This window comes from Lactuca saligna, chromosome 5 (genome assembly GCF_052625555.1).
Source record: "Lactuca saligna cultivar CGN05327 chromosome 5, ASM5262555v1, whole genome shotgun sequence".
Taxonomy (NCBI): Eukaryota; Viridiplantae; Streptophyta; class Magnoliopsida; order Asterales; family Asteraceae; genus Lactuca; species Lactuca saligna.
The window spans coordinates 305493859-305565947 of NC_136421.1; the positions used below are offsets into that span (position 1 = coordinate 305493859).

A 72089-nucleotide genomic window follows, 5' to 3' on the forward strand; every position below is an offset into this window, starting at 1 on the left:
CCAAATTAACAAACCTTTAATATGCGTATTTGGGGTTCTTGATATATTGATTTGGACATGCGTTTGAATTAGACATATATAGGAAACTTTATAAAAAAATCAAATATTAAATTTTTTATTAAAAGTTAAGAGATCTTAAAAGTTTGCCGAAACATACCATAACATAGCATCACATCTCCAATGGAAGAGTTTTTGAGAGATTAATTGTTTGAAATCAAACTCATAAAGTGTTTTTAATTTTCAGAGAAGTGAAGTTCTTTTGAGTTTTGTATTTTTTTTTTTTTCAGAAATTGAGTAAACCAATCATTTTTTAATGTTATTTTAATAATAATAACCCTGTTATATTTTTATTTTTTGCAAAATGACCACTTATTCCGGAACATATCATTCCGGACCCCATTTTGTATTTGTTACATTTATGGGTAATGGATCCAACTCGGGGATGTGGTCCCCTATAAATACAATTTAACCTGTTTTTATTTCATTTCGAACTCTCTCATTTCGGATTAAGGGTAACAATCCCAACTCGAATCCGCAAACCCAACCCAATAAATAATATGTTGGGTTGAGACATTGAACCCATTTAATTAAATACATCGACGCGTCTTACCCGTTTAATTAATTGAGTTGGGTTAGGGTTGAAATTCCTAACCCATTTACAACCCGCCAATCCTTTTAAAATTATTTTTTAAATTATATTTATTTAGTATTATTATTGAGTGGATCATTATATTTTCATTATTTTTTATTTATCAATAACCATGGACAGTAACCGTTACTGGAATTTGAGTTTGTTAGAAAGTGATAGTCAAATTGCATAGAATTTAGAAATTAAATATTTATAATGTTTTATGGTTGTAAACATTTATTTGTGTTTGTGTTATGGACATATAAAGTTATTGTTATATAATTTTCATAACTTAAACAACTATTATAGTTTTTAAATTGTATGTAATTTTATATGATGGACTATTTGAGTTTTAAGGGTTTTGTTGTGAAATTTTAAACAGGTCAACTCGGGTTTAATCTAGGTTGGGTTGGAAAAAACTATAAACAAGTCAACCCGATTTCATCCCATTTAATAAAAAAATTAGGTTGGGTTGGGAATTGTCAACCTGTTTACTGAAATGGGTTGGGCTGGGTAGAGATTTTCAACACATTTAATCAAACAGGTCAATCCATTTATGACCCAACCTAACTCATTGCCACCCCTATTTTGGATTACCAACATTCTAGACACCACTAAAACGGAAAATATCTTCCAATAACGTTAATGAGATACATTTTTATATGTAAGTTTTCATTATATTTATAATTATATGTCTTTATTTTAGATCATACATTAAAACCTGTATAATTTATGCATTTAGATGGGTATTTATAACATCCCAAAAGTCAAGGGTAAAAAATTCATTTTTATTATAGTCGAAACACTAATGTAACTTATCCAAACATTTAAAAGCATTTCAGAATAAAACATTCATCAGAGTTCATTCCCAAAATCACATATTGCGGAAAACACGGTTGTATGCGTTGTGATCAAGTCGGTTCGTTCCCTCTCGAACCGAAAGTGCCTAAAACCCTAAACCATAAACTATAAGCACAAAACCTACTAAGTTCTCCGAATACCACATACCATACATAACATACGAGCCATACATATCATACATATCCAACATTTAATAGAAAGTGTTGTGCCAACCATAGTCTTGTCATTATGCTACAAGCTACCCTGTGGTCTTCTTTGCCAGGCTAGGGACCAAAACCCTGGGTCTTACAGACAAGTGCCAAGAGCTACTTCCTGGTCTTCCATGCAAGCATCACAAAGACTACTATCATACATTTTACAACTACTTAACTAATTATCTGCCAGAGTTAAGATCCTGGTCTTGCATACAGATTACCAGGAGCCGTCTCCTGGTCTTTCATACAAACGGTCAAGGGTTACCCCCAGGTCTTCCTACAATACATTAACCAAATTGTATGGAATTGGTTCCTTCGACCCATAGAACAGTGAGGAGACTCACCTCGAATGCAGAAGTTCACTAAAAGAAATCCCTAGCTGCTACCCTGACGATTCCTCCGAGCTATCAATACCAAGATAACACCCAATTAGTAATTGGGTTCCAAACTACGATCCATTATCCATACTTGGGGTAAAATTACCATTTTTACCACTAACCCAACTTGAACCAAAACTGAGGCCCAAGTCTAAAAACCAAAAAGGTCAAAACCGAAAGTTCCATAAAGGCCCACTGATGGCCCAATTTTCCAAATTAGGCCCAACCCATGTGGGCCTTAACCTAAAGCCTAAAAATTCCCTTAGTCCAACAATTGATATCAGATGGTCCAAATGGCCCAAAACATCAAAGCCCAAATAAGTAGCCCAAAACTGATATGACACCACAAGGCACAATAAGGTCAAATCAGCAAAACCCATATACAAAGTTAAATCTAAGCCCAAAAACCAAAAACTCCACTGATCAGACGAACGCATGGCATTCGTCGTCGGACAAATTGATGGGGACTCAAGACGAAACGCGTTGCGTTCCTAAGGGCTATGCACGACGTTCAAGGCTAAGTTCAAAATTTTCATTTTAAGGACTTAATCCATTAAGTCCAACATCTAGAACCCTAGAATAGTTCCATGATGGTGACTTAACCCATAAAGTCAAAGGATTTAAGCCTTTGCAAGTCTCAAAAAGGTCCAATCTTGATTTCAAGCACTCAAACTTCACAAAATGACCAATAACTCAAACATGGGGGAACTTAATGCATCAAGACTCCAACTTTATATCAAAACCAACTTAGAAAAGGCAAGATCTACAAATCTTAGGCTCTTGGAGTGACTCAAAGTCACAAAGAGCCCTCAAAGTACCATAACATGCATACTTCAAGCCCTAACTTAGATCTTATGATGTAGAAGCATCAAGTTGAGAACTTTGTACCTTTAGATGCTAGATCTATCTGAATGAAGCTTGGATCCAAAAGCTCCAAGCCAACCAAATACTCGTCAAGAAGCTCCTTCTTCTTCCTTAAGCACTAAAACACACTTAAACCACTATAAAGCTCAAGAATCACTCAAATGGAGGCTAGGGTTTCGTTCTTAGGGTTATAGAGACTGGAGGCTAAAGGAAATGAGGGTTGGAGCTGAGTTAAGGTGATTAAATAGGGTCCAAGACCCTAAATTAGGGTTTTAATCTGGCCTGACGAACACAACGTGTTCCCTTGGGGAACGCAGGGCGTTCCCAAATGCTCTCGCGCCCAAATTCTGTGTACGCCATGCGTACTACCCTTGTACACCATGCGTACCCGGTTTGGCCTAACCCCTTCTAACTTCAAATGGTCAAAACTTCTTCGTTATAACTCCGATTTTGACGTTCTTTATTTCCACAGAAAGGTGGCAAGAAGCCCTACACTTCTAACAACTCACCTTCACCTTAAAACCTCGCGAACAAAACCTAAAATCCATAGAAGCCCTACACTCCGATTTTCATGTTCTTTATACCCTTGACCTCCGAAGACACAATCGAACACTTGGATCACTTAAACCATAACACCCACACCCGAGAAGGGCCAAATTCTTCCTATCCCAAGGCCCTAAGCCTCATGAACACTGAAGATTAGGCTGCAGCCCCGAATAAAGAAGCAAATCTGAAACCGAGTGTTACAACTCTCCCCTACTTAAATTAGATTTCGTCCTCGAAATCGCTCCTTACCAACACTCATATCAAAACGAACAACTTGAGGAATGCAACCAAAAATTTTGCGTATAAAACTACATTCCCAAGACAACCGAACCTGATATTGCCATATTTATACATATTTTAGGCAATATTTATTTATATTTTTATTAATATTTTGGTTATTTGCATAGAATAATGGTACTTATAAGCTTAAATTGTTATTTGCAGCCAAAGAAGAGCATTTTCAAAGAAAGGGACCAGAATTGACAATACTTGGAACATTGGAGACTTTGAGTACAAAAGTTGAAGAGATTCACGGATTTAACCGATGTCACGACGTGAACCAGAAGGACACGATGTCGCATGAGTATTCCAGAAGATAAGTACACACGAAGAAGGAATCCTTGCCCGATACGATAACTCACAAATCACGTCGTGGTGCTTCCTGCCACGACATGAATCACGACTTCCCAGAAAAGTATATATATCCTTGGCCATTACCATTTGAAGGACTTTTGACTGGTTAGAAGGTTTTCAGAAGACGATTTTTAGCAGGTAAAAAGTTATGGAAAGAGGGTTTCAAAGCCATAGGAGTAAAAACTCTTAATAAGTTAATTTGTTTAGTACTTATGAACATGTTTATTAACTTGATTTGTGTTTGTTTGATTGTTGCTATGAGTAGCTGAATCTAGCTACTCTTATTTAGCTAGATGAAGCTTATGACATATGGTTTAGTTTAATTTATCATGGATTTGTTAGTTGGTAATTTGCTTGTGTTCGATTTGTTACTACCTAGTATGTTAATATTTGTTTCTTTAGTTGCTTGAATTCATGTTCTGTGTAATTAGTGATCATTAAACTGCATGAACTTGTTAACCTAGTGATTTAGTGAACACTAAATTGCTAGAGCTAGGATCGACCAAAATCTTAGATAGTAATTAACGTAAATAAATTTATTTGTGCTAGAGAACATAAATTATGACCATAATTGTGTTTGCATAATAAATCTTACATAGCATATCCATAATATATAATTGGTTATGTGTTTAATTGTGTGTGACCATGCATAGTTTTACATGAATTAGTCAAATATTAGTAAATGTGGACTTAAATTGCTAATAATATAATATTTGGTGACCAACTTGATAATCCATAATTGTTAACTAACCATAAAAAAGAAGTGGATTCGAACTAAACATGAGTGTTTTTAGTAATTGATTGAATTTAAGTAAAGTTCGTCTAATCTTGTAAAATCAGATAAAACCCTTTTAAGTTGTTAATAATTAGGTTAATTTAGTAGTAAGTAGATTAATCAATTAACACTGTTCCCTGTGTTCGACACCCGACTTACCCAACTATTTTATAATTCGACTAGGTACACTGCCTAGGTGCATTTTAGTTAGTTAAGTTATTTAGGTTATGAATATTAAATTAGGTGTAGCTTATTGCACACATCAGAACCCAAACCGAAACTTCCATCCCGAAGAAAAAAAAACACTGAGCCCCCGAAGGAAACCACTTCTACCCTTTCCGAAACCTAGAATCTACATTGATCTGACTCTCCGACGGACCGCCCACGCTGAAACAACTCCATGCCAAATTCTCAACGAATAACATACCAAACATAACACTTCCAACCCTGATCATCTCGATGCTATCAACAGAATAAACTCACTGACCATAAGCAGATGCAGAACGCTCATACTTAACAGATGGCTCAGATAATCATTCAAGTAGAAGATCCATCATAAAGAGTTCTTTTAAAAAATAACTATTTGTTTATTATTTATAATTTATTAAAATTAACATAAACCCATATTATTTTTCATTTGTTTTATGAAGTTAGTAAAGCAATATCTCTTTTTCATCGTCTTCCCCATGCCACTGTCATCTGCAAATATCTCCGAGCAAAAAAAAAATACCCGACCCCACAATAAAATAAATAAATAAATAAACCCAAAGATTTGGATAATAACATTGTCAGCGGCTCAACTAACCATGGATTGACTTGCTTCAAGTGTTGCAACAATTATGGGTTATCTCAAGCGACCTTCAGCATACTATACTAACAAAAATAATGCTAAGAATTCGAGAAAAATTAACGGGAATAACAAAATCAAGAAACTTATGGCAAATTTATGTTTAGAGAATGCAACCAACTCACCACCATGATATAGAGATGAAGTTCTTGGAATTATTGAGAAACTCTCCGCTATTTTCCTTGTTGCTCTCCTGATTCCAACACAAACTTCACTGTTATTGACTGGTTGTGGTCGGAGTTGGTGTCTCCGCCGCATAATCCAACTTAAGGAAAATAATCTCAACATCATCATTGTCTTCATATTCACCATTGTTTTGATTTCTCAAATACAAAAGACCCAATCTTATCATAAACTTCATGAATGTCAGAATCCGCCATGAACTTGATGGTTGATAGTGGAGAAATGGAATGGTAGTGGATGACGCATAAATCAAACGGTGGTGGATGGGAGGTGTTGACCGGCAAGGACAACGATCTAATTACGACAATAATAGTCAAGTAAAGGAGGGTGCCAAACTTAGTGTTAAGTAATTTAGGGTTTGTATTAGAGAAGAGAGGGATGAAGAGATAATACTTATATTGTTTAGTTTAGGTGGAGATGTTTGATGGCAGGCTTACTTTATTTTTTTTATTTAAAAAATATTAAATAAATAATAAAAATTAAAAAAATAAATTATTAAGGGCAAAAAAATGTTTGAAGGGGACCAAAGAAGCAACTAAACCATACTATAGGGACTATCCGGCTTTAAAAAAAAAATAGTTAGAAACCAAACAAACAGATTACCCCAAACCATATAGACCATTCATATATTTTATTTAATTTTCAAGGCATTTAACTTGATTTGTGATAATATGTTACAGGGTAAATTGCATAGATAGAAAACAACTTTGACCGTTGTTTTTTGTTAAGAAATGGTAACATACTTTATTTTTACTTTTAATTTTTTTTACTTTAGAAAATCTTACGCTTACTTAATTTGTTGTGATTTAACTACATGGTTTACTAACTGGAGATATAATAGAACTTTATATGGTAAAGCATCAAAGTCATTACACAATCTAATCCTATCAAATCGTCTCTTGCGTCTACTTCATTAATACAATCAATAACCAAAAAAAAATTAACCCATGAAAAAGTTACAAATAGACTCCTTAATTTTGTTGGATGTCACAAACATGATGAATGTAGCTCATGCTTTAGATTCCAATGCCAAGAGGATCTTCTTTCTTGGACCCTACATAAATTCAACCATTTGTTACACAACAGATTGCACTGTGTTTGGTATGAACAGAGAACTCATGTCCATGAGACAAAAAGGATCCAAAATAAACAAAGATACTAGAGGTATTATATATGCTGCATGAAATTACTCATTAGAATGTAAACATACCATTGGTATTCCCATAGCCTTTAGATCTTCATCAGTCATGTGTAGAAGAGCTGTCATATCAACCTGAAATCCACAACATATGTCACCTCCTTACAAGTTCTAAAAAACAATATACAAGAAAAGATTATTATTTAATATAACAAATTCCATACTTCCTCTGCTTGAAATGTAATAGAATACTTTTCAAGACCCAATGCCTGCAAGAAGCTATCCACTGTTTCAGTCTGCACAAGTTAAAAACCAGCATTACTATATAAAAAAACAATCAAAGAACATGTAGATTTATCAAATAGGTGAAACCTTTAAGAGAACTAAAAAACTTTCTTAATACAAACATAAGAAGTTTAGTAGTCAATAATAATAATAATAATATACCTTTTTTCTCTTAGATGCATTAGTAGAAACTTTTTTAGTCTCTGTTACATTGGCATCAGCTACAACACTTCTCCTAGCAGGTTTACTGGTGGTCTCTGGGACTGGTTTTGGCTTTGCTGCAGGCTGTGAATAACTTACACCAGATAACTTTTCACGCAGATCTCTTACACCACCTGACAAAGAACCCTTTGCACCAAGAGTTGCTCTTTGATTACTCTTTTTCTGGAGCTTCAAACGGAGGTCAAGAGCACCAACACTTCGATCTATGAATGCCATAAAACATATATGAGTAAATCTGTAAATCTGTAAAAGTTAGCATATCATTATGGAACCAAGAAAGAGTAATCAGATTCATACTTGATACTTGTGGATCAGGTTGTTCGTAAAGATCATGCTGCCATTTGTCATCATCCTGCCTCTGCCTGCAGCAAGAAAGTCATTGGCTCAGGTAAAATAAACTTTTTTCCTCATAATCTCCATATAAGATCCCAAAACTCTATACAAACATGACAAGTGAATAGTGATGAAATAAAATATTGGAGTTGGCTCTGTCTTCTGAGGCTAAAGGGTAACATTCTTCTGCTTCTTTCAATCTATGTCCAAAATTGCTACATGCCCCCAACAATTAACATTCCAACCATGACCCTAGTAAGTAGTAACACAGATTATCAGACACGTGAGTATCAAATTTAGGTCTTTTCTGGAAGCTGATAGGGATCTTTCAGAAGTTTATTACTTTGAAATCTATGTAATTCCTTTTTGATGGTATTACAACAAATCTAGCAACGAACCAGGTCCTTCAACTTACTACAACTAACCTATGCTCAACTGTGATCTTTAACTATAATAAAACCAAAGTATCTTCAATTAAGCAGTACCGCTATACCAATTTTTCAAATTAAGAATCAACCAAAAGAAAAAATCAAGCAAAAACACATGACCTGTATCCAGTATATCAGCAAAAACGCGTATGTGTTTACATGAGGAGCGAGAATTAGAGAGAGTGAAAAAAACGAACCTCTTGCCAGTGACTTGCCTACGGCGACCGGGATTTTCTAGGGCTCCGCCGTTAAGACGGTCTTTAATAGAACTCCTTGACGCAGTCTCTACCCGATCAGCATACATTCTCAATACAATTACACGGAATCGTATCTAGGAGAACAATTTATGATAAAACCCTAACCCTAAAGCCCCCTTGCGAATGTGTTGCTTTCAGTAGATTGGAAAGAAACCCGAACACAGGTCGAAAATTGGGGGAAGGGAGAGGGAGGGTGAATCGGGGAGAAAATCGAATAGAAAAGAAACCACAATCGGGTAGGCATTTATTATATTCGGACTTTGTAGCTAATCGGGTCGCTCTTATTTTATTTTATTTTATTTTATTTTATTGGACTAGAAGGAGTGGGGCAAAATAAGATAGAAAGAATATACCATCAAAGGTAACGAGTGGTGCATCCAAAAAAATATATTATTTTGAATGGGTTTTATTTTGGAAAAAAAAGAAAACCAGAAAAAAGTTTCACCAATCAAAGCCCTTAAAGAACCACAATCATTCTCTCACTCATCTCATTCTACCCATAACAAGTTCATCCTAACGAGTTGCATGGTGAACATTGAGGGGTGGTGTAACATTTCATAGCGAGGCTGTTAACGAGAGGGGATGGCGAGGTTATTCTTAAAGCCTTAAGGGTTTCATAATTTGGTCGAATTATAATCCACTTTATATATATATATATATATATATATATATATATATATATATATATATATATATATATATATATATATATATATATATCATTACTATATATGAAAACCCTATTTATATCAAAGCGCGTACGGCGCGTGTAGCGGTCTTCAAGGAGTACATCTGACCGGTAGAAGAAGTCGGTTCCACCATCATACCCGCTCTCTCCTTCCGGGGTGTCGATTCAAAACATGTGTCACACTGCTTACCTCTTCCATCATGTTTAGAACACCGATTTCCATCTTTTGCAAAACCCATGTAACCTTGGAATCGACACCAATGTTCCTATTCTCCCACCCAATATTCCTTCACTGGTGCCTTCAAATTCGTTTCTTTCTCTGTTCTTTCATGAAACCTTTGATCTCTCTCACCAGTCACCACCAGCATCCGCCAGTACCGTCACCAAATTTCCCATCTTCTCTTTTTCTTTCCCGTTTCACCAAATCGCCAACCAGAGAGATGATGTTGAAGATCTAACACCCTCAATTCAACATCTCTGCTATCTTTCAAATTAGAAGTTAAATTATAAGGTATGTGTTTGGTAAATTTCGATTCTCATATTTAACAAAACGCAAATCTGTCACTAATTCGGGAAATTCAATAGATTTGGCAATTACCATCCAGGGTTTTAATCCCTTTTGTTCCCATTCAATTTGTTTTTTGTTACAAGCTTCTGAATGACATATATATTTAAAATTGTATATTTTGTTAATTTCTTTCATTTTTTTTAAAGTAGGTATTAATTCAGTTGATGAATTCCATATGAACAAAGAAATGATATTGGGCATGTCTGGTTGAACGATCTTACTGATATTGTTTGTGTTGATTTGTACCATGTGGATTAACAAGCCCAAATTGTTGTTGCTAATGATTCATCATAAAAGTTGAGTTAATGGTGAAATAATTATGAATTGGTGTTTGGAATAATGTTTGTGAGGAGATTAATGTTTGGCTTCAAGAATCCAATCATATTGCCCTTCTTTTTTCAAGGTATGTCCAAGATAGGAGAATCTTATTTTTAAGGCTCATTTGGTTCTCTTTAGAATCTAATTTTCTTTTCTATCTGAGGTAACTATAATAAGCATATCCATAGATCGGAAGCTCCTTGATTTGCAAGTTATTTACAAGAAAAGGTACACATTCACTAAATCTTCATAGCAACTAATACTTCGTTTTATTATTGTAGTGCCTATGATTTTCTTCTTGCTTTCTTTTTGTTTCTGATATATCCTAAGTTTAAGTTCCTTACTTTGATATGAATCTTAAATATGATAGGGACAATCCACGGAAGACAACCTAGCAACAATTAGCTATATTATAACTTTGGCTCTGTTAATTTTACAGTTAGCTATAGCTTTCTAATAACAACTTTGTTTCAGATTCATGTGTTGGACTTAATATTTAAGCAGCTAACTTTCAAAATCATCATGACCCTTTTCTTATAGGAAAAAAAAGGGAACTATTTTGCAATAACACATGAGTTTTTCGTATGTATATGTTTATAAATGCCATTAAAAACCATTAATTATTGTACAGCTTAAATGCATTTTTCTTCAAAAAGGTTACCAACGATATAATATTTCTCAGGTAACATAACAAAATAGTTAATCAAATTATAATACAGTTTGCTCCAAATGGATGGTTGATTTAATTGTTTTTTATTTTTCATGTATGCAAATGTATTAGATGCTCGGGATAAGCTTTGGGAAATTGCTATTAGGATGGAGATTGAGATTCCTGTGGGTATGGGCCACCAATTTGATATTGCCAAAGAATGTATCATGTCATTTTATATCTGCATTTGTAAACTTAAGATATGCAACAGTGAAAACCAAAATAAAAAGTAGTCAAACTCTATTCAATGATCACCGGAACTTAAATTGTAGTTTTAGCATGCTTATGAGAAATTTATCAATTTTGGTAGCGTATGTACAAACAATAGAAACATAGTTTTATTTATTTGTTTATTATAGTGCCCTAGATACATTTCGTATTTACCTGCTTCAATTATACTCTATAGCTGTGGACATTCATGAGGAAGTATACAAGTTATCTTTTCTTGGATCGTGCTAAGCACGGGCCTCATACCTACCTAGTATATATATATATATATATATACTAGACATGTTAAGAGGCGATAATTATAAAATGAGAGACGAACATGATATGAAGATTCCCTTGAAGGGCAAAAAAGACAAATTTTATCTTATTGTTATAAAGAACCAACTTATGGGATAATCAAAGGTATAAACTATAAAGTAAAGGTGTATTTCGTTATTTCATTGCAATTAAAGGTGATCCTTTGACAAGCAAACACCTTGATAAACTAAGTGTTGGCACGTTGAAAAACGGATCTGGCACTAACCCACGTTTATAACGCCTTCGTTTCATCACACAATCGATACAACGTAATTGACTTACTTTCGTTTTAATTACTATTGGAAGGTATCAAGTCTCAATAAATTAGTATTTTAGAGCTCGAAACATAATTTTAAGTAAGAAGTGATGATTTAGCAAAGTACATTGCGATTTAGAGAAAATCAAATAAATTCAAGGATTTATAAACCATACTGATTTATATTGAATTAAAAGTGGAAGATAATTTATTTTTTAGTTGGCAATGATGTAAATTGATTAAAATATATGCCTATGTTGGAATCAAGAAAATTTGTCTTTTGATCTTTGTCTGGAAGAAGATCAACATGTAGACCGTTCACGTTTGATTTTGGATGATAGGAAGTGTTTATACAACTCACATTTAATATTTTTGGTTTTTTTTTTAACCGGCAAATCTAATCTACTCCTAAACTAACAACACTTATTTCACTTATGTCCACGACGGGACTTGAACCCTCGACCTCCAAGAGGGAATGCACCACTTGATAAAATAAAATAAATTTCCTACTCCATAAAGGTTTAGCAGTAATTTACCTTCCACATCCATGTAAAAATTATTGTTTATATTTATCCATTTTAAAAGCTAGAATCTAATAGCTTTTAAAAAACTCGTTGCCAACATTAGTATCAGGGCCGGTCCAAACGGTGGCTAATCCGGGTGACCGTCCAGGGCCCACGATTCCATGGGGCCCAAAGTTTATGGGCTATGTAGTGTGTGTATATATATATACACACACACACACACACTAGCCATCTACCCGCACAAAGCGGCGGGCGGCGAATAATTTGATCTCTTTAGAGATAAAACCATTTTGTGTTCACTTCAAAAAATGAATATTAAATGACATCTATTTTTCAAGAGCATTATCGTACCATATTAACGGGGTGTTTGGCTAAACTTTTTTTTTTAAACAACTTATTAGGTTCCACATCACTATAAGTTAGAAAAGTGTTTGGATTAAAATAACTTATTCCGGTGGGGAACCTCTAATACGTCATTTTTTCATAAGTTACCCTACACTTATTAACTTATAAGCTAATAAACTAATAAGCAATAAGCGTTTTTGCCAAACACCCCCTAAATGGTTATTACTTCCATTTATACATACTCAAACCACTTCTACTGTTTATCGTCCTCTTTTTTTTTCGTTTTCCTTAATTCCTTTATTAATTTAATGTCCTACTAAGTAAAATGCTAAAATATATAAATAATATTTTATAAAAATAAACCTTTGAAATATCAGGTGTTGTGATTCAAAAGTCGATAAATAGGCCTTTGAGAAGGCCAAAATACTCAGGTGTCAACTTGTTCATTGTGATTTTAAACCAAGTTTGGTCACAAATTAAAACATTTTCAACGATGGTATGTAATTCAAGGATTCATATTGATTTAGGTTCTCGAAAGCTTAAAATATTGAACAAAATCTATATAGAACCTGATAATAAGGACAATAATCACCGTAATCAGGAAGTTCATGTGATGAAACTTGATATTATAAGGACCAATGATGAAAAAAGTTTCATTTTTAGACTAAACAAGATGAAAAATATACAAACTACCTTAATCATGTCAACTCTTGTGTTTAACCGTTCTTTATTGCAACACTAAGATGCCAAAATATACAAACTAATGATAATACAATGCTCTAACTGGCCCTCTTGGTTGAGTTCTTTGAACCTGCAAAGCCAACACATTAAATAAACATAGTAAAAACCTTTTTAGGAACAAACCTGATATAACAAAGCCTTCACCCAATATATTTATAAGATAAAAATACAAAAAGTTAAAAATAATGAAATCAATTACAAGTAAGGATTAAAATAAAAACCTGATAAGAAAGAACCATCTGCAGGAGGGATATTTGAATTAACATTTATTTTCTGATGGTTTCAAATTTCGAATTATCCGAAATTTAGAAAAGGAAATAGAATTTGTTGAGAAATATAAGGATTCAAAACACAGGTTAAAATTTAATATTATTTTATTAATGATTACTTGTACTATTAGCTTAATGATTTGAACGTTTTAAAAAAATAATATTATTATATTCAATCTATATTTTAGAAATAGTGAAATTTCTTTTATAAAATAGTAATATATATATATATATATATATATATATATATATATATATATATATATATATATATATATATATATATATATATATATATATGTTCAGGTTCATTTAAAACCATTCTAATTTTGTGAGACCGTAAGACCAAATCTAAAAATAATTTTAAAATGCAAAATAAATGGAAAAATCCAAAAGTTCTTTTTTTAAATATTATTTTCGGAACTTGAATTAACTAAAAAAAATAAAAAATTAAAAAAAATCCATTTTTTTTTTAAATACGTGAAATATTCTAAATAGAATATTACACTGACATATTCTAAAAAATAATTTTTTTTGCAAAATAAATGGAAAAATCTAAAAAAAAATTTAATATTATTTTCGGAACTTGAATTAACTAAAAAAAATTAAAAAAAATAAAAAAAATCCTTTTTTTTTTTAAATACTTGAAATATTCTAAATAGAATATTACATTGTACATATTTTAAAAATAATTTTAAAATGCAAAATAAATGGAAAAATCAAAAAATTCTTTTTTTAAATATTATTTTCGAAACTTGAATTAACTAAAAAAAATAAAAAATAAAAAAAATAAAAAAATGCGTCTCACGGTTTCACAAAATTAGGCCGTCTCACATGAACCTAACCCTATATATATATATATATATATATATATATATATATATATATATATATATATATATATATATATATATATATATATATATATATATCTCCATTCCTAATAATTGTCTCCCCTAAATGCCACGTGTCATTTTTTTAGACTTCATATTTGCCACGCGTCCACTTTTTGTTCATCCCATTTTTGTCTTCCCGCTCATTTATTTATTCTTCCTCTAATGTTGTCATCCCAAAAAATCAGCAATCCAAATTTAAAAACGTTGTTTTATCCCAATAAATTTGCTAAGCATCTATTGATTTGAATTAGACGGATTTTCCCTTCTGATAACATCTCATAAATCTCGCCCAAAATAAACTATTGCAGCTTCTTCCTCTATATTTCCATTTCTAAATGTCAAAACCCTAATAATCTCAACAGAATCGACCCATTATTACGTGATTTGCAAAGCAATATGATTCAAATCCGTTTATATGATTGCGAATTTAGGGTTTCTGGAATTGATGCGCAAAGAAGGTACACTGTAAACCATTATTCGTATTTTCTTTGCATTCTCTTAGCTTGAACTGTATACTATTGGAACTTTATATATAAAGGAATTGTAAGTTGGCAATTTCCTTTGTATCCCACATTGGTGGGGGGAAGAAACTTTTGTGGGTTTATAAGCCTATTCCCTTGGTAAGCCTTCAAAGGCTTTAGTGGATCAAAGGAATGGGCCAAGCCCACGCACGCGCCTAGCCTAGCCTAGCACTAGCCGACGCCGCGAGTGCGCGAAATGGCGCGATTTAGGCGCACTTTGCATGACGCATCGGGAGCTGAGGAGCTTTTATTTTTGACGAGTTCGAGTCAAGCCGGTTTGACCGATCCGGTCAAATGGTTGACCGTCGTTGACTTCGTGGAGGCCAAGTCGGGGTATTCTAGAAGGATCATGAAACAGCTTTCTTGGAGAGCAAGTTGTCGCCCTAGGGTTTCTGGGGCCGGCCTATGGGGGCCTGTTTGATGCCTTCTAGGGTTACGATACCTATAAATACAGCTCCCTAGGAGTTGTATGGATACTCTCGAAATCTGAAAGCTTCCTCTCCCTCTCTCTGCGTTTTTTCCCTAGTTTCCATGTAACACCCCCCTCTGGCACGTATCACAATATTGTCCGCTTTGGGCCACTCGGCACGAGGACTTCCCAGGGGGTCACCCATCCCGGTACTACTCCCGCCCGAGCACGCTTAACTGCAGAGTTCTTATGGGATCTGCTGCCCTCACGGATTTAAAACGCGTTGTGATAGGGAAGGTATCCACACCCCTTATAAGGAATGCTTAGTTCTCCTTCCCAGCCGATGTGGGATCAGATCTAACCCACCTTCACCCCCCATTATAGGGTTCGACGTCCCTGTCGAACACATCGACCCATGCCCTAGCTCTGATACCATTTGTAACACCCCCCTCTGGCACGTATCACAATATTGTCCACTTTGGGCCACTCGGCACGAGGACTTCCCAGGGGGTCACCCATCCCGGTACTACTCCCGCCCGAGCACGCTTAACTGCAGAGTTCTTATGGGATCTGCTGCAAAGGTGGGTTGCACCTGATCCTACATCGGCTTGGAAGGAGAACGAAACATCTACTTATAAGGGGTGTGGATACCTTCCTTGTCACAACGCGTTTTAAAGCCGTAAGGGCAGCAGATCCCATAAGAACTTTGCAGTTAAGCGTGCTCGGGCGGGAGTAGTACCGGGATGGGTGACCCCCTGGGAAGTCCTCGTGCCGAGTGGCCCAAAGCGGACAATATTGTGATACGTGCCAGAGGGGGGTGTTACATTCCAAGTAGTCGGTTTTGTGTTTATCGATTTCCAGTGTTGTTGGACTATCGATAAAGCTGCATTAAATCCTGGGGTTTTACTCTGTTGCTTACAGCCAGTACAAGCGAAGTAAAAACCTTTAAGGACAGGAGTCTGATCCGTGCAGTTGTTTCAAGATCAAGATCAACAATCAACAGGTCGGTTTTATTTTTCTGTCTTGTGTTTAATTCGTCCAATAACAGGACAGTCTTCTTCTACCTTTCTTATAATCGGATCTAATTGAGAAGGACAGATCTGGTTTCTGTACGAAACTCAGTAAATATAATAATAATAATTGGATCTATTATTCGCAACTAATCGACATATAATTCTCAATATTATTTGTCGGTTTCCTTGCGCGTCTATTAGTTTGTTATTTACAACATTCTTAAAGGTTTTTATTTTATTGTGATCAATCAACAAACTAATGGACTCTACTGCTAGCCTCCATTTCATGAACCAAGAGTTTGCCAAACTTGACCAATTCGATGGTCAGAACTACACTCGTTAGGCCGAAAAGGTCAAGTTCATGCTTCATGTCTTGAAGCTCTCCTTTTTGTTGGACCCAAAACTAGCACCAATTCCTGATGATCCAATTCTAAAGGAAGGGGAATCTGTGGACCCAGCGGTCATTACAGAACTGGAAAAACAAAGGATTCTGCGTAGAGAATCCGAGGAATTGTGTGTGGGTCACATCAAGAATTCCCTATCTGATCGGCTTTATGATCTTTACTCGCCGGTCAAAGATCTTAAAGAGCTATGGAGTGCGTTGGAACTCAAGTATAAGGCACATGAAGAAGGTACTAATAAGTACCTTGTGTCCAAGTACCTTAAGTTTCAAATGGTTGATGACAAACCAATTATGGAGCAAGTGCATGAACTCCAAGTCATGGTCAACAAGTTGAACGCACTCACCATCTCTCTTCCAGAACTCTTTCAGGTTGGTGCGATCATCGCAAAACTGCCACCCTCGTGGAAAGATTTTTCTAAGAGAATGATGCACAAATCCGAGGACTACTCCTTGGATGATCTGATGAAACACCTCCGCATTGAGGAGGAAACTCGCATCAGGGACAAGCGAGGTAAAGTTGGACAAAGTGTGCATCATGTGTCAGGTGGGAGTTCTTGCCACAAAGGCAAATCTGGGGGACAGAACAAAAAGAATTTTGGGCCCAAGAAACAAAGCTTCAAGAAACCGGGTCATCAAAATCCTAACTCAAAGCCAAAAAGGGTCGGTCCTTGCCACGTCTGCGGAGAGATTGGGTACTATGCGAGAGAATGCAAAGATCGCAAATCCATACCGGTTGCACATGCAGTCGAGAAGGTGACTGACATGGTGGCTAGTGTGAACCTTGGAGAGATTTTCATGATCTCCTCTCTTACTCGAGCAATCTGTGCTCGAGGTTGGTTCGTGGACACTGGAGCCACTGTGCATGTTTGTGGGCAACGAGAGAGCTTTCGCACCTACCAACCCATGCCTCATGGGACGGTTGTCGTCTGTGCTGATGGCCATATAGCTGAAGTTCTAGGAAGGGGTGATGTTCGGTTGAAGTTCACACGTGGTGAATGGGTGATTCTTCGAGATGTTCTTCATGTTACTACTATCTCGAAGGGTTTGGTTTCTGCGGACAAGTTTGACAAGGGTGGGTTCAAGATGGTGCTTGAGAGAGGCAAAATTGTGATCACTAAAGGCAGAAGATATGTTGGGAGGGCTAACAACACTTCGGGAATGTATCGTTTATGTCTTAGTGATGAGGGTAATATGAGTGGTCCTAGTGTTGAGAGTAGTGTTGCTAGTGTGTCGAGTGTTGGAAATGATGTAATTGACGGATTGGTTGCTAATGTGAATGAAGTGAACTTTTCTTGTTATATTGTTTGTTCAATTTCTTTATAGCATAAACGTTTAGCTCACACTAATGTTAAAAACATTGAAAAAATGCAAACTAAAGGTATGTTAAAATCTGACACAAAAGATTTTGAAAAATGTGAAACATGTGTAAAATCAAAGTTCACTAAGAAACCATTTCCATCAGTTAAGAGAAACACTTCGTTACTTGAGTTGATTCATTCTGATATATGTGAGTTAAATGGAATCCTTACTCGAGGAGGAAGAAGGTATTTCATCACATTTTGTGATGACTTCAGTAGATATCTACATGTTTATTTGCTGAGATCAAAAGATGAAGCTTTTGATGCATTTAAACGATATAAGGCTGAGGTCGAAAATCAACTTGAAAGACACATCAAAATTCTTCGCTCGGACAGAGGCGGAGAATATTTCAACCAAGAGCTTGACACATTTTGCGAAGAGAATGGAATCAAACATGAGAGAACATCACCATACACTCCCCAACAGAACGGTTTGGCTGAAAGAAAGAACCGAACCCTTTGTGAGATGGTCAACTGTATGTTGAACCAATCAGGTCAACCAAAAAATCTGTGGGGGAAAGCACTATTGACTGCTTGTTATGTTCACAATAGGATCACTAGTCGTGTGATTCCTACAAGCCCTTATGAGTTGTGGAAAGGTAGAAAACCTAACCTAGACTATTTGAAAGTGTGGGGGTGTGTTGCTTATTATCGAACTCCCGATCCTAAGCGAACCAAATTGGGAGCACGAGCTAATAAGAGTATATTTATTGGATATGCTCAAAATAGCAAGGCTTACGGGTTACTTGATACTGATTCAGGTGTTGTTGTGGAATCCAGAGATGTGGAATTCTTTGAGTACAAGTTTTCTAAGGATGAAGAAAACTCTAGTCATACAACACCTACAAGTACCTCTTGAGAAATACTCCTACCTCCTCCCGTTGTGGAGGAACCAAGGAGAAGTACTAGGGCTAGAATTGAGAAAACCTTTGGAGATGATTTCTATTCTTATTTGGTCAAAGGAACACAATAGAAAGTGACGAGAGAGGTCATCCTTTCAATTAATTTGGATGATGATCCTAAGACCTTCACTGAAGCCATGACGTCTCGGGATGCTCCTCTGTGGAAGGAAGCAATCAATGACGAAATGGATTCAATTATGGGTAATGGAACTTGGGAGTTAGCTGATCTACCCAATGGGAGAATACCCATAGGATCTAAATGGATATTCAAGAAGAAATATCATCTTGATGGATCCATATCTGCCTATAAAGCAAGGTTGGTTGCAAAGGGCTATAGGCAGCGAGAAGGGATCGATTATTTTGATACATATGCCCCAGTTGCTAGAATTAGTTCAATTAGAACTCTCATAGCAATATCAGCTTTAAAAGGATTGTACATTCATCAAATGGATGTGAAGACAACCTTTCTGAATGGTTATCTCAAAGAGGAGATTTACCTGGAGCAACCTGAAGGTTTCATAATACCTGGACAAGAAAACAAAGTGTGTAGACTTGTTAAGTCTTTGTATGGATTGAAGCAAGCTCCCAAACAGTGGCATGAGAGATTTGATACCATTGTAAGAGCATTTGGTTTTCAGCACAACAGTGCTGACAGGTGTATTTAATCTAAATATGCACCTACTTATATAGTAGTTATATGTCTTTATGTTGATGATATGCTGATCATTGGCACTCATCTAGAAGGTATTCTTGAGACGAAGAAATATCTATCCTCGAACTTTAAGATGAAAGATCTTGGAGAAGTATATACTATTCTTGGTATCAAGGTGAAGAGGACAGGTGGTCAGATTTCTCTGAGTTAATCTCATTACATAGAGAAAATTCTGACAGTTTCAACATTTGAACATTAAGGAATTCAATACTCCTTTTGATTCAAGTATAAAACTGAAGGTGAATTCTGGTCGAGCAGTGGCTCAACTGGAATATGCTAGTGCAGTAGGAAGTATGATGTATGCTACTCACTGCACGTGACCTGACATCGCATTCGCTGTAAGCAAATTGAGTCAGTACACAATTAATCCAGGGACGGAGCACTGGAAGGCAGTGGGTAGAGTACTAGGATACCTGAAAAGGACAAGTACTTTTGAGTTGACATATTCGTCGTCTAATGGAATACTTGAAGGTTATTCTGATGCCAGCTGGATTGATCACACTAGTGATTCAAAATCAACAAGTGGTTGGATTTATACTCTAGCTGGTGGTGCTATTTCTTGGGCGATCAAGAAACAGACATGCATAGCTCATTCAACGATGGAAGCAGAGCTAATTTCCTTAGCAGCAGTTGGCAAAGAGGTAGATTGGATTTGAGATCTACTTATGGATATCCGTTTGTTGGATGTTCCGATGCCTTCAATACCCATGTAATGTGACAGTGAAGCCACACTATCTAAAGTATATAATGCGGTATATAATGGGAAGTCAAGACATGTAGGTCTGCGACACAATTTTGTGAGACAACTAATTGAAAGTGGTACCATCAAGGTTGTCTATGTCAAGACAAGTAAGAACTTGGCAGATCCATTTACCAAACCTCTGACGAGAGATTTGGTTACATCTACCACGAGAGTCATGGGTCTAAAACCACAATAGAATCGTTTAGTGATGGAAACCCAACTTGACATTAGTGCTCCTAATTTTCAAGTTTAACGGGTAACAACGAAATCACTAACGATAGAAGGTACTATCATTCATGATAGATCCATGTGAGGTAGGATAGTACGTCGTTGCCGAGAACGAGGTTGAGTTACAACTCTTAACATAGTTTTGGAGACATCTAAGCAACGAAGATGTTGTAAAACTTTGCCTATATGATCTAGAGGTGGTGCCGCCTCAAGTGAAGATTAGTGGTTTATCTTCTAGAGGGTCATGAAAAGGATTTATAGCGCATGGCCATAATAGCGCTCAGGGAGAACACAAATATGACTTGTGATGTGTGGGGGTAAACCGGAGAGGTCATTTAGGTTCATGGTTTAAACCTATAAGGATACCATTGAATCGGTCTCTTCTTGTTTGTTCTCATTAAACTAGGGTTTAATCTTCGTGACACCCAAGTGACATCATCTGTCTGAGTGAAAGGAAACTAACCAACTTGGTGGGGGATTGTTGGAACTTTATATATAAAGGAATTGCAAGTTGGCAATTTCCTTTGTATCCCACATTGGTGGGGGGAAGAAACTTTTGTGGGTTTATAAGCCTATTCCCTTGGTAAGCCTTCAAAGGCTTTAGTGGATCAAAGGAATGGGCCAAGCCTACGCGCGCGCCTAGCCTAGCCTAGCACTTGCCGACACCGCGAGTGCGCGAAATGGCGCGATTTAGGCGCACTTCGCACGACGCATCGGTCGATGGGAGCTGAGGAGCTTTTATTTTTGACGAGTTCGGGTCAAGCCGGTTTGACCAATCCGGTCAAATGGTTGACCGCCGTTGACTTCGTGGAGGCCAAGTCAGGGTATTCTAGAAGGATCAGGAAACGACTTGCTTGGAGAGCAAGCTGTCACCCTAGGGTTTCTGGAGCTGGCCTATGGGGGCCTGTTTGATGCCTTCTAGGGTTACGATACCTATAAATACAGCTCCCTAGGTTCGCTAAGGATTGGTCGCTTGTGGACTGTTGGAAGTGTAGTCATGGATGCAACATATTGACATTATTATGAATTGATAAGATTCTATTCAGAATGAGTTGTCATATGGAATATATGGAAATGTTTCCATATTGGGAGTTGGATATCGAGAATCATTGTCTAGATTAGAAACTTTTATGCAAGAAGGATGTTTAAAGGAATGTACTTTGAATATGAGACTTCATGACTATGAAATTGTCTTGTAACAATATCCATTAGAGCACTTTGTGATTTCATTGGTAAAGTCTTGGTGACTTTGGCACTATGATATTACGAAAGGATTGTTGCATAAAAAGTTAGAATCTAACATATTCTATAAGTGGCAAGAATTTGGTATTCTCATACTTGTGGTAAGGATTGGGAATTGTGAAATGAGTGTGATCGAAAATGTTATTCAATTGTATTATTTCACAAAGTAAGGACCATAGGTAAACATAGTGTGCATGCTAAGAGCATGGGACAATTGTTGTTATAATTCAAGTAAGAAGTTGATTACACAAAACAACAAATAATGAGTAATCAATATGGTGATTAAATTAAATGTTTTATTTATACTCAAATGTTTGGGGCCATATAGGATTAGTATTATTCTTGTGTTTCATTTTTCATGTTTTTACTTCCTGAATAATACGATTATTCAAACCCTCCACAGTTACTCGTACTTTGGAAGTAGGTATGAAAGAAGATTGTCATGAATCTGACTGTAGATTGCCTAAAGTGTTTTAGACATAGCAAAAGTTTGTTGCAGGGTTCATGAGTACTGCTATAAGATTAGAGTATTGGATTAAACCCACGCTCACTTGGATCACTTCATGGATTTTATTACGAGTGATTGGTGAGACGATAATATCTTATATTCTTTAAACTGAGATGTGTTAGTTGTATCTTGCGAGTCGGTTGCACATTGATAATATGTAAATGCACCAGTAACTTAGTGTTATAAAACGTATTATTGTGTGTGATTCAGTGAGTGAGTACAAGAAAGAAATGAGTCGAAGTTTATCCGATCCTTTTGCCCAAAGTAGGATAAAAGCGATATATGTGGGTCTGTCGATGATTTAGTGATGACACCCTAAGAGCTTGGCCAAGACGGGACTAAGTTGATGTGTTCAACTGTAGTCTGTTACCAATCATCATAAATTGGAAATCGGGAAACAACAGATAGGCTGAGAGAATGATTATGATCCACGTCTCATGTCTATACGATATCTAGAATGGAAGAATATACGATCCCTTATCTAAAAGACAGGTTATTGATAAGATCAAAGTTCGGCAACGTCTTTGAGAGCTACGATTGCTAATCGGATTGTACTTACATTATAGGTACTAGAATTATCCAAGTGGGAGACTGTTGGATTGGTGTCTAATCCCATAACTATATTTGGTTTGTACTTGACCGGTTGTGCATGGTCTTTTTGGGTTGCCTTCACCAAAGAAACTTGATAGGATGATTGATGGAGAAAGAGGATTAATTATGATTTATTAATATATTATATGAATAATATATTAAAGGAAAATTCATATTGTGTAATTAATATTAGTCAATAATTAATTAAGTATTAGTTTTGTGACTAAAAGACATTAACTAAACTTAGGGGACTGGAATTGTAATTATAAGATAGTTGCAATTGGGGTATGGATCACCTTGGAACATAGGTTGGACGAATTCTATGTGAAGCCCATAAGGAATTCATCCAAGGGTTGTTCTAAAGGGAGTCCACGGGCTACTTAGGGCCTAAGTAGTCAAATTAGGGTTTCCTAGCTGATAACCGTAATTTCCTCACTATATAGGGACCCCTATAGCCCCAAAAATGTGTGGAACTTTTTTGGAAGAACCCTAGGACGATTTTGGTGCTTCTCTTCTTTCTCTTTAGTCATCCTCTTACTTGTGGTGTTTGTAAGCCATTAGAGAAGTGTCACTTGTGACTCTAAGCTCCAAAGACAAGAAGATTCAAGCCATTCCACAAGTGGTAATCATCTAGATCTGCTCTTATGTAATAACTTAGAAATGAATATGCTAGATTAGGGTTATTGAGTCTTAGATGAATTGCATGTACAATAGAGAAACCTAGATCCAAGCATTAGGATTTGTATGAGCACATAGGATGTTCTTATGTATAAAACCCATCAGTTTGAACCTGGTCTATAACCAAGTTATGATGTCATGCATAGAGATTAGGTCATAAATCTCTTTTTTGATATAATATGGGTTCAAGACATATATTGGACATGCATGTCTAAAAAGCACCAACCTTTGGGATGGTTTAGGTGTTAGAACCACTTCTGGAAATGATGGACTTGGGATTTCAAGGATTAAGAGTATTTTGGTCAAGCCCTTGCATTATTAAGTTTTTGATTTGGGTTTTTAGACCTTTTGTGGTCCCAAAGGATCAAGTTGGAAACTTTATCCTTCCTCATCACATTGTTGGTTTAGATCTGAGCTTTGGAGCTCTTGGAATTGAAAAGTCAGTTGAATGTATTAAGTTGTTGGAAATCTGGCGAACACATCGTGTTTGCAAGTCGACACGGCGTGTTGGTTAAGGTTTTCCCAACTGTTTGGATGCTTGCAGAACACGACGTGGCCAAGAGGGACCATGGTGTGTTAGGTCAACATGGACTGTTGATGTTGACCGTTAAATTTGACCAAGTTGGACCTTTAGGGTATTTTAGGTATTTTGGGATTTTGATGGATTTGGTTACTTGGTGGAAGCAGGTATCGGTTAGAGGATTGAGATTTGGAGTCGTACCTCATCATTTCTATTCACTTTGTGAGGTGAGTTTTCGTCACTGTACTTACGGTTCGAAGGCACTAAGTTCGGCCCATTGGTTTGATAACATGATATTCATTGATATGATGAGTATGAAATAGATATGCATTCTAGTTTTGTTATGCTAGTCTGATAGATCTGTAGGACTACCTGTGATACTATTTGATTATGTATGTATGTTATTATATGTTATATGTCGACATATTCTGCAGGTTGGGTTGAGGTTTTACTACTCTGTGCGGTAGCCAACAAACCCTGGAGCAATCCAGATATAAGCTAAGGGTCAGGGAGGGCATGCCAGACTCATACTGAGGGCTCATGAGCATCCCAGATATGAGCTGAGGAACAGGAAGCACGTGTCAGACTCGTACTAAAGGCTTACTGGCATTCAGTCTGAGGACTGATCTGGTCGGGGAGCAAGCCAGACATAAATTGTGGGTCGAGATCAAGACAGACTTATGTTATAGGCTCCGGGGTAATCCAATTTGTTAGTTGTGGACCCACTTCATGTTGTTATTGTATATGTGTTATTTGTTGTGTGTTGGGATTTTAGGGGAACTCACTAAGCTTTAGGCTTATAGTTTTGGGTTATGTTTCAGGTACCTCAGAGGATTGCGGGAAGGCGAGGCGTGATCGTTCACCTACTCGTGTTTTGTTTATAATTTTGGGAAAGCTATGATATTGAAAATGTTTTGAAAACTATTTTGTAAACAATGATGACTTATGGGTTGATTCTAAAAGTTTACAATTTTCATGAATTTTATGGATGTTACACCCTAGCCCTATTTGAAGATCTTGACTCATTTGGTGTGTTTTTTTGGGCCTTGGAAGGAAGAAGAATGAGATTTTGGGAATAGATCAAGCAAGCTACTCATCTCTACTCAATGTGTGCATCTTCTAGATCATTTGTGAGTTCTCAAGTTTTCATCTTGATGATGTTTACCTTTCAGATCTAGGTTATTTGGTATGCTTTGGTCTATAGCTAAGTCTTTGATGGTTGAAAGAGATAAATTTTGCAACTTTATAACTCACTTTGGTCCCTTGGTCCTCATATATTCTGGATCTATGAATTAATAAGGTCTTGTTTCCATGCTTGAGGTTTTAACCTCTTTTTCATCTTCTTGATCTAACTTGATCCCAATACTTGCATAGGTCATGCATGTCTAAAAAGGAATGACTTTTAGGATGTTGTGTGAGTATAAATGGCTTCTGGAAGGTTTGGATCAGTGAGTCCAACTATTAAGGACTTATTGGTTGAGCTGTCCCAAAGACAACAACCATGATGTGGTAGAATGGTGTCATGACATGGTGATTGTGTTATCCGCAATCTGTCTGTATGATGTGCTCCATGACGTGGCAGATTGTGCACAACAGTGTGGTGAATGTTTGGATTGCTACTTTGTCGGATAGCCACGACGTGTCCATGAGCTGGTCATGGCGTGGAGATCAGCTGATGATGGATTTGAGTGTTGACCTTGAGGGTTGACTTTCAAATTTGTTGACTTTTGGCCAATTGTTAGTTTTAGAAGGTAGACTAAGGGTTTACCTTGTATGGATTTATAGGAGGTTTTAGCACCATTCTTTGACTGTAGGTGTTGTTAATTGTGGTTTTGTCTGAGAAGTGAGTTCCTAGCAATGAGGCGGTTTTGGAGCGAATCGACCTTGATCCAAACCCTTTTGACACATTTCAAATTCCAATCCAAACCCTCTCCGTAACCCGTAGGGTTTTGAATTATCAAACCCATACCCTTATCCGCCGAATCAATAGATATCCAAACCCGCCCCATAATCCGTAAGGTTTTTGAATAATCAAACGCATTTTACTTAAACCTCAAAATAACATTTATTAAATAAAACAAATGTTGATTTAAATAACACATTACGTACTCGAGGACTTTCGATTGAAATTAAAATCATTTTCGTAGTAACTTCTGATTGGTTTTTGACCGTCGATTGCATCGATAAAGAATAACAATTTCAAACTTTCTTCCGATTGATAAATGATTGTTTGGTTGATGAAATATAAATGAAATGACATCATGTTTCTTGTTAGAATACTAAAATTCTAGAAGTCGATTCATCGATTCCTATGTAAAAGCAGTTTAGTCTTTGGTCTTTTCTCTTCGCACTTTCGATTAGAATTAAAAGTAAACTTTAGGTTGTATAAATTATAAATTTATAATTCTAAAATTTATACGGGGCTGGTTATAAACGGAGCGGATCAGTGATGATCCATACCCGACCCTTTTAATAAAAGGGTTAGCGGGTACGTGTCGTTAACGGGTAAATGGATCAAAAACTATGCTCCAAACCCATATAATTTTTAAGGATTTGGATCGGATCAGGGTCAAAACCCGCTCCATTGCCAGACCTCTTCACTATACTCGTGGGTTGAAGGCACAGATGCTGACCTATTGGATCATGTTCATAAGATGATAGTTGTCTTAGTAACACTTACTGTTATGCTTGTATGTGCTTGTTGTCTTTGTGACTCTTGTTGATATGATTGTATGCTTAGTTGTAGGGGTGAAATAGAGCCGATGTCGGTTGGAAGAGACCGAGGGGGGTGAAATAGGCCCAATACCAATTGAAAGAGACTGAAGGGGGGTAAAATAGACCCAATACCAGTTGAAAGAGACTGGAGGGAGTGAAATAGCCCTAATTATGTTTTTACTATTACGTATGTATGGTAAGGGGTATTTTAGGGAACTCGCTAAGCTTTGTGTTTACGGTTTATCTTTAAAATTGTAACGATGAGATTTTCAAAACATAATTTTCATTTTTCAACAACCAAATTTATATATAAAATATTCTCAAAAAGTATTCCACAATAGTTATCAAATCAAAACATATCCCAAGATCACAAATCAAATCTCCTCTCTGTGTGTACGGGTCACGCTGGCGCCTTTCCACGGTTCTCGCTAGTACCTGAAACACATAACACAACAACTGTAAGCATAAATGCTTAGTGAGTTCCCGAAAATACCACATACAAGACATACACCACTCGAGGCTACTGTACGACCATCCGGTCGATGTGTCTCAGCGGGACCCTCCAATCCCGTAGCTCGTTGGACCCTCTGGTCCGATCATAGCTCGTTGGGCCCTCCGGCCCGGTCTGTCTCGTTGGACCCTCCGGCGCGGTCTGAATCGTTGGACCCTCCGGTCCGGTCTATACAATTATATATCATACCTACATCACATAGAACATAATCTCATACATGGCACACAATCTCATACATAGCACATAAGACCCCCCGGTCAACTCATAATACCACTCTAGGTAACATATAGTGAGAAGACTCACCTCGTGTAACTCGGTAACTCGGAAATCCCGAACTCCGTGAAAATAGGATCTAGCCTCCGCCTAATCATACGAAATAAACACTCGGCATCAACACATTTCCCAAGGCTAGACCATTCCCTCTCTTAGCACTCTCAGGAGGGTAAAAGACCATTTTACCTCTCTCATGGTGCAAATACCCTAAAGTTGACCAAACCCTAAAAGTCAGTTACGCTGCGCGTACCAAACATGTACGTTGGGCGTACCCGATGCCTTCACAGAATGGGGTGCGCCACCCCCTACGCTCTGCGTACTGGGATTACGCCAAGCGAAAATCCCGGTTCAGCCATATTGAGTATTTTGGTCTTAAACGGTTAAGACAAGAACTCATATTCCAGATCTGACTTCTCTAAGGGTCCTTACTTCATAAAGTTGAAACCTTTAAGCCTTGCATGGTTGTAAAGATCACCTATCACTCAGAACAACTTTCCTCTTTCCATATCAAGACCCTAACTCATGCATGACTCAATATCCACGACCAAGATTGAATTTTTATGAATCCTCAACACATAATACACTGGGGAAGGCCAGATCTAGGCTTATGGAGACTCTTTGCACACAAAGTCTCCACCTTTGAACCAAAAACCCTAAAATGGGTCCAAAAAGCAAAACTCTTGAAGGACAAGGAAAACTTTGAGCTTTTTACCTCAAAAGGGATCTCCAACTACTGTAGAACTCGGATCTACTCTTACTCTTCCACTTCTAGCTCCAACAATGGCTTCCTCTTCTCCTTCTTCACCTCAAAAAGGTACCTTCAAGCTCAAGAACACACACACAAGCTAAAACACGGATTTCTGCACTCTAAGGGATCACTTAAGGGGGTATGGTGGCTGGGGCAAAGGACTAAACGTTCCTTTTATAGTGCACAAGCCAGAAATTAGGGTTTGCATCTGGGTACACTACGCCTAGCGTACCCGGGCGAGTCCGCGTTCAAAATAAGCGCGTGAGTACACGCGGCGTACGCCTCATTACGCCCAACGTACTCACAACCAACACACAACTTAAAGGGACTCATCTCGCCAACTCTCAAAATAGAGGGTTTATAAAGTTTACCTGAGTTTCGGGTTGTTACAAAAATACTTTCAGGTACTTCTGGTTTCAAATGGAAGGGTCTGACTTGATGACACTACATCTCCTGGAGATTTATTCTGCATTGACTATTTTTTTATTTTACTATGATGTTTTGAGAATACTTTTATTATGACTGCCTTTTTGGGATAATGAATGAGTGATTTTGACTTATAAAAATGAAAATTTTACTCGGAAATTTTGGGATGTTACATTTGGTCACTGAGTTTTTTTCGTTTATATTTTCCCCTTTCAACTTGTTTAACTGTACACATTCAGCCCTATGACCGGCTACTCCATGTAAACCAAAAAAAAAGACTCAATAGGGTAATATATTTCTTGTTAAGTTGTTTTGTACACATTTATTCCTTATTATTTTTTTGTTACAAAATAAATCTTTGTTGTTGTACACATTCAATATTTTTGACCGATTTCTTTAGAGTTTTCTCACAGCATCCTACGTGAGACAATCATTAATGAGGTGTGCGGGGTTGTTAATGCTAATGACCACTACGACCTCAACTGCTTGGTTGCTTAGGTCTTGTGTTCTCAACGTTATAACTTCTTCATACGATCTCAAATTTTAACGATATTTATATCAACGTGTTTGTATTTATGTGTACTACAACTTTTGTTGAGATTACTTCCGTTAAAAATTAATATATTTTTACTTACGATCTTTATATACATAAGTTCTTTATGAATGTACGCACGAACGCTTTTTTATAAAATCGTAAGTAAAAAATATATTTACCTTTTAACGGAAGTAATCTAAATGAGAATTGTTGTAGACTCAAATACGAATGGATGGATATAAAGATCGTTAAAATTTGAGATTGTATAAAGAAGTTCGGCGTTCAGAACACAAAACCTAAGCACCAAACAATCGATGTTGCAATTGTCATAAACATGAACAATCATGAACACATCATTAATGATTGTCCTACGTAATATGTCGTGAAAAAAAAAACCTAAAAAAATCGTTCACAAGTACTGAATGTATACAAAAACAACAATGATTTATTTTGCAACAAAAAAAAATTTAAGAATAAATGTACAAAAAATAATCATTGATTAAATGTATACAGATTGAGAATATATTATCATATTAAGTGATTTTTTCGTTTATTTTTTGGTATTCAATCATAAGGACTGAATGTATATAGTTAAACAAATTTGATAAAAAAAAAAAAAAACGAATGGTTTGAACAAATATATACAAATCGAAAAATATATTATATTTTTAAGATACTCTATATAATTTTGTCTTGATTAAAGTGTAAAATTTATTTTAAACTAGCCCTAAAATGTAAATGTAAAACAACATTTTATCTAGCAGCCATTTCATATTTGTACCGTACAAACTAATGATGCACCATTTGTGTATATAATCGTTGATAGGTTGGATTTGTTGTGAGACACTTCCAGAAGCCCTGAGAACCCGCAAAACAGAGACATGTCGGAGGAGAACAAGAGAACGGTAAAGCTGTTTTGCCCATCGATATCAAAGGCGGTGCAGGTGGTGGCGCACGACGAACAAAGGATCGACCTCGGCTCTATTGCCCGTACGTTCGGCCTGGAGCCGGCGACGTTAATGTTAAACGGTCACTTCATAAGTAGAGGAGTCGATCTTATTGCCTCCTCCGTCACCTGGAAATCCTTAATAAGCTTTTTCTCCTCGCGAGGACTTTCAACGGGAACTACTGGTTCTGGTGCTCTTGTTGTTGATGGCAAGCTATCCAAATCCGGTTCCAAAAGTAAGCCGTTAAGCATCTCCCTCCCTCTATCTATATCTAGTATCCACGTATATGTATGTATAATGCATCGATGTCTAGGCTATGAACATATGAAATAAGTCGAAAAATTAACAGGTCGCCTGATTAATTGTGACTTTTGAGATCAAACTCATAGTATATGTATATAATCAGTGCTCTGTGTGTATGTTTAGATTGATATCGATCTCTAGGTTTAGAAATGGGTGATTGGATTAAATTTTATGCATTTTCAGGAGGAAATGATTCAGTAAATGAAATTCCTAGTATAATGAATTGCGGATATGAGTCGAACTCAAGCAAGAAAACTAAGCTCAAAGATATGGGTAAAGTATTCAATCCATACCTTCGTTTTGCCACTTTCTGTTGGTGTTTTAAAGGAATTGAAATGAGGCTAATTGGTTTCTTTTTATAGGTGTCGATAAGGGAAGCGGGAAACCATTTTTAAGTAATCCTTTCAGATTCAAGAGAAAGCAAGAAGATGCGCATTATTCTCAGAAGAGGTTTAAAGTGGACAATTCAGGTATGCTGATAAACTTTAAGGCTTTAGGGTTTATGTTTAAGCTTTTTAGGGTTTATGTTGGTTGTAACTTTCAGGTTCGCAGATGAGAGAACTTACTTACTTTGAAACCCTTAAAACACGACTCCCTTGCAGTTTTTTGGGTGTAATTGTAAATATGAAGAGGAGGAGAGAGGAGGACATTGTTCTATCTGTTTCTAACAAGAAAATCAGATAATATCATGACTTAAATTGCAAGGAGATTACATAGATACTATTTATTTCTTTCCATAATTAAAAAAATCAAATCGATGTACTCGGTGTTGCTCTAGTTGTATATATAATGAGAAGTAGTGAAGGTTAATGTAAGTTGTATTTGGTTGTAAGGGTGAATGCATATGCATTAAATCCTTTCTATCCACTTTTCAAGCTCCATTCAAAGTTGGTTGTGGATGTTCTAATATGTAATCATTATTCTATTATTTCGGTAAGTTTAGAATTTATTTATATAAATATATAATTATAAGTCCACATAAAAATGGAAGTTGGCAATTTGGTATGTCTATAATAGCGCTTTAACGTTTAAGTTTTAAGTAATTGAACAAAAAGAAAACCTTCATGTTTGAATAATAAATGTGTCTTCCATACAAAATGTTACCACACTTTAAACCTTTTCCGAAAGTGACCATCTCATATAATTTATGTGAAAATGGCCCAATATGTATTTATAGATACATTGTGGAAATGTTAAAAAGATAAAAATGAATTAAAATATAATTATTGAAACTGACCACTTCTATTTGTTCTTATTTGTATTTGAGTAAGATCAGAAAGTTTGGATAAATTAGTTTATAGCGGTGTGATAAAGTGTGATAAACAGCTTTTGCAAAAGTGTTTGGATTAGTTTTTTGACTCTCCTAATGGTTTGGTGATAAGAAAATAGGAATTTGGGAACCTACTAAGAGGGTTTTTGAGATTGCTTTTTAATTGATTTTTTGACTTTTGGCTTTTTCAAAAAGTAAAAAAATTTAAAAAGATATTTGGCAAATAAAAAATTCTTTTTGAAAATAACTTTTTGGCAAGAACAAAATGATGGGTTTTCAAAAGTTAGGAAATCTTATCTACTTTTAACTATTTAAAGGTTAAATTAGATTCAAAAGTCAAAAAGTTAAAGACAAACACTTTTTAAAACCAATTTTTCATTTTTGCTTCTCCAAAAATTAAAACCAAAAAGGACTTTTGAGCACTTAAAATCAATCACAAACACCCCCTAATTGTCTTTGGCAAACATTTTAGAAGGCCGACCACTTCATAGAGATTTGAAGATATATTAGATTTAAGGTAAGATCCATCATGTAAACCATATCTTATATTGACTTATATTATCAGTTGATAATTTATGATAAAATCAAAAATATATTAAAGACAAGAAATGTCTTCAACATAATGTTCAAGTGGTGATCGTTGTTCTACTTTTACTTTGAAGTAACCATTAGAGATATGGTGCAACCATAGGCCCACCAAGGGGAAACCGGAAAAAACTGAGAGCAAATAATGACAACTCAAACCATGAAGTGTATAAGATTAGATAGTCAACCAATAATATTTAGTAATCTTGGATTATCAATCAATACGTTTATAAGATTGATTTTGGATTTTGGATAACAAACTTGATTGATAATGATATGCAACGATCATCTATACAGTACCTTAATTAATTAAAAGGTTAGATTTTAAACAATAAGAGTAGGAAATTAAGAGTTGACTTTTCAACATTTGGAGTTGATTTGTTTAATCGTGACTTTACCATTTTTAACTGGATTTTGGACTTAAGCTGTAATACTATTTAACATTTGGGGCCAAACTAGAAACTTAAGGATCTAAATTATTAAGAAAAAATCCACCTATGGTGCACTTTGCAAAATCATAAAGTTGGGAGACTAATCTTGTACATTTCTGAAAGTTATGAAGACTTAAACCTTAGGGTCGTTGTTCTCTTCATCAAGTCTTAATCATAAAAGAGACGGACTTAAAAAGAGGGTTGATTAGATTGGGACGAAAGGGCCATTCCTTGTGAAATTTAGCTTGGAAAAAGATTTTTTTTTTCCTCCATCTTGATTTGACCCGGATCCGAGGACCAACAACCATTTATCATCCCTATGCAAAATTTCTAACCTAGGTATGCAGTACCATTACAAGAACTTCACATAAATGTGCTGTCGTTGCTATTTTTATTTTTATTTATTTGACATTACATACACTAGGAAATGAATTTTATGGTTGTACACGTGCATGCTCACAATTAGCCATAGGTTCCGAATTTACTTTTTGTGACATTGTATGAAAATATATGAAAATACATATCTTGGGATAGTTAGCAATTTAGGAAATTTAAGAAAAAGAGAAAACATTTACAAATTAATTTTTATATGGGGAATTTTTCTCCTTAATTTATGATTGCATAACAAAATAATTCGACATTCTTAATTTCTTATTAATTTTGGAAAGTAAAGTAAGGCGACAACGACAAGTAACTCCTTCCTAATTTTATTATTGCTTGGTAGATATGGATATAACTATGTCCATGTCATTTGTAATTGAAATAAATTAAAATTAAGTAGCACAAACTTGTTGATATATTTATTGGACGAATCATATCAAAATATAACCAACTTTGGGTTTTCATTTGTAAGTGCAAGCCGGCCCTAAGCATATATTGAGTGTGCGACATTACATAGCCCATGTCGTAAGCAGATCCGAAATTTTAATCCGTCAAAAGTTTGTCATTTATCTGTCGCTAATTCGCTGCTACTTCACCACTAATATGTTGCTATACATCCTAGTGCATCACTAATTCATTGTTAATCTGGAGTTTTATTGGCTCATTGTTACTTGTTAATTTTTGCACAGAAACTTCAAAATTAATATATACCAACCATATTTTTAAGTATTTACATAATGTTCCCGTTCATTTAAAATCTAATTCCAAATAAAATATTAAATATTTTCATCATTTTATAAGTATATGCAACGCGTTTTTGTAACCATTCTATGCTCAAAGTTTATGTAATGTTGAGTAATATAATCAAAGACCGAAATTTGTCACGTTAAACTATTAGAAATACACTTTAGATATAATAGAATAATCCCGTAAGTGGGCCGAACTATTAATTAAGTTAGAGGGCCCATTGCAGAATAATAAATACGACGTAATCTGTCCACCTACCAAACTCACCATATTCATATTCGTATTGTATGACATGTGTTACTCAGTTGTTGACATGTCAATCGACAGTCAATCAGGAACGTTAAGGCAGGAAGTTGTGTAACAGTTCAGACCACGCGCCTAATTGTGTGCGTATAACAAACTTTTTATATTAGGAATCTTGTTAAAAAAATAAATTTTGGGTAAATACCAATCACCCCACATGTTTGATGAATTGCGTCAAGGGTCCTTTACTTTTGACCCCGGAAATCACATCTAACTTTTGGAGTAAGATCGATAATGGTGAGTTTCAAATAAAACATTATGTGGTTTTCTAATTACATTCATCAAGACAAGTACAAGCATGGTTTTTGGGTTATAAATGGATATTCTTCATACATGTTTAGTTAGAACATTTATGAATGTGTATCTATTTTTCAATGTTCAATTATGAATAGTAGTTGGCAATGTTTATCTATGAAATAGTAATCAACAACGTTCACCTATGAACATGTATGTACATGATTACTTTTTGAGTTATAAATACATGCTTAGTTATGAACATTTATGAATGTTTATATATTTTCCAATGTTCAGTTATGGATAGTAATCGAAAATGTTCATCTATAACATAGCAATCAACAATGTTAACTTAGGAACATTAATCGTAATAATTTTTTTATGTTCGATGCTTGATGTTTTGTTGGTTCATGGAGTTTGGTTTTTTTTTTTTTTTTTTATAGTTGATGTTTGATTTTTTTCATAACTATTTTATTGGATTGATTTTAAATAAATGTTGAACTCATCTCTCTCTCTCTCTCTCTCTCTCTCTCTCTCTCTCTCTCTCTCTCTCTCTCTCTCTCTCTCTCTCTCTCTCTCTCTCTCTCTCTCTCTCTCTCTCTCTCTCTCTCTCTCTCTCTCTCTCTGAATACTCTTGTGATCATTATTGAAAATAACCCTAAATTTTTAGACATAATCAAAAAATAACTCAGTTGATATAATTAAACACCCATAAAATATGAATAATCACATAGATGAACATGTTATTGACCTCAAACTTCCATAAGCAAGTCAATGACCATAGAAAGTCCTAGATGCAATCATTATGTAGACCAGACAATGAACTTTGGCTGAATTGCATATGGGCATCATTATGTAGACCAGACAATGAACTTTGGCTGAATTGCATATGGTTTGATGAAGGGAAAATGACTTAAAAGCCCAACAAAGTTTTCAAACCGTTTAAAAAACCCCAATCATGTTTTGTCTGTTCAAAAAAACCCAACAAACTTAACATTTTATCTAAAAAGCCCAACTAAGTTACACTTTCTCGAAAGTCAAATACGAGAAACAAATGACGTGACTTATTACCGTATCGGAAAAATGACTTGTTAGACCAACGAAGTTTCCAAAACGTTTAAAAAACTCCAATCATGTTTTGACTGTTCAAAAAAAACCCAACGAACTTAAACAAACCAAAATTGAAATTTTGTGAACGGTTTGAAACTTTGTTGGACTTTTTAGACAAAAGGTTAAGTTCGTTGGGTTTTCTTGAACAGATAAAACATGATTGGGGTTTTTTGAATGGTTTGAAAACTTCATTGGGCTTTTAAGTCATTTTCCCATTGATGAATTGAGAAAATTACGAATTTAGGATAGAGAATGTGAGATTGTCACACTTTCTTGGTATCTGATACTATTGGTGTGAGTCTTCAAATTTAGGGAAGGATTGTTGTGGTGGAACATATAAACGTACACATCAATCGTTGGGATGGATTGATACACATAAGCCAAATAAAACGTTTTACCCATTTATTTTCATGAAAATGGTATAAATAACATAGCTTTATTTGATTTATACTCTTGTAATGAACATAAATTAGTTTAGGAACCTTTTAAAATAATCTTTCTGGCCAAACTACATTGGGTTAATACATAACCCTTAAAAAACCATGTCCAAACCACTTAGGTTGTGGTGACTTGGTAAGACATGTGGAATATATGGTGTATAACATATTGACCCATGTTCAAATCCTGACACTAATCAGCTGTGACATCTCCAATTTCACGGCCAGAAAAAACCAATTTGTTTATGCTTTGTTTTTAAAATCAGAGTAATCTTTTAAAGAAAACGGTTGCAAAATTCGTTCCCAAAACAAAATATGATAAAAATTTATCAAAAGCATTTCTTAAAGAAATGTATTTTCATTATATAACAAAATCTCGGGATGTCATGTTCCGATACAGACACATAAGCATAAGCAGAACTTACATATAATTACACTAATGATTTACATCTCCTTTAATCTCTCAGTGAAATAAGTCTTCGTATTGATACCTGTGATACAAAGAAAACCGAGAGGGCCAGGCTTGGGAGCCTGGTGAACATATAGGATTTTCAACCCACAATAATATAATTATTATATTTAATCATCAAACAATCAACCAAATTACCTATCTCCATTATCTTCTTTAATTCTTAATGTTTTACCCTAAGAATCAACTATCCTTTAATCATTCATTCCTAAGGATTGACCTGAGGAATTGGCACAAAATTCATCGCTACATAAGGCTCATCTGCCAAGGTTATCCTTTAAGCGACTCTTCCCGGATTACAACGTACACTATTAGGCGCATCTGCCGATATTATCACATTCTATTTTAGGTACATTTGTCGATATTATCCTTTAAGCGCATCTGCCAGGATTACGACATTCACTATTAGGCGCATATGCCGATATTATTCTTAAGCGCATCTGCTAGTATTATGACATTCTCTATTTGGTGCATCTGCCAAAATTATTTCTAAGCGCATCTACTAGTATTATTACATTCACTATTGGTGCATCTGCCAATATTATTCTTAATCATCTTTCACACCTCATCATTTATCTACCGATGTTTTCCCCAACATAATAGTAGATATAAAACAAATATATAGTTTAACTTATTTAAAACATGTACCAAACATTGCATTCAACACCAATCTCAAATAAACAAACAACTTATTAACACATATCACATATTTTATAGTCAATACTTCGTATTCAACACTCATCTTAGATAAACAAACAACTTATTAACACATAGCACATATTTCATAGAAAATACTTAATATTTATGTGTTAGAAGAAGGTAACTATACACTCACTTGATCAGAAGATGATCCGACAACACTACGACTTGTAGAAGTAATATTCTTCGGTAGATCTGGAAGATCTTCACAAAAACCGGTAGAGCTTCGGCTCAGAAATTGCACTTCTCGGGATCTTCGGGGCTTCGGGACTTGTTTCGGGGCTCAGGAATGATATCGGGGCTTCGGGGTATAAGTTGCACGCGAAACGAGGTAAAAACACAAGAGAAGGGAAGAAATAAGCAATAGAACTCGGCTGCATTCGACATCTATTTATAGGGGTTGAAACCCTCGCTGACTCCCCCCCCCCCTTTGGATAATACCGAAATTTATAATTAAATTTAATGTTTTAATTATTTAATACACTTATAATATTTATATCTTCCTCATACGAACTTCGTTTTTGATGTTCTTTATATCTACGCGTAGGTGAGACTACGCTCTACAACTTTCGTTTAGACTTCGTTGGCTAATTTTGAATTTATTTTTATTATTTATTTTTAGTATGTAAGGACAATAAAACTCCGTTATAAATTCATAACTTCTTCATCCGACGTTCGTTTTCGTCTGTCTTTTTACCGTTGGAATACTATCGATGAGATCTTCGATTCTCGTTTAGATTGTGTCGGCTAAAAACCGCTCGATCTCAAATCGAGTATTCGGGCTGCATACCGCTATGTCGAAACTTCGAAAAATCATAACTTACTCATACGAAGTCAGATTTGGATTTTCTTTTTATGCACGCTCATGGTTTAACGAACTCTATGACTTTCATTTAGATTGATAAGGCTAAATATCACTCTAACGTAAATTCACATTTTACGTCATTCAACGTCATGTCGGTTCTGTCGCGAAACTTCGACAGGTCATAACTTCTTCATTATAACTCAAATTTCAGCATTCTTTATATTTATGGAATCCTTGTAACATATACTACAACTCAGTTAAGATTATTCCTTCAAAATAATCTTCCTTAAAAAAGTCATTTTTGACGCTTATTGTCCTTAAATTGACTAGCCCTAATCTACGGGCGTTACATCAACCCATATGGCCATGGAGGTTCGCCTACAGTGACTACAGGGCATGAGGCATAGCCTCATGTTCGTAACAGATGATTAGTCGGTGCTCGAAAGCTGGCCCGGAAACCCTCGTTAGAGAAGTTCTATTTCCAAAAAAATCCTTAAAAAACCAATATACCATTTAATCTTCATGCATTGTGGCAAAGCTTAAATTAGTGGTCGAATCCCATATGCTCTCAAGCATTGAACATGTGACTCATAGCAATAGTCTACAAAAAATCACTAAGCTTAAAAAATTAGTTGTACTAGACTTAAAACAAAAAGCACGGATAAAGTGGACTGTTGATGGAGATGAGAACACCAAGTTTTCGTTTCATCAACAATAAGAAAAGGAAAAATCAAATCAATGGGCTAATGATCAACGGTAGATGGACTAATGATGTCAAGGAGATTAAAGTTTAAGCGTTTAATTTCTTTCAATCCAAATTCAAAGAGTAGTTGGTTTTTAGGCTAAAGTTACTCAATCCTCACATCCATTCCATATCCATGATGGAGGCTATTGGAATTGAAGCACCCTTTACGCTTGACGAGGTCAACGCTGTTGTTTGGGCCTGTGGTAGAGAAAAGGCCCTAAGGCCCGACGGATTCACGTTCAAGTTTATTAAAAATTATTGGGATACAATATGTGATGATGTTATGGGATTCGTGAGGCACTTTGAGGATTTTGGCACACTTGAATGCGGTTGTAACGCCTCATCTAGCACACTCGCACCCAAAGTTAAAGACCTTTTCCACACTCAATGAATATTACCCCATCAGTCTAAATGGTTGCTTATATAAAATAATCACCAAGATTATTGCCACAATAATCAAACCCGTTATCGGTAGTGTTATTAATGAGGTACAATCTGCATATACTGAGGGTGGAAACATACTTAACGGACTGTTAGTCATCAATGAGATTTATGCATGGCTAAGAGAATAAAAAAGAAGATCTTTATATTCAAAGTCGGATTTGATAAGGATTTCGACTTGATCAATTGAGAATAATTGGACTTAGTTCTATATCAGATGGGTTTTGGGTACAAATGGAGGTCTTGGATTAAAAGGTGCTCTTATTCATCTTGAGCTTCCATTATCGTGAACAGTTCCCCAATAGAATAATTTGATATAAAAAAAGGTGTAAGACAAGGCGACCCACTTTTGCCATTCATGTGCATAATAGCAGTGAAATGACTCAATGTGGCGATGAAATCAGCTAACGAAAAAAGGTATATTCAAAGGTGTTAAAATTTCAGGTAATGATCCATCGATTTCTGATCTCTTTTACACATATCACACGTTATTTTTTGGGGAATGGTCTCAGAATAATCTAAAAAATCTTGCTCAAATTCTTAAGTGCTTCCACGTCTCCTCGGGATTAAAAGTAATCTTTCATAAGTCTAAAGTCCACGCGATTGGAGCTCCTAGCCTTGAAACAACTCAGTGGGGCCAACATTCTTAGGTGTGGGGCGAGATCCCTTCCTTTTACCTACTTAAGTGTCCCGGTTAGTGTTAATATGAACCTCGTCAAGAATTAGAGAAGATAAGAGAAAATTCATGTGGGATGGACATGTAGACAAAAACAAAACCATTGAGTCTCGTGGGAAAAAGGTCATTGCTTCTAAGTGTGACAACCGTCAAATTTCGATCAAGTCAAAGTCAACTAAAGTCAGCAAGTCAAACCGTTTGACTCAATTTGCCCATGAGTACTAAGATTCACACTATGAAACTTCTACATAACTTCTATTCTAATGAGAAATCATAAAACAAAAAGTGCGAACATCTAGATCTCCTTAACCAAAAACTGTAGTACGTGGCGAGCCAAATCGATAAAACAATGATGCATACTCATCGTGAGTGTGTAAGATCCTTAAACAAGGCTTAACAAGGTTTACGAACCATGCATTGCGATGCCGGACACTCACAATTGTCACACATGGATCCTCTCTCAATTGTTTTCACTCTATCTCTCTCTATATGTCAAATCTCTCCCAAATCTCTCCAAGTGTGTGAAATCTCTCTCAAATATCTCTCTATATTAGAAATATCTCCAAGAATGTCGAATCTCTCCCAAATCCCTCTAAGTATGTGAAATCTCTCTCAAATATCTCTCTGTATGAGAAATCTCTCCAAGAATGTCGAATCTCTCCCAAATCCCTCTAAGTATGTGAAATCTCTCTCAAATATCTCTCTGTATGAGAAATCTCTCCAAGAATGTCAAATCTCTCCCAAATTTCTCCAAGTATGTGAAATCTCTCTCAAATATCTCTCTGTATGAGAAATCTCTCCAAGAATGTCAAATCTCTCCCAAATCTCTCCAAGTATGTGAAAACTCTCGCAAATATCTCTGTGTATGAGAAATCTCTCCAAGAATGTCAAATCTCTCCCAAATCTCTCCAAGTGTGAGAAATCTCTCTCAAAAGTTTCCCGTAACTTTTTGGAATCATTTGGATCATTCCGACCCTTAACCGGGTCAAAAACGGCTTAAAACGGGGTAAAAACGAGAAAACGGGACCTTAAGAACCGAAACCCTTCTTAAGGAGCCGAAGCTCCTTAAGGCCGAGATTAAACACCGAAGACCGAGCCTCTGTTGGCTAAGAAACTGGAGACCGAGCCTCTGTTGGCTAAGACACCGAACACCGAGCCTCTGTTGGCTAAGACGCGAGGACCGAGCCTCTGTTGGCTAAGACGCGCGAGGACCAAGCCTCTGTTGGCTAAGACGTGCGAGGACCGAGCCTCTGTTGGCTGTGGCACGCAAGGACCGAGCCTCTGCCTCTGTCGCTTCTCGTTCTGCTTCTTTTCTCGCTCTGTCTCTACCCGCCTCTCTGTCTTTTCCCTACTCTCGGTCTCTGCCCGCCTCTCTGTCTCTTCTCTCCTCTCTGTCTCTACTTCGCGCCCCTCTGTTCTCCTCCCTCCTCTTGGTTCCTTCCCTTCTCTCTTCTTCCCTCTCGGTTCTGCCTCCCTCTCTCTCTCGGTTCAGCACCAGAAGGCCGAACCTCGGCCAGACTTCGGGAAATTGTCACTTTTAGCCCATTTTTGATATTTTTAACATTTTAAGCCCGTTTTTCATGATTTTAAAGCGAGATTTTCTCCAGAAATTATATTTTAACATAATAAACTCTAAATATTCATAATTTAAACATATTTTGATGAAAATCATTATTTAAATAATAAAAATCAAGTGGGTGAATTATTAAAGGTGGAGTGTTGACTTTGCCTTATCCAATGTCACAAGCAACCACCCCACACCCACTCTTTGACTAACCACACCTCCCCACCTTACCTAGGTCACTTCAATGTCCCTCACACCCAATTTACACTCATTCCCACGTTTTTGAGCTGGAACAAACATCCTCTCTCCTCATTTCTCTCATTTTCTCCCATTTCACTAAGTATCAAACACCACTTTTCTCTCAAACTTTTTCTCCACCAAACTCGAGATTCAAGGCTGATTATCAAGTGTTCTTCCACTCTTAGTAAGTATAATTCATCCTCCTTATGATTATCTCACTTATTTCCACTCAAATCATGGATATCTTACACAAACTCCATCATATTAGCGTTAGAGCTTCGAATCTTCAAGTGATTCTTCAAGTGTTCTTGGGTTGAACACTTCTCTTCTTCAACACTTATCTACTGAAATCACTTAAGGTGAGTTCATACCCCTACATTTTTATGTTTTCTCAAGTTTTCAGGGGGGGGGGGGGGGATACAAGTTAAAACACTAAGAACATAACTAAAATTTTCTAACAGCCTTCATCAGAAAAGTTCAACTCCATTCACGGACTGTTTTGGGCATCTTAAACATTTTTGTTTTCAAAACTGTACAAGGTGCAAATAGTTCAAGTTTTTAGCTTTAAAATGACTACTTCCACATCTCCATACGATTTTTCTACAATTTATGGTGATTTTTACAAAACTGCCTATCATTTCAAACAACAATCCGGACCAGTCTGTGATTGTGGACTTTTTCACCCAAGTTGGAGGTCATTAAAAATCGTGATAAAAATTATGAGTAAACTAGACACATTTTTTGAACTCTCAGAATTTACGGATCTAGTTTTCGACTTCGTATGATTTTTCTATGATTTTTCCAAAATAGGGCAGAATTGCTAAATTTAGCCAACAGCATGTAAATATCATAACACTTTGTAATATGTTGAGCAAAGTGTATAATCATAAGCTCTAATTATTGAATGTGTTTCTTTGTTAGTTTATCATCATGAACTGAAACTAAGTCATTCATAATAAATATATTTCATTCATTTTAGAACACGTATATTAAACTATAAAAAATATAGTTTGATAAATTCATAACACTAATACATTTCTATAAAAGAATTCATACATATTACATACATTTTAGATAAATTATAATAGGTATAGTTTATGATACATCACTCAACACACTCGTACAAAAAGGGTACATTCATAGAAGAAAGATTTATATTCACACATATTTCACGTAAAGTTGTTTACCTATAGTTTGATAAATTCACAACACTAATACATTTCCATAAAAGAATTCATACATATTACATACATTTTAGATAAACTATAATAGGTATAGTTTATGATACATCACTCAACACACTCGTACAAAAAGGGTACATTCATACAAGAAAGATTTATATTCACACACATTTCACGTAAACTTGTTAACCTATATTGTGAGACTCTTTCTCTCTCTCCCCGTATGTCCGAGTGCGGGATATAATTCCTGGTAGTTATAATCAGAATCTCCTTGAGGGAGAACGTGATACTTGTATATAGATCTATATTGGGTTTGACACCCCACACCTTGCTGCTAGCTACAGTTGGACCTGCAGGTCTACGGGTGACAAATGTCATTTTATTTTTCGCGACACTGAGAACGTCGTGGCAGGTTCACATAGTCATAGTATGATTATAGCGACTCACATAGGGATATAACAATCCATAAGTTTACGGGATTTTATTTTTAAAACCTAAATGAGTTTTATGTCGATTTAAAAATCACTTTTTATCTCTATGAGTACAGATATTACTGTACACTTTTGGTTTTGGTAGTTACGACTACACATCGTTTGAAACCACATTTATACTTTTAAGTATGGTCAATACTTGTTATTTCTCGGTCCTCTAATTTAGGACTACATATATATAAAGTATTAACGAACATGAGAACATACATAAATTTCATTTAATTCAAACGCGTCCATGTCCATTTAAGTACATAACATTTTCTAATTAATAAGAAAGGTTACTTATACATTTTGGTCTTCAGTCATAAGACTACATTACGCAGATTTTAAAGAAAATATCGGATTTTCTGGATGCATATTGTAACGCTTTTACAAGGAAAACGATTTACTTTTCCAACGAAATTTCTTATGAACTCACCAACCTTTGTGTTGACACTTTTCAAAACTACTTGTATTCTCAGGAATTCAGTGAAAACAGGAAATCAACAACGTTTTGAGGATGAGACGATAAATCGTCAAACAGTTCATTTTGCATTATAATGTAATTGATGGGAATCATGTAAACATGTGCTTTGATGTAACGTTTTCAATTATATTTGTGTTGGTTGTATTTACTTTGAGCACTATTATACTCTTTGTTGTGATACTCTACATGAAGTCCTCCACCCCCGGACGTTTCCGCCATCCTTGGTTTGGGGGTGTGACAGATTGGTATCAGAGCATTGTTTATAGTGAACTCAGTATATCAAACCACATAAGATATACAAACTATAAATGCATTGGGACTAAGTCTCTGATTTAAAGTTTCAAAACAACTATACTTTTAGAAATAAATAGTTTCTTATTAAAGGTATACATGCATACATACATATTAAGGTCAGCACCACTCTAGAATAAAAGAAAAGTAATGATTGTTGAATATCACAGGTAAGCTCGGGGATGTATGGTCAGTCTTGGGAGTGGCATAGCCTGATCAACTATGCTGGTCCGAGGAGTGATTAGCACATGCCCAAGAATAGTTGTGATATGGCAACAAGTCTAAAAACTTACCAACACTACCACAATGAGAACATTAGAACAGAACATGAGTTTAAAATACTATAGGAGTGTTTTGTAATATCATAACTTATATGAAAACTAAATGGATCCTTAATAATAGGTCTATAGTCCCTAAGTGGATACTTTAAGGTTATATATAACTTAGAAATTATAGACTTAGAATTTGTGGTCATTACTTTACTTCCTTTTCCTTGTTTGGATGTGGACCTAGAGTGGGATCACTTATTCAAAGGTCTATCGTATCTTGTTATATGTAATTAGTATGCACTATGTCATTATAAAAGTAACTAATAAGGATCACCCCTATAAGTAAGTGATAATAGAGTTAGACGCATCGTACTTATCTCCTCCACTTCTATTCTCGCAAATACGGCATAGCAAAAATCCTACTTACCGGACGACCCTTACTTTCCTAATCTGAACTCGAGGAATGGTGAATGGTTATGAGAAGAATCATAAGCGGGACCGGAGGAAATCGATCCTCCATGCATAGCAAGGGTTCCGTGAACCGTTTCGACTATAACGAACCTGTGACCCGTTGGGCAATCGTGATCGAGGGTTGAATGTCGACAACAATGAAAACAACCACCATGTGGAGACCAACGAGGGTGCTATGACCTCAACCACGGGGGACCGACGGACAGAGCCCTCCCGGCAAAGACCCGGCGGATCGCGATCATCAGGGATTAAAACAAGAAGACTACAATCTGAGTTCAGAAAACTACACACTACTATAGACCCCACCATCTCATGTACCGGTGACTCAGAATTATACTACTATTCCCGAGACCAACTCTCTTTTAGGACCTTATCACCACTCGTGAAGTGGAAAGAGAGTAACAGGGTAGGACACACATCATTCAAAGAAAGGATGATTGTAGCCAAGCGTTGATTGGCAAAGCTACAAAATTGCATTGACCTTGCCTCAGGCATCACAAGGGATGGATCATCGTAAGTAGAGTTCATGCCGCTCACCAGGCCTGGTAAATTAGCTTCATAAGTATGCGTTGGTGCTACTCTATTGTAAGTAAAAATCACGACACTACGAACTAAATGGTCATACTAATCAAGAAAGCTATCTACTATCAAAACCCGCCCATGCACAAATGTGAAGTAGACCTGCATCGAGATCAAAATTTTCACTAAAATCATGATTACTAAAGTCATATTAACAAGATGGGCTTAGGATGTACCTAACAGACTCGAAGGACTATCTAGCCTTAATTATATAACTAAACATACATCAACAGGTCGTGATGAGGACTTAGCTTGGGTCAAGTATAAGGTTTCACTTGAATACAGAGCTACTAAAATATATGAGTTTATTATACAAAGAATCTCGTTATAAATTGTTTTCAGAACACCCTAAACAACCGAACTTTGATACAAATCGATATGAGATAAACTTAGTTAAAAAAACTCGCGACATATAGCCATCCTAGAAACTCATTAGCGTCTCACCTTTAAGCATTTGTTGAGAAGTTTCTTCTTCATAGACCCATGGGTGCGATCATACCAGCACTAATGCACCGGATCCCCTCAAGATTCCTCAGCCAAGATTGTTCGGACAAACATGATTCTAAGAGGAGTAAAACTTAACGTCCGTATGAAACCCACTCCTACCTACTGCCATAACTCCATCTCGGGAGCGTTAGTAGAAACACTAAGGATAGTACAGTAATGTGCAAAAATTTATATGCGTAAAATATAAATTATAAGGATTCACTTAAGACAATCATTTCCACTAACGAAGTCGTTTTTCGTCATGAAACAGAGCTATGTCTTCACCAAGAGGCAACAAACCAACTAGCAAGGCGCCAACACTTCGGATAGACGCTGCTACTTTTCAAGCTGCAGTCACGGCAGCCGTGGCAGCCGTCATGGTGCATTTCAATACTAACAACATCAACAAGGGTGGAAGCGATACTAACAATACAAATTATGGTAACAATCAGGGACACCAATGGGTACCTACCAACAAAAATACCTCAGGCCACGAACCTACGAACAAGAAGAGAAAGTTTTGGGACATGAAAGAGAGCCACCAATCTAAGGGATACACTAAAAGACAACAACCTAGGGCCGCCCCTACCATTACAACAGCAGTCATGACAAATGCCTCGACACTAGCCTCGGGGTCTGCCACCCAAATGTCTGCCAGACCATATGAGGGATCACTCCCAAAGTGCAACAAATGTGGCTTTCATCACCATGGGGCTTGCCGGGAGATGCACTGTAAAAACTGCAACAGGAAAGGGCATACCGTTCGTTTCTGTAGGGCCTCGGCCCATCACCTCCCTTCAATCACCTGCACCAAGGTAGGCCCAGTATGCTACCTATGCGGTGAAACGGGACACTTCAAGAGAGAATGTCCAACTGAGAAGAACGACGAAGGAACAGGAGGAATGTGACGAACACACCAACAGGAGCAGCAAGGGAACCATGTTAGGACTTTTGTAATGTTCCCAACGACAATACGTTTAAGTACTATATGTTTGTAATGAATTTGGTACGCTTACTAAAGTAACCTTCCTTCTAAAAAGTAGCTAAAATATTTTCTCTCTCATACAAATCAAACCAAAGACATTCATATGTGACCTTAGGAGCATTACCTGTAAGTTGTAATGACTTTGTCCATACATCGGGGATAATTTAAAATCAAAATACTTGAGTCTTGAAATAGATAATTCCATCCTGACTCCGATTCCATGTCTAGTATTAGGGGTTGAGTGGGGTCACCCACTCGACAAATTTCACGATGTCAATTTACATACGACAATCATATACCGCTCGATCGTAAGGAGACCTTTCAGGAGTCATGATATCAAGTATCATTACTGGCTATCGAAAACACACCCACTACCAGTGCTAGACACTGTGGTAGGAATCATCTACAATAATCATAACATCAAACAAAACGGAACACACAGAAAAGAAATACAGGACACTCTATCACTCTATTGATCTCTTCCTTTGTATACAACTTATCTCATGTTATCTAAAAAGATAGTGTTGTCGTATTCCAATTTTGATTGATATTGCCCTCGTCTTCCTGATTAAACGACTACAAAAGGGCTTTTCGCCTAACCCCTGAATATCGAAACTATTGTCTCTCATAAACACCCAGCACGGACCTTTGGGTCATCTCTTGCTGTGGAACTCCAAAACACGAACCAGAGGAGTGTCATACTTCCCGAAGCCTTATCACATGTATATACGGGAGACCTTCGGGATTGTCGCGCATGTAGCAGACAAGATTCAAGCATAGAAGCTTGGGACAGATAGAGTACGAGTCCTGCCATGAGCTTCGGGCTAAGGTTGCCCAGAAGGACGAGTGAATGTCCTACCATTCAAAAAGGCCTAGTCGCGTAAACCAAACCCACATACTTCCTACCGAGCTACAAGAGCTGTCAGGTCAAACCTATCGAACTACTCAACAATGAAATTGAAGAACCAAGTTTCTCACCTTGAAAAGCTCTCGTCTTATTCTTCAAATTAGAAAGACAAATTGCTCACAATTCCATCGATTTCAGAGGCCCCGACAACATCTCTAATAGAAACCTTTACTATCTGCCTCGCATTGACGAATAGGCCGACCAACCTCAAGAAACGAGGTACCCTTCAGGAATTGGGCCTGAGATCTGAATATCACCAGTCACGAGTATGGAAGAAGGATATCCGAGAACAATCCTCCAATTTCGATGAAGATGTTGAAAGTTCGTTGTGATAACCCTCGGATAGGACCAGACCCACTCGTTGGATTCATGAACGTAATAAATAGGATATACCCTTCTTGCTAGGATCAGTTCATCATCGTCATTACAAATGACTTACTTATCTACCCTCGTAGTAAGAAGGAAACCAAGGAGAGCAGCTACAACAAACCACGGAAGAAATACGATCAGAGAAGTATTACCCGAAGTTCTCTAGATACGAGTTTTGGAATTGAGGAGTTCAATTCTCAAGACACATCATTACCAAGGTGGAAATTCATAAGGACCCTTTCAATTGATCAAAATCGTTGAGAAACAGTCAGCACCGAAGGCGTTAGCAGAAATACGCCAAGATTCTGGGTCTCGCTGACCTACCGTCTTAACTCCTTCGGAACCTCTCGAAAAATACGAACCCCCTCCCAACTTTGACCCTAAAGGGAGCAACCCTTGACAGGAAGAGAAACAAGAAGAAGAAACCTCTAGAACTCCGGTATGACCGACCGAATTCCTCTAGAAACACTCACTCTGGGAAGGCTTAGTACGCTTCGGAAAGCATGGAAAGCCAATACCCCAAATAATTGTGTCTTTCGAGATTCTTGTCAGAATCAGCCCTGTAACTCGCTACTTAAATCTACTCCCGCGAGCTTGGTAAAGTACACCCTACCCAACACGTCCCAAATTTACAAGAAGAATCTATCCGATGAGACTCTTGCAATTCCCCTCGACGAGATCGAGTTCCACAAGAGCCTCACCTTCTTAGAAGAACCATGGTGACTTGATCGAAGTCAAGCGGATGAAACAACGCCACTTCCCATTAGTGAAAGTTCGTTGGAATACTAACCAAGGACCTAGAGTCACATGGGAGCGTGTGAGTCAGTCGATTAGGAAGTATCCTCACTTCTCGGCTTGATTATTCATGCCTACTCCTCGCCTAAATTCAAATTTCGGGACGAAATTCCCTCTAACGGGGGGATGATGTGACAACCGTCAAATTTCGATCAAGTCAAAGACAACTAAAGTCAGCAAGTCAAACCGTTTGACTCAATTTGCCCATGAGTACTAAAATTCACACTATGAAACTTCTACATAACTTCTATTCTAATGAGAAATCATAAAACAAAAAGTGCGAACATCTAGATCTCCTTAACCAAAAACTATAGTACGTGGCGAGCCAAACCGATAAAACAATGATGCATACTCATCGGGAGTGTGTAAGATCCTTAAACAAGGCTTAACAGGGTTTACGAACCATGCATTGCGATGTCGGACACTCACAATTGTCACACATGGATCCTCTCTCAATCGTTTTCACTCTATCTCTCTTTCTATGTCAAATCTCTCCCAAATCTATCCAAGTGTGTGAAATCTCTCTCAAATATTTCTCTGTATTAGAAATCTCTCCAAGAATGTCGAATCTCTCCCAAATCCCTCTAAGTATGTGAAATCTCTCTCAAATATCTCTATGTATTAGAAATCTCTCCAAGAATGTCGAATCTCTCCCAAATCCCTCTAAGTATGTGAAATCTCTCTCAAATATCTCTTTGTATGAGAAATCTCTCCAAGAATGTCAAATCTCTCCCAAATCTCTCCAAGTATGTGAAATCTCTCTCAAATATCTCTCTGTATGAGAAATCTCTCCAAGAATGTCAAATCTCTCCCAAATCTCTCCAAGTATGTGAAAACTCTCGCAAATATCTCTGTGTATGAGAAATCTCTCCAAGAATGTCAAATCTCTCCCAAATCTCTCCAAGTGTGAGAAATCTCTCTCAAAAGTTTCCCGTAACCTTTTGGAATCATTTGGGTCATTCCGACCCTTAACCGGGTCAAAAACGGCTTAAAACGGGGTAAAAACGAGAAAACGGGACCTTAAGAACCGAAACCCTTCTTAAGGAGCCGAAGCTCCTTAAGGCCGAGATTAAACACCGAAGACCGAGCCTCTGTTGGCTAAGAAACCGGAGACCGAGCCTCTGTTGGCTAAGACACCGAACACCGAGCCTCTGTTGGCTAAGACGCGAGGACCGAGCCTCTGTTGGCTAAGACGCGCGAGGACCAAGCCTCTGTTGGCTAAGACGTGCGAGGACCGAGCCTCTGTTGGCTGTGGCACGCGAGGACCGAGCCTCTGCCTCTGTCGCTTCTCGTTCTGCTTCTTTTCTCGCTCTGTCTCTACCCGCCTCTCTGTCTTTTCCCTACTCTCGGTCTCTGCCCGCCTCTCTGTCTCTTCTCTCCTCTCTGTCTCTACTTCGCGCCCCTCTGTTCTCCTCCCTCCTCTTGGTTCCTTCCCTTCTCTCTTCTTCCCTCTCGGTTCTGCCTCCCTCTCTCTCTCGGTTCAGCACCAGAAGGCCGAACCTCGGCCAGACTTCGGGAAATTGTCACTTTTAGCCCATTTTTGATATTTTTAACATTTTAAGCCCGTTTTTCATGATTTTAAAGCGGGATTTTCTCCAGAAATTATATTTTAACATAATAAACTCTAAATATTCATAATTTAAACATATTTTGATGAAAATCATTATTTAAATAATAAAAATCAAGTGGGTGAATATTTAAAGGTGGAGTGTTGACTTTGCCTTATCCAATGTCACAAGCAACCACCCCACACCCACTCTTTGACTAACCACACCTCCCCACCTTACCTAGGTCACTTCAATGTCCCTCACACCCAATTTACACTCATTCCCACGTTTTTGAGCTGGAACAAACATCCTCTCTCCTCATTTCTCTCATTTTCTCCCATTTCACTAAGTATCAAACACCACTTTTCTCTCAAACTTTTTCTCCACCAAACTCGAGATTCAAGGCTGATTATCAAGTGTTCTTCCACTCTTAGTAAGTATAATTCATCCTCCTTATGATTATCTCACTTATTTCCACTCAAATCATGGATATCTTACACAAACTCCATCATATTAGCGTTAGAGCTTCGAATCTTCAAGTGATTCTTCAAGTGTTCTTGGGTTGAACACTTCTCTTCTTCAACACTTATCTACTGAAATCACTTAAGGTGAGTTCATACCCCTACATTTTTATGTTTTCTCAAGTTTTCAGGGGGGGGGGGGGGATACAAGTTAAAACACTAAGAACATAACTAAAATTTTCTAACAGCCTTCATCAGAAAAGTTCAACTCCATTCACGGACTGTTTTGGGCATCTTAAACATTTTTGTTTTCAAAACTGTACAAGGTGCAAATAGTTCAAGTTTTTAGCTTTAAAATGACTACTTCCACATCTCCATATGATTTTTCTACAATTTATGGTGATTTTTACAAAACTGCCTATCATTTCAAACAACAATCCGGACCAGTCTGTGATTGTGGACTTTTTCACCCAAGTTGGAGGTCATTAAAAATCGTGATAAAAATTATGAGTAAACTAGACACATTTTTTGAACTCTCAGAATTTACGGATCTAGTTTTCGACTTCGTATGATTTTTCTATGATTTTTCCAAAATAGGGCAGAATTGCTAAATTTAGCCAACAGCATGTAAATATCATAACACTTTGTAATATGTTGAGCAAAGTGTATAATCATAAGCTCTAATTATTGAATGTGTTTCTTTGTTAGTTTATCATCATGAACTGAAACTAAGTCATTCATAATAAATATATTTCATTCATTTTAGAACACGTATATTAAACTATAAAAAATATAGTTTGATAAATTCATAACACTAATACATTTCTATAAAAGAATTCATACATATTACATACATTTTAGATAAATTATAATAGGTATAGTTTATGATACATCACTCAACACACTCGTACAAAAAGGGTACATTCATAGAAGAAAGATTTATATTCACACATATTTCACGTAAAGTTGTTTACCTATAGTTTGATAAATTCACAACACTAATACATTTCCATAAAAGAATTCATACATATTACATACATTTTAGATAAACTATAATAGGTATAGTTTATGATACATCACTCAACACACTCGTACAAAAAGGGTACATTCATACAAGAAAGATTTATATTCACACACATTTCACGTAAACTTGTTAACCTATATTGTGAGACTCTCTCTCTCTCTCTCCCCGTATGTCCGAGTGCGGGATATAATTCCTGGTAGTTATAATCAGAATCTCCTTGAGGGAGAACGTGATACTTGTATATAGATCTATATTGGGTTTGACACCCCACACCTTGCTGCTAGCTACAGTTGGACCTGCAGGTCTACGGGTGACAAATGTCATTTTATTTTTCGCGACACTGAGAACGTCGTGGCAGGTTCACATAGTCATAGTATGATTATAGCGACTCACATAGGGATATAACAATCCATAAGTTTACGGGATTTTATTTTTAAAACCTAAATGAGTTTTATGTCGATTTAAAAATCACTTTTTATCTCTATGAGTACAGATATTACTGTACACTTTTGGTTTTGGTAGTTACGACTACACATCGTTTGAAACCACATTTATACTTTTAAGTATGGTCAATACTTGTTATTTCTCGGTCCTCTAATTTAGGACTACATATATATAAAGTATTAACGAACATGAGAACATACATAAATTTCATTTAATTCAAACGCATCCATGTCCATTTAAGTACATAACATTTTCTAATTAATAAGAAAGGTTACTTATACATTTTGGTCTTCAGTCATAAGACTACATTACGCAGATTTTAAAGAAAATATCGGATTTTCTGGATGCATATTGTAACGCTTTTACAAGGAAAACGATTTACTTTTCCAACGAAATTTCTTATGAACTCACCAACCTTTGTGTTGACACTTTTCAAAACTACTTGTATTCTCAGGAATTCAGTGAAAACAGGAAATCAACAACGTTTTGAGGATGGGACGATAAATCGTCAAACAGTTCATTTTGTATTATAATGTAATTGATGGGAATCATGTAAACATGTGCTTTGATGTAACGTTTTCAATTATATTTGTGTTGGTTGTATTTACTTTGAGCACTATTATACTCTTTGTTGTGATACTCTACATGAAGTCCTCCACCCCCGGACGTTTCCGCCATCCTTGGTTTGGGGGTGTGACAGATTGGTATCAGAGCATTGTTTATAGTGAACTCAGTATATCAAACCACATAAGATATACAAACTATAAATGCATTGGGACTAAGTCTCTGATTTAAAGTTTCAAAACAACTATACTTTTAGAAATAAATAGTTTCTTATTAAAGGTATACATGCATACATACATATTAAGGTCAGCACCACTCTAGAATAAAAGAAAAGTAATGATTGTTGAATATCACAGGTAAGCTCGGGGATGTATGGTCAGTCTTGGGAGTGGCATAGCCTGATCAACTATGCTGGTCCGAGGAGTGATTAGCACATGCCCAAGAATAGTTGTGATATGGCAACAAGTCTAAAAACTTACCAACACTACCACAATGAGAACATTAGAACAGAACATGAGTTTAAAATACTATAGGAGTGTTTTGTAATATCATAACTTATATGAAAACTAAATGGATCCTTAATAATAGGTCTATAGTCCCTAAGTGGATACTTTAAGGTTATATATAACTTAGAAATTATAGACTTAGAATTTGTGGTCATTACTTTACTTCCTTTTCCTTGTTTGGATGTGGACCTAGAGTGGGATCACTTATTCAAAGGTCTATCGTATCTTGTTATATGTAATTAGTATGCACTATGTCATTATAAAAGTAACTAATAAGGATCACCCCTATAAGTAAGTGATAATAGAGTTAGACGCATCGTACTTATCTCCTCCACTTCTATTCTCGCAAATACGGCATAGCAAAAATCCTACTTACCGGACGACCCTTACTTTCCTAATCTGAACTCGAGGAATGGTGAATGGTTATGAGAAGAATCATAAGCGGGACCGGAGGAAATCGATCCTCCATGCATAGCAAGGGTTCCGTGAACCGTTTCGACTATAACGAACCTGTGACCCGTTGGGCAATCGTGATCGAGGGTTGAATGTCGACAACAATGAAAACAACCACCATGTGGAGACCAACGAGGGTGCTATGACCTCAACCACGGGGGACCGACGGACAGAGCCCTCCCGGCAAAGACCCGGCGGATCGCGATCATCAGGGATTAAAACAAGAAGACTACAATCTGAGTTCAGAAAACTACACACTACTATAGACCCCACCATCTCATGTACCGGTGACTCAGAATTATACTACTATTCCCGAGACCAACTCTCTTTTAGGACCTTATCACCACTCGTGAAGTGGAAAGAGAGTAACAGGGTAGGACACACATCATTCAAAGAAAGGATGATTGTAGCCAAGCGTTGATTGGCAAAGCTACAAAATTGCATTGACCTTGCCTCAGGCATCACAAGGGATGGATCATCGTAAGTAGAGTTCATGCCGCTCACCAGGCCTGGTAAATTAGCTTCATAAGTATGCGTTGGTGCTACTCTATTGTAAGTAAAAATCACGACACTACGAACTAAATGGTCATACTAATCAAGAAAGCTATCTACTATCAAAACCCGCCCATGCACAAATGTGAAGTAGACCTGCATCGAGATCAAAATTTTCACTAAAATCATGATTACTAAAGTCATATTAACAAGATGGGCTTAGGATGTACCTAACAGACTCGAAGGACTATCTAGCCTTAATTATATAACTAAACATACATCAACAGGTCGTGATGAGGACTTAGCTTGGGTCAAGTATAAGGTTTCACTTGAATACAGAGCTACTAAAATATATGAGTTTATTATACAAAGAATCTCGTTATAAATTGTTTTCAGAACACCCTAAACAACCGAACTTTGATACAAATCGATATGAGATAAACTTAGTTAAAAAAACTCGCGACATATAGCCATCCTAGAAACTCATTAGCGTCTCACCTTTAAGCATTTGTTGAGAAGTTTCTTCTTCATAGACCCATGGGTGCGATCATACCAGCACTAATGCACCGGATCCCCTCAAGATTCCTCAGCCAAGATTGTTCGGACAAACATGATTCTAAGAGGAGTAAAACTTAACGTCCGTATGAAACCCACTCCTACCTACTGCCATAACTCCATCTCGGGAGCGTTAGTAGAAACACTAAGGATAGTACAGTAATGTGCAAAAATTTATATGCGTAAAATATAAATTATAAGGATTCACTTAAGACAATCATTTCCACTAACGAAGTCGTTTTTCGTCATGAAACAGAGCTATGTCTTCACCAAGAGGCAACAAACCAACTAGCAAGGCGCCAACACTTCGGATAGACGCTGCTACTTTTCAAGCTGCAGTCACGGCAGCCGTGGCAGCCGTCATGGTGCATTTCAATACTAACAACATCAACAAGGGTGGAAGCGATACTAACAATACAAATTATGGTAACAATCAGGGACACCAATGGGTACCTACCAACAAAAATACCTCAGGCCACGAACCTACGAACAAGAAGAGAAAGTTTTGGGACATGAAAGAGAGCCACCAATCTAAGGGATACACTAAAAGACAACAACCTAGGGCCGCCCCTACCATTACAACAGCAGTCATGACAAATGCCTCGACACTAGCCTCGGGGTCTGCCACCCAAATGTCTGCCAGACCATATGAGGGATCACTCCCAAAGTGCAACAAATGTGGCTTTCATCACCATGGGGCTTGCCGGGAGATGCACTGTAAAAACTGCAACAGGAAAGGGCATACCGTTCGTTTCTGTAGGGCCTCGGCCCATCACCTCCCTTCAATCACCTGCACCAAGGTAGGCCCAGTATGCTACCTATGCGGTGAAACGGGACACTTCAAGAGAGAATGTCCAACTGAGAAGAACGACGAAGGAACAGGAGGAATGTGACGAACACACCAACAGGAGCAGCAAGGGAACCATGTTAGGACTTTTGTAATGTTCCCAACGACAATACGTTTAAGTACTATATGTTTGTAATGAATTTGGTACGCTTACTAAAGTAACCTTCCTTCTAAAAAGTAGCTAAAATATTTTCTCTCTCATACAAATCAAACCAAAGACATTCATATGTGACCTTAGGAGCATTACCTGTAAGTTGTAATGACTTTGTCCATACATCGGGGATAATTTAAAATCAAAATACTTGAGTCTTGAAATAGATAATTCCATCCTGACTCCGATTCCATGTCTAGTATTAGGGGTTGAGTGGGGTCACCCACTCGACAAATTTCACGATGTCAATTTACATACGACAATCATATACCGCTCGATCGTAAGGAGACCTTTCAGGAGTCATGATATCAAGTATCATTACTGGCTATCGAAAACACACCCACTACCAGTGCTAGACACTGTGGTAGGAATCATCTACAATAATCATAACATCAAACAAAACGGAACACACAGAAAAGAAATACAGGACACTCTATCACTCTATTGATCTCTTCCTTTGTATACAACTTATCTCATGTTATCTAAAAAGATAGTGTTGTCGTATTCCAATTTTGATTGATATTGCCCTCGTCTTCCTGATTAAACGACTACAAAAGGGCTTTTCGCCTAACCCCTGAATATCGAAACTATTGTCTCTCATAAACACCCAGCACGGACCTTTGGGTCATCTCTTGCTGTGGAACTCCAAAACACGAACCAGAGGAGTGTCATACTTCCCGAAGCCTTATCACATGTATATACGGGAGACCTTCGGGATTGTCGCGCATGTAGCAGACAAGATTCAAGCATAGAAGCTTGGGACAGATAGAGTACGAGTCCTGCCATGAGCTTCGGGCTAAGGTTGCCCAGAAGGACGAGTGAATGTCCTACCATTCAAAAAGGCCTAGTCGCGTAAACCAAACCCACATACTTCCTACCGAGCTACAAGAGCTGTCAGGTCAAACCTATCGAACTACTCAACAATGAAATTGAAGAACCAAGTTTCTCACCTTGAAAAGCTCTCGTCTTATTCTTCAAATTAGAAAGACAAATTGCTCACAATTCCATCGATTTCAGAGGCCCCGACAACATCTCTAATAGAAACCTTTACTATCTGCCTCGCATTGACGAATAGGCCGACCAACCTCAAGAAACGAGGTACCCTTCAGGAATTGGGCCTGAGATCTGAATATCACCAGTCACGAGTATGGAAGAAGGATATCCGAGAACAATCCTCCAATTTCGATGAAGATGTTGAAAGTTCGTTGTGATAACCCTCGGATAGGACCAGACCCACTCGTTGGATTCATGAACGTAATAAATAGGATATACCCTTCTTGCTAGGATCAGTTCATCATCGTCATTACAAATGACTTACTTATCTACCCTCGTAGTAAGAAGGAAACCAAGGAGAGCAGCTACAACAAACCACGGAAGAAATACGATCAGAGAAGTATTACCCGAAGTTCTCTAGATACGAGTTTTGGAATTGAGGAGTTCAATTCTCAAGACACATCATTACCAAGGTGGAAATTCATAAGGACCCTTTCAATTGATCAAAATCGTTGAGAAACAGTCAGCACCGAAGGCGTTAGCAGAAATACGCCAAGATTCTGGGTCTCGCTGACCTACCGTCTTAACTCCTTCGGAACCTCTCGAAAAATACGAACCCCCTCCCAACTTTGACCCTAAAGGGAGCAACCCTTGACAGGAAGAGAAACAAGAAGAAGAAACCTCTAGAACTCCGGTATGACCGACCGAATTCCTCTAGAAACACTCACTCTGGGAAGGCTTAGTACGCTTCGGAAAGCATGGAAAGCCAATACCCCAAATAATTGTGTCTTTCGAGATTCTTGTCAGAATCAGCCCTGTAACTCGCTACTTAAATCTACTCCCGCGAGCTTGGTAAAGTACACCCTACCCAACACGTCCCAAATTTACAAGAAGAATCTATCCGATGAGACTCTTGCAATTCCCCTCGACGAGATCGAGTTCCACAAGAGCCTCACCTTCTTAAAAGAACCATGGTGACTTGATCGAAGTCAAGCGGATGAAACAACGCCACTTCCCATTAGTGAAAGTTCGTTGGAATACTAACCAAGGACCTAGAGTCACATGGGAGCGTGTGAGTCAGTCGATTAGGAAGTATCCTCACTTCTCGGCTTGATTATTCATGCCTACTCCTCGCCTAAATTCAAATTTCGGGACGAAATTCCCTCTAACGGGGGGATGATGTGACAACCGTCAAATTTCGATCAAGTCAAAGACAACTAAAGTCAGCAAGTCAAACCGTTTGACTCAATTTGCCCATGAGTACTAAAATTCACACTATGAAACTTCTACATAACTTCTATTCTAATGAGAAATCATAAAACAAAAAGTGCGAACATCTAGATCTCCTTAACCAAAAACTGTAGTACGTGGCGAGCCAAACCGATAAAACAATGATGCATACTCATCGGGAGTGTGTAAGATCCTTAAACAAGGCTTAACAGGGTTTACGAACCATGCATTGCGATGTCGGACACTCACAATTGTCACACATGGATCCTCTCTCAATCGTTTTCACTCTATCTCTCTTTCTATGTCAAATCTCTCCCAAATCTATCCAAGTGTGTGAAATCTCTCTCAAATATTTCTCTGTATTAGAAATCTCTCCAAGAATGTCGAATCTCTCCCAAATCCCTCTAAGTATGTGAAATCTCTCTCAAATATCTCTATGTATTAGAAATCTCTCCAAGAATGTCGAATCTCTCCCAAATCCCTCTAAGTATGTGAAATCTCTCTCAAATATCTCTTTGTATGAGAAATCTCTCCAAGAATGTCAAATCTCTCCCAAATCTCTCCAAGTATGTGAAATCTCTCTCAAATATCTCTCTGTATGAGAAATCTCTCCAAGAATGTCAAATCTCTCCCAAATCTCTCCAAGTATGTGAAAACTCTCGCAAATATCTCTGTGTATGAGAAATCTCTCCAAGAATGTCAAATCTCTCCCAAATCTCTCCAAGTGTGAGAAATCTCTCTCAAAAGTTTCCCGTAACTTTTTGGAATCATTTGGGTCATTCCGACCCTTAACCGGGTCAAAAACGGCTTAAAACGGGGTAAAAACGAGAAAACGGGACCTTAAGAACCGAAACCCTTCTTAAGGAGCCGAAGCTCCTTAAGGCCGAGATTAAACACCGAAGACCGAGCCTCTGTTGGCTAAGAAACCGGAGACCGAGCCTCTGTTGGCTAAGACACCGAACACCGAGCCTCTGTTGGCTAAGACGCGAGGACCGAGCCTCTGTTGGCTAAGACGCGCGAGGACCAAGCCTCTGTTGGCTAAGACGTGCGAGGACCGAGCCTCTGTTGGCTGTGGCACGCGAGGACCGAGCCTCTGCCTCTGTCGCTTCTCGTTCTGCTTCTTTTCTCGCTCTGTCTCTACCCGCCTCTCTGTCTTTTCCCTACTCTCGGTCTCTGCCCGCCTCTCTGTCTCTTCTCTCCTCTCTGTCTCTACTTCGCGCCCCTTTGTTCTCCTCCCTCCTCTTGGTTCCTTCCCTTCTCTCTTCTTCCCTCTCGGTTCTGCCTCCCTCTCTCTCTCGGTTCAGCACCAGAAGGCCGAACCTCGGCCAGACTTCGGGAAATTGTCACTTTTAGCCCATTTTTGATATTTTTAACATTTTAAGCCCGTTTTTCATGATTTTAAAGCGGGATTTTCTCCAGAAATTATATTTTAACATAATAAACTCTAAATATTCATAATTTAAACATATTTTGATGAAAATCATTATTTAAATAATAAAAATCAAGTGGGTGAATATTTAAAGGTGGAGTGTTGACTTTGCCTTATCCAATGTCACAAGCAACCACCCCACACCCACTCTTTGACTAACCACACCTCCCCACCTTACCTAGGTCACTTCAATGTCCCTCACACCCAATTTACACTCATTCCCACATTTTTGAGCTGGAACAAACATCCTCTCTCCTCATTTCTCTCATTTTCTCCCATTTCACTAAGTATCAAACACCACTTTTCTCTCAAACTTTTTCTCCACCAAACTCGAGATTCAAGGCTGATTATCAAGTGTTCTTCCACTCTTAGTAAGTATAATTCATCCTCCTTATGATTATCTCACTTATTTCCACTCAAATCATGGATATCTTACACAAACTCCATCATATTAGCGTTAGAGCTTCGAATCTTCAAGTGATTCTTCAAGTGTTCTTGGGTTGAACACTTCTCTTCTTCAACACTTATCTACTGAAATCACTTAAGGTGAGTTCATACCCCTACATTTTTATGTTTTCTCAAGTTTTCAGGGGGGGGGGGGGGGATACAAGTTAAAACACTAAGAACATAACTAAAATTTTCTAACAGCCTTCATCAGAAAAGTTCAACTCCATTCACGGACTGTTTTGGGCATCTTAAACATTTTTGTTTTCAAAACTGTACAAGGTGCAAATAGTTCAAGTTTTTAGCTTTAAAATGACTACTTCCACATCTCCATACGATTTTTCTACAATTTATGGTGATTTTTACAAAACTGCCTATCATTTCAAACAACAATCCGGACCAGTCTGTGATTGTGGAATTTTTCACCCAAGTTGGAGGTCATTAAAAATCGTGATAAAAATTATGAGTAAACTAGACACATTTTTTGAACTCTCAGAATTTACGGATCTAGTTTTCGACTTCGTATGATTTTTCTATGATTTTTCCAAAATAGGGCAGAATTGCTAAATTTAGCCAACAGCATGTAAATATCATAACACTTTGTAATATGTTGAGCAAAGTGTATAATCATAAGCTCTAATTATTGAATGTGTTTCTTTGTTAGTTTATCATCATGAACTGAAACTAAGTCATTCATAATAAATATATTTCATTCATTTTAGAACACGTATATTAAACTATAAAAAATATAGTTTGATAAATTCATAACACTAATACATTTCTATAAAAGAATTCATACATATTACATACATTTTAGATAAATTATAATAGGTATAGTTTATGATACATCACTCAACACACTCGTACAAAAAGGGTACATTCATAGAAGAAAGATTTATATTCACACATATTTCACGTAAAGTTGTTTACCTATAGTTTGATAAATTCACAACACTAATACATTTCCATAAAAGAATTCATACATATTACATACATTTTAGATAAACTATAATAGGTATAGTTTATGATACATCACTCAACACACTCGTACAAAAAGGGTACATTCATACAAGAAAGATTTATATTCACACACATTTCACGTAAACTTGTTAACCTATATTGTGAGACTCTCTCTCTCTCTCTCCCCGTGTGTCCGAGTGCGGGATATAATTCCTGGTAGTTATAATCAGAATCTCCTTGAGGGAGAACGTGATACTTGTATATAGATCTATATTGGGTTTGACACCCCACACCTTGCTGCTAGCTACAGTTGGACCTGCAGGTCTACGGGTGACAAATGTCATTTTATTTTTCGCGACACTGAGAACGTCGTGGCAGGTTCACATAGTCATAGTATGATTATAGCGACTCACATAGGGATATAACAATCCATAAGTTTACGGGATTTTATTTTTAAAACCTAAATGAGTTTTATGTCGATTTAAAAATCACTTTTTATCTCTATGAGTACAGATATTACTGTACACTTTTGGTTTTGGTAGTTACGACTACACATCATTTGAAACCACATTTATACTTTTAAGTATGGTCAATACTTGTTATTTCTCGGTCCTCTAATTTAGGACTACATATATATAAAGTATTAACGAACATGAGAACATACATAAATTTCATTTAATTCAAACGCGTCCATGTCCATTTAAGTACATAACATTTTCTAATTAATAAGAAAGGTTACTTATACATTTTGGTCTTCAGTCATAAGACTACATTACGCAGATTTTAAAGAAAATATCGGATTTTCTGGATGCATATTGTAACGCTTTTACAAGGAAAACGATTTACTTTTCCAACGAAATTTCTTATGAACTCACCAACCTTTGTGTTGACACTTTTCAAAACTACTTGTATTCTCAGGAATTCAGTGAAAACAGGAAATCAACAACGTTTTGAGGATGGGACGATAAATCGTCAAACAGTTCATTTTGTATTATAATGTAATTGATGGGAATCATGTAAACATGTGCTTTGATGTAACGTTTTCAATTATATTTGTGTTGGTTGTATTTACTTTGAGCACTATTATACTCTTTGTTGTGATACTCTACATGAAGTCCTCCACCCCCGGACGTTTCCGCCATCCTTGGTTTGGGGGTGTGACAGATTGGTATCAGAGCATTGTTTATAGTGAACTCAGTATATCAAACCACATAAGATATACAAACTATAAATGCATTGGGACTAAGTCTCTGATTTAAAGTTTCAAAACAACTATACTTTTAGAAATAAATAGTTTCTTATTAAAGGTATACATGCATACATACATATTAAGGTCAGCACCACTCTAGAATAAAAGAAAAGTAATGATTGTTGAATATCACAGGTAAGCTCGGGGATGTATGGTCAGTCTTGGGAGTGGCATAGCCTGATCAACTATGCTGGTCCGAGGAGTGATTAGCACATGCCCAAGAATAGTTGTGATATGGCAACAAGTCTAAAAACTTACCAACACTACCACAATGAGAACATTAGAACAGAACATGAGTTTAAAATACTATAGGAGTGTTTTGTAATATCATAACTTATATGAAAACTAAATGGATCCTTAATAATAGGTCTATAGTCCCTAAGTGGATACTTTAAGGTTATATATAACTTAGAAATTATAGACTTAGAATTTGTGGTCATTACTTTACTTCCTTTTCCTTGTTTGGATGTGGACCTAGAGTGGGATCACTTATTCAAAGGTCTATCGTATCTTGTTATATGTAATTAGTATGCACTATGTCATTATAAAAGTAACTAATAAGGATCACCCCTATAAGTAAGTGATAATAGAGTTAGACGCATCGTACTTATCTCCTCCACTTCTATTCTCGCAAATACGGCATAGCAAAAATCCTACTTACCGGACGACCCTTACTTTCCTAATCTGAACTCGAGGAATGGTGAATGGTTATGAGAAGAATCATAAGCGGGACCGGAGGAAATCGATCCTCCATGCATAGCAAGGGTTCCGTGAACCGTTTCGACTATAACGAACCTGTGACCCGTTGGGCAATCGTGATCGAGGGTTGAATGTCGACAACAATGAAAACAACCACCATGTGGAGACCAACGAGGGTGCTATGACCTCAACCACGGGGGACCGACGGACAGAGCCCTCCCGGCAAAGACCCGGCGGATCGCGATCATCAGGGATTAAAACAAGAAGACTACAATCTGAGTTCAGAAAACTACACACTACTATAGACCCCACCATCTCATGTACCGGTGACTCAGAATTATACTACTATTCCCGAGACCAACTCTCTTTTAGGACCTTATCACCACTCGTGAAGTGGAAAGAGAGTAACAGGGTAGGACACACATCATTCAAAGAAAGGATGATTGTAGCCAAGCGTTGATTGGCAAAGCTACAAAATTGCATTGACCTTGCCTCAGGCATCACAAGGGATGGATCATCGTAAGTAGAGTTCATGCCGCTCACCAGGCCTGGTAAATTAGCTTCATAAGTATGCGTTGGTGCTACTCTATTGTAAGTAAAAATCACGACACTACGAACTAAATGGTCATACTAATCAAGAAAGCTATCTACTATCAAAACCCGCCCATGCACAAATGTGAAGTAGACCTGCATCGAGATCAAAATTTTCACTAAAATCATGATTACTAAAGTCATATTAACAAGATGGGCTTAGGATGTACCTAACAGACTCGAAGGACTATCTAGCCTTAATTATATAACTAAACATACATCAACAGGTCGTGATGAGGACTTAGCTTGGGTCAAGTATAAGGTTTCACTTGAATACAGAGCTACTAAAATATATGAGTTTATTATACAAAGAATCTCGTTATAAATTGTTTTCAGAACACCCTAAACAACCGAACTTTGATACAAATCGATATGAGATAAACTTAGTTAAAAAAACTCGCGACATATAGCCATCCTAGAAACTCATTAGCGTCTCACCTTTAAGCATTTGTTGAGAAGTTTCTTCTTCATAGACCCATGGGTGCGATCATACCAGCACTAATGCACCGGATCCCCTCAAGATTCCTCAGCCAAGATTGTTCGGACAAACATGATTCTAAGAGGAGTAAAACTTAACGTCCGTATGAAACCCACTCCTACCTACTGCCATAACTCCATCTCGGGAGCGTTAGTAGAAACACTAAGGATAGTACAGTAATGTGCAAAAATTTATATGCGTAAAATATAAATTATAAGGATTCACTTAAGACAATCATTTCCACTAACGAAGTCGTTTTTCGTCATGAAACAGAGCTATGTCTTCACCAAGAGGCAACAAACCAACTAGCAAGGCGCCAACACTTCGGATAGACGCTGCTACTTTTCAAGCTGCAGTCACGGCAGCCGTGGCAGCCGTCATGGTGCATTTCAATACTAACAACATCAACAAGGGTGGAAGCGATACTAACAATACAAATTATGGTAACAATCAGGGACACCAATGGGTACCTACCAACAAAAATACCTCAGGCCACGAACCTACGAACAAGAAGAGAAAGTTTTGGGACATGAAAGAGAGCCACCAATCTAAGGGATACACTAAAAGACAACAACCTAGGGCCGCCCCTACCATTACAACAGCAGTCATGACAAATGCCTCGACACTAGCCTCGGGGTCTGCCACCCAAATGTCTGCCAGACCATATGAGGGATCACTCCCAAAGTGCAACAAATGTGGCTTTCATCACCATGGGGCTTGCCGGGAGATGCACTGTAAAAACTGCAACAGGAAAGGGCATACCGTTCGTTTCTGTAGGGCCTCGGCCCATCACCTCCCTTCAATCACCTGCACCAAGGTAGGCCCAGTATGCTACCTATGCGGTGAAACGGGACACTTCAAGAGAGAATGTCCAACTGAGAAGAACGACGAAGGAACAGGAGGAATGTGACGAACACACCAACAGGAGCAGCAAGGGAACCATGTTAGGACTTTTGTAATGTTCCCAACGACAATACGTTTAAGTACTATATGTTTGTAATGAATTTGGTACGCTTACTAAAGTAACCTTCCTTCTAAAAAGTAGCTAAAATATTTTCTCTCTCATACAAATCAAACCAAAGACATTCATATGTGACCTTAGGAGCATTACCTGTAAGTTGTAATGACTTTGTCCATACATCGGGGATAATTTAAAATCAAAATACTTGAGTCTTGAAATAGATAATTCCATCCTGACTCCGATTCCATGTCTAGTATTAGGGGTTGAGTGGGGTCACCCACTCGACAAATTTCACGATGTCAATTTACATACGACAATCATATACCGCTCGATCGTAAGGAGACCTTTCAGGAGTCATGATATCAAGTATCATTACTGGCTATCGAAAACACACCCACTACCAGTGCTAGACACTGTGGTAGGAATCATCTACAATAATCATAACATCAAACAAAACGGAACACACAGAAAAGAAATACAGGACACTCTATCACTCTATTGATCTCTTCCTTTGTATACAACTTATCTCATGTTATCTAAAAAGATAGTGTTGTCGTATTCCAATTTTGATTGATATTGCCCTCGTCTTCCTGATTAAACGACTACAAAAGGGCTTTTCGCCTAACCCCTGAATATCGAAACTATTGTCTCTCATAAACACCCAGCACGGACCTTTGGGTCATCTCTTGCTGTGGAACTCCAAAACACGAACCAGAGGAGTGTCATACTTCCCGAAGCCTTATCACATGTATATACGGGAGACCTTCGGGATTGTCGCGCATGTAGCAGACAAGATTCAAGCATAGAAGCTTGGGACAGATAGAGTACGAGTCCTGCCATGAGCTTCGGGCTAAGGTTGCCCAGAAGGACGAGTGAATGTCCTACCATTCAAAAAGGCCTAGTCGCGTAAACCAAACCCACATACTTCCTACCGAGCTACAAGAGCTGTCAGGTCAAACCTATCGAACTACTCAACAATGAAATTGAAGAACCAAGTTTCTCACCTTGAAAAGCTCTCGTCTTATTCTTCAAATTAGAAAGACAAATTGCTCACAATTCCATCGATTTCAGAGGCCCCGACAACATCTCTAATAGAAACCTTTACTATCTGCCTCGCATTGACGAATAGGCCGACCAACCTCAAGAAACGAGGTACCCTTCAGGAATTGGGCCTGAGATCTGAATATCACCAGTCACGAGTATGGAAGAAGGATATCCGAGAACAATCCTCCAATTTCGATGAAGATGTTGAAAGTTCGTTGTGATAACCCTCGGATAGGACCAGACCCACTCGTTGGATTCATGAACGTAATAAATAGGATATACCCTTCTTGCTAGGATCAGTTCATCATCGTCATTACAAATGACTTACTTATCTACCCTCGTAGTAAGAAGGAAACCAAGGAGAGCAGCTACAACAAACCACGGAAGAAATACGATCAGAGAAGTATTACCCGAAGTTCTCTAGATACGAGTTTTGGAATTGAGGAGTTCAATTCTCAAGACACATCATTACCAAGGTGGAAATTCATAAGGACCCTTTCAATTGATCAAAATCGTTGAGAAACAGTCAGCACCGAAGGCGTTAGCAGAAATACGCCAAGATTCTGGGTCTCGCTGACCTACCGTCTTAACTCCTTCGGAACCTCTCGAAAAATACGAACCCCCTCCCAACTTTGACCCTAAAGGGAGCAACCCTTGACAGGAAGAGAAACAAGAAGAAGAAACCTCTAGAACTCCGGTATGACCGACCGAATTCCTCTAGAAACACTCACTCTGGGAAGGCTTAGTACGCTTCGGAAAGCATGGAAAGCCAATACCCCAAATAATTGTGTCTTTCGAGATTCTTGTCAGAATCAGCCCTGTAACTCGCTACTTAAATCTACTCCCGCGAGCTTGGTAAAGTACACCCTACCCAACACGTCCCAAATTTACAAGAAGAATCTATCCGATGAGACTCTTGCAATTCCCCTCGACGAGATCGAGTTCCACAAGAGCCTCACCTTCTTAAAAGAACCATGGTGACTTGATCGAAGTCAAGCGGATGAAACAACGCCACTTCCCATTAGTGAAAGTTCGTTGGAATACTAACCAAGGACCTAGAGTCACATGGGAGCGTGTGAGTCAGTCGATTAGGAAGTATCCTCACTTCTCGGCTTGATTATTCATGCCTACTCCTCGCCTAAATTCAAATTTCGGGACGAAATTCCCTCTAACGGGGGGATGATGTGACAACCGTCAAATTTCGATCAAGTCAAAGACAACTAAAGTCAGCAAGTCAAACCGTTTGACTCAATTTGCCCATGAGTACTAAAATTCACACTATGAAACTTCTACATAACTTCTATTCTAATGAGAAATCATAAAACAAAAAGTGCGAACATCTAGATCTCCTTAACCAAAAACTGTAGTACGTGGCGAGCCAAACCGATAAAACAATGATGCATACTCATCGGGAGTGTGTAAGATCCTTAAACAAGGCTTAACAGGGTTTACGAACCATGCATTGCGATGTCGGACACTCACAATTGTCACACATGGATCCTCTCTCAATCGTTTTCACTCTATCTCTCTTTCTATGTCAAATCTCTCCCAAATCTATCCAAGTGTGTGAAATCTCTCTCAAATATTTCTCTGTATTAGAAATCTCTCCAAGAATGTCGAATCTCTCCCAAATCCCTCTAAGTATGTGAAATCTCTCTCAAATATCTCTATGTATTAGAAATCTCTCCAAGAATGTCGAATCTCTCCCAAATCCCTCTAAGTATGTGAAATCTCTCTCAAATATCTCTTTGTATGAGAAATCTCTCCAAGAATGTCAAATCTCTCCCAAATCTCTCCAAGTATGTGAAATCTCTCTCAAATATCTCTCTGTATGAGAAATCTCTCCAAGAATGTCAAATCTCTCCCAAATCTCTCCAAGTATGTGAAAACTCTCGCAAATATCTCTGTGTATGAGAAATCTCTCCAAGAATGTCAAATCTCTCCCAAATCTCTCCAAGTGTGAGAAATCTCTCTCAAAAGTTTCCCGTAACTTTTTGGAATCATTTGGGTCATTCCGACCCTTAACCGGGTCAAAAACGGCTTAAAACGGGGTAAAAACGAGAAAACGGGACCTTAAGAACCGAAACCCTTCTTAAGGAGCTGAAGCTCCTTAAGGCCGAGATTAAACACCGAAGACCGAGCCTCTGTTGGCTAAGAAACCGGAGACCGAGCCTCTGTTGGCTAAGACACCGAACACCGAGCCTCTGTTGGCTAAGACGCGAGGACCGAGCCTCTGTTGGCTAAGACGCGCGAGGACCAAGCCTCTGTTGGCTAAGACGTGCGAGGACCGAGCCTCTGTTGGCTGTGGCACGCGAGGACCGAGCCTCTGCCTCTGTCGCTTCTCGTTCTGCTTCTTTTCTCGCTCTGTCTCTACCCGCCTCTCTGTCTTTTCCCTACTCTCGGTCTCTGCCCGCCTCTCTGTCTCTTCTCTCCTCTCTGTCTCTACTTCGCGCCCCTTTGTTCTCCTCCCTCCTCTTGGTTCCTTCCCTTCTCTCTTCTTCCCTCTCGGTTCTGCCTCCCTCTCTCTCTCGGTTCAGCACCAGAAGGCCGAACCTCGGCCAGACTTCGGGAAATTGTCACTTTTAGCCCATTTTTGATATTTTTAACATTTTAAGCCCGTTTTTCATGATTTTAAAGCGGGATTTTCTCCAGAAATTATATTTTAACATAATAAACTCTAAATATTCATAATTTAAACATATTTTGATGAAAATCATTATTTAAATAATAAAAATCAAGTGGGTGAATATTTAAAGGTGGAGTGTTGACTTTGCCTTATCCAATGTCACAAGCAACCACCCCACACCCACTCTTTGACTAACCACACCTCCCCACCTTACCTAGGTCACTTCAATGTCCCTCACACCCAATTTACACTCATTCCCACGTTTTTGAGCTGGAACAAACATCCTCTCTCCTCATTTCTCTCATTTTCTCCCATTTCACTAAGTATCAAACACCACTTTTCTCTCAAACTTTTTCTCCACCAAACTCGAGATTCAAGGCTGATTATCAAGTGTTCTTCCACTCTTAGTAAGTATAATTCATCCTCCTTATGATTATCTCACTTATTTCCACTCAAATCATGGATATCTTACACAAACTCCATCATATTAGCGTTAGAGCTTCGAATCTTCAAGTGATTCTTCAAGTGTTCTTGGGTTGAACACTTCTCTTCTTCAACACTTATCTACTGAAATCACTTAAGGTGAGTTCATACCCCTACATTTTTATGTTTTCTCAAGTTTTCAGGGGGGGGGGATACAAGTTAAAACACTAAGAACATAACTAAAATTTTCTAACAGCCTTCATCAGAAAAGTTCAACTCCATTCACGGACTGTTTTGGGCATCTTAAACATTTTTGTTTTCAAAACTGTACAAGGTGCAAATAGTTCAAGTTTTTAGCTTTAAAATGACTACTTCCACATCTCCATACGATTTTTCTACAATTTATGGTGATTTTTACAAAACTGCCTATCATTTCAAACAACAATCCGGACCAGTCTGTGATTGTGGACTTTTTCACCCAAGTTGGAGGTCATTAAAAATCGTGATAAAAATTATGAGTAAACTAGACACATTTTTTGAACTCTCAGAATTTACGGATCTAGTTTTCGACTTCGTATGATTTTTCTATGATTTTTCCAAAATAGGGCAGAATTGCTAAATTTAGCCAACAGCATGTAAATATCATAACACTTTGTAATATGTTGAGCAAAGTGTATAATCATAAGCTCTAATTATTGAATGTGTTTCTTTGTTAGTTTATCATCATGAACTGAAACTAAGTCATTCATAATAAATATATTTCATTCATTTTAGAACACGTATATTAAACTATAAAAAATATAGTTTGATAAATTCATAACACTAATACATTTCTATAAAAGAATTCATACATATTACATACATTTTAGATAAATTATAATAGGTATAGTTTATGATACATCACTCAACACACTCGTACAAAAAGGGTACATTCATAGAAGAAAGATTTATATTCACACATATTTCACGTAAAGTTGTTTACCTATAGTTTGATAAATTCACAACACTAATACATTTCCATAAAAGAATTCATACATATTACATACATTTTAGATAAACTATAATAGGTATAGTTTATGATACATCACTCAACACACTCGTACAAAAAGGGTACATTCATACAAGAAAGATTTATATTCACACACATTTCACGTAAACTTGTTAACCTATATTGTGAGACTCTCTCTCTCTCTCTCTCCCCGTATGTCCGAGTGCGGGATATAATTCCTGGTAGTTATAATCAGAATCTCCTTGAGGGAGAACGTGATACTTGTATATAGATCTATATTGGGTTTGACACCCCACACCTTGCTGCTAGCTACAGTTGGACCTGCAGGTCTACGGGTGACAAATGTCATTTTATTTTTCGCGACACTGAGAACGTCGTGGCAGGTTCACATAGTCATAGTATGATTATAGCGACTCACATAGGGATATAACAATCCATAAGTTTACGGGATTTTATTTTTAAAACCTAAATGAGTTTTATGTCGATTTAAAAATCACTCTTTATCTCTATGAGTACAGATATTACTGTACACTTTTGGTTTTGGTAGTTACGACTACACATCGTTTGAAACCACATTTATACTTTTAAGTATGGTCAATACTTGTTATTTCTCGGTCCTCTAATTTAGGACTACATATATATATAAAGTATTAACGAACATGAGAACATACATAAATTTCATTTAATTCAAACGCGTCCATGTCCATTTAAGTACATAACATTTTCTAATTAATAAGAAAGGTTACTTATACATTTTGGTCTTCAGTCATAAGACTACATTACGCAGATTTTAAAGAAAATATCGGATTTTCTGGATGCATATTGTAACGCTTTTACAAGGAAAACGATTTACTTTTCCAACGAAATTTCTTATGAACTCACCAACCTTTGTGTTGACACTTTTCAAAACTACTTGTATTCTCAGGAATTCAGTGAAAACAGGAAATCAACAACGTTTTGAGGATGGGACGATAAATCGTCAAACAGTTCATTTTGCATTATAATGTAATTGATGGGAATCATGTAAACATGTGCTTTGATGTAACGTTTTCAATTATATTTGTGTTGGTTGTATTTACTTTGAGCACTATTATACTCTTTGTTGTGATACTCTACATGAAGTCCTCCACCCCCGGACGTTTCCGCCATCCTTGGTTTGGGGGTGTGACACTAAGGAAAATGGAGGTCTAGGAGTTGGATATATTAGAGCTTGAATATTGCTCTCATTGTCAAATGGCGGTGGAGATTGAAATCGAAACCATCCTCTTTATGGGATCGAGTAATCACAAGTATCCATAAATTACACAACAAACCTTTGGATTACCTTTCTAAAAAGAGCATTATTGGTGTTTGGAATAATATAGCGGGGGATAAGAAAAAATATTGAGGCATTGGGTCTATGTTTAAACGATATCTTCTAGATTATCGTTAAATCATGTGATAAAACCCAATCTTGGCAGGATACATGGCTTGATTCTGGATTTCTGGGAAACTTAAAAGGAAGTATCGTTCGTTGTTTAATCTTGAAAGATAAATAAAATGTACGGTGAGTGCACATTTTAATAACAATGACTTCTTGGGGTCTTGGAAATATTGTCCAACTGATGTTGGACTATCCAGTGAGGTGAACTGATTAAATCAAGACATAGCCCCTTTCCGTCTCCAACAATGCCTAGATTAGTTATGCTGCAAAATTGCATCTGATGGTAGATACATGGTTGAAGTACCGAGGAAGAAAATTGATCAGATTCAACTTTATACTTCTTCCTAACAACAAATAACTTGGA

The 72089-nt window shown here is 37.3% G+C and overlaps 2 protein-coding genes and 1 pseudogene across 2 annotated transcripts; 1 reads left to right on the plus strand and 2 right to left on the minus strand.

Annotated features, from left to right (window-relative positions):
* Window positions 1-6726: 6726 nt before the first annotated feature.
* Window positions 6727-8793, minus strand: LOC145048473 (Sterile alpha motif (SAM) domain-containing protein). The gene is made up of 6 exons (XM_078996971.1): window positions 8512-8793; window positions 7851-7915; window positions 7494-7756; window positions 7271-7342; window positions 7119-7181; window positions 6727-6962 (listed from the first exon to the last, which is right to left on the minus strand). Exons 1-6 carry the CDS (start codon window positions 8616-8618, stop codon window positions 6918-6920), a joined length of 615 nt encoding a protein of 204 aa, XP_078853097.1. The 5' UTR covers window positions 8619-8793; the 3' UTR covers window positions 6727-6917.
* Window positions 8794-15508: 6715 nt separating this feature from the next.
* Window positions 15509-15626, minus strand: LOC144999373 (5S ribosomal RNA; annotated as a pseudogene).
* Window positions 15627-30295: 14669 nt separating this feature from the next.
* On the plus strand, window positions 30296-31576 carry LOC144998540 (amino acid-ligase). Its single transcript, XM_078958287.1, has 4 exons — window positions 30296-30627; window positions 30879-30968; window positions 31058-31165; window positions 31240-31576. Exons 1-4 carry the CDS (start codon window positions 30327-30329, stop codon window positions 31377-31379), a joined length of 639 nt encoding a protein of 212 aa, XP_078814413.1. The 5' UTR covers window positions 30296-30326; the 3' UTR covers window positions 31380-31576.
* Window positions 31577-72089: the final 40513 nt, after the last annotated feature.

Excerpts from the sequence above, each read along its gene's own strand:
- LOC145048473 (XM_078996971.1), bottom strand. The coding sequence starts at position 8,618 with ATGTATGCTGATCGGGTAGAGACTGCGTCAAGGAGTTCTATTAAAGAC. Across the intron at positions 7,343-7,493 it reads ATGCATCTAAGAGAAAAAAG|ACTGAAACAGTGGATAGCTT; the intron begins GTATATTATTAT and ends TAACTTGTGCAG. Across the intron at positions 7,182-7,270 it reads TTACATTTCAAGCAGAGGAA|GTTGATATGACAGCTCTTCT; the intron begins GTATGGAATTTG and ends TGTGGATTTCAG.
- LOC144998540 (XM_078958287.1), top strand. The coding sequence starts at position 30,327 with ATGTCGGAGGAGAACAAGAGAACGGTAAAGCTGTTTTGCCCATCGATA. Across the intron at positions 30,628-30,878 it reads ATCCAAATCCGGTTCCAAAA|GAGGAAATGATTCAGTAAAT; the intron begins GTAAGCCGTTAA and ends ATGCATTTTCAG. Across the intron at positions 31,166-31,239 it reads GTTTAAAGTGGACAATTCAG|GTTCGCAGATGAGAGAACTT; the intron begins GTATGCTGATAA and ends TGTAACTTTCAG.